General features: G+C 40.2%; 2 protein-coding genes across 2 annotated transcripts; both read right to left on the reverse strand.

The window, feature by feature from the left end:
* Positions 1-22,460: 22,460 nt before the first annotated feature.
* Positions 22,461-25,762, reverse strand: LOC135500584 (FMRFamide receptor-like). The gene is made up of 2 exons (XM_064792127.1): positions 25,617-25,762; positions 22,461-23,551 (listed from the first exon to the last, which is right to left on the reverse strand). The coding sequence occupies exons 1-2, from the start codon at positions 25,748-25,750 to the stop codon at positions 22,918-22,920; spliced, it is 768 nt and encodes a 255-aa protein (XP_064648197.1). The 5' UTR covers positions 25,751-25,762; the 3' UTR covers positions 22,461-22,917.
* Positions 25,763-41,571: 15,809 nt separating this feature from the next.
* LOC135500840 (uncharacterized) lies at positions 41,572-46,301 on the reverse strand. Its single transcript, XM_064792506.1, has 3 exons — positions 46,289-46,301; positions 44,534-45,871; positions 41,572-41,843 (listed from the first exon to the last, which is right to left on the reverse strand). The coding sequence occupies exons 1-3, from the start codon at positions 46,299-46,301 to the stop codon at positions 41,572-41,574; spliced, it is 1,623 nt and encodes a 540-aa protein (XP_064648576.1).
* Between the last annotated feature and the right edge of the window lie 25,788 nt (positions 46,302-72,089).

Genomic DNA, 72,089 nt, shown 5'->3' on the forward strand with positions numbered 1-72,089 from the left:
TAAGAGAGAATTGGTGGAACGAGTTCGACCACTAGTCTTTTATTGCCTACCGCTCTATTCACAGGATACATGATGTTTGGAATTGAAATTGAAATAATGCGTTATTCGGAGGTTTCAGCTTGCATTTTCTTCCTTGTCAAAGTCAGAGATCTAAAAATTTGTCAAGCTGAACAGTTGGATCAACAACTTTATCACAGTTATTCCTTTACGAATCAACTATTGGAAGAGATTGATCCGAAACATAGGAAGCAGAAACTGGAATGAAGGAAGTATCATCATTTGAAATAAAGTCGGGCTTGACTCCTGTCCTCGTGTTAAAGTCGCCCATTAGAATGTCTTTGCTCTTGGTGAAGTATGGCGGTATGTCCTCTTGTACAATTTCCGACAAGTCACTGTCTTGTGACTTGGTGAAAGTAGAATTCCCATGACTACAGTAAGTTATGCCAAATATTCAAAACCCAAGATGGCCGCCGAAATTTAAATGGTGACATCAATTGGACGGGTTCAGAAAGCTGGGTATAGGCGTTGACATCCATCCTTCATATATTACAATTCTTGCGATATAGTTTGAAACGTATTTTTCGAGATGTAGGCAAATTAGTGTCATTTCAGCGGCCATTTTTTGAAACCCAAGATGACCGCCGGAGTTTTAATTGTGGCATTTGATTGATTGGGTTCAGAAAGCTTGGTATAGACATTGAAATTCATCAATTATCTGCTCTAATACTCGAGAAACAGACCAAACTGGGTCTTTTCGGCGGCCATCTTGAAACCTAATATGGCGAACATCTGGCCTCGATTTCGATCGTTCCATTCGATTGGTCAGACCAAAAACCTAGGTGCAGGCGTTGGAATTTGATTCCTAATTGCTGTAGATTTCGTGATATAGGCAAATACGCGTGTGTCATTTTTGGCGGCCATTTTTAAATTCAAGATGACCGCCAAAATTTTGATGATAGCATTTGATTGGTTAGGTTCAGAAAGCTGGTTACAGGCATTGAAAGCGAGGATTTATCTCTCATAATACTCGAGATATAGGTTAAAACTGATTTTGGGGCGGCCATCTTGAAATTCAATATTGCAGCCACCTAGCCTCGATTTCGATGGTTTCATTCGATTCGGCAGACCCAAAAATCCGGTGGTAGGCGTTCGATTTAGGTGCCTAACTGCAGTAGAATTCGAGATATAGCGCCATATGAATATAAGAGAGTATTTACTAGCTAGTAGAAGTAAGTAGTGAAAGCATCTACTTGTTAGTATATACTATAAGTAAAAGTAAATACTCCATTTCGTATGAATAAACGTTTACTTTTACTTCAAAGCAGTTACTTCTACTCGACTAGTATATACTTGTTGATGTCCTGAGCTCACCACAATTGAATATGGTCAGACAGGTTATGCAAGCTTGGTGATAGGGGTGTTCTTCCAGGTATTTCTTTGTTCCTCAGGCTCACTGGGGATAATGCTATGTATGGCAATGCATTAGATGTTCCGTATGGTTTTTCATAGATCATGTAAATAGATCAAGCACATCCTGAACTGTGTAAATAGAAGGTCCAGGATTGAATAGAAATGTCGGATACTGATGATTCTTTGGATTTATCTACAAATGCGGCTTGTGACAAACAGGAAACCTTTGTCAAAATTCTGAAGGATAATGCAATTCTTTTGAGCAAGTCGCAAATACCCAGTGTAAAAAAAAGAAGGCGCAAGCAATGGTGAATCTAATTGTCGAGTACCAGGGAAAAACTGGAATTAAAATGACTGACAAACAAATCTCAAAAAAATTGAACAACATGAAAAACGACGTTAAGGGGAAGGCTGACGTGACGAGGACCGGAAATCGCCCAATAAAGCTGAAAAATTGGGAGAAGGAGCTTCTCGAACTGTTGGATGCTGAGTCATATCCATCTCTAAGTTGCACACCAGGTAAATATTAAATCCTGGCAAAATTAACCCTTTGTTGATTGTTATCTTAGAGAAACTGTAAACATTACAAAACAGGGTGTCCCAGAATGTTCCATCATATTCTGAAAAATCCCCATAGAGAAGATAAACAATACTCGCTCCAGCAAACTCCAGCATTACGTGCAAGCCAATTGCCAAGTCCAGCAGCTCAAGCCAGTCTCCTTTTGTACTTTATAGTCACGTTAATAAGGCAATTTCCAGGTGAGGAAGGACAAACGTAATCTGGGACACCCTGTAGAGGTACAAGTTATGTGGGCTTAATTTCTGAAAATGACTAACATTAAAATCGGGATTGTTTTGGATTGGTAATTTATCTTTTTAACAGAAAATAGAGCAATTTAGTGGCAGGTAAATTAATCAAAATTCCCTTGATTACTGTAGAATCAGTCAGGAGCCGTTGCAACTTTCCAGGTGTCAGCACTATCTATCGAATGGATTTTCATAATGCCGGCGCTGCCACATGGAAAGTTACAACGGCTCATGACCGATTCTACAGTATGTATTTATAATTTCAGGTGGCCTTAAGAACCAAACGCTCAGCATCTCTGACTCTTTCTAGTGGAACAGCTGAAGAAACCACGAGTCGACCAACTTCACCCCATCCAGGTGTCTCAACTTCACCTCGAACCCAACGGAAAGCCGGAATCCCATCACCTCCACCACGAAAAAGAAAGAAATGTACCTTGCTAGAGACGGACGAAACGGAAAATCTGTCGACACAGGAGCTACAACGTCTTGTTCTTCTTGAACAATTGAAATTGATACGTCTACAGCAACAGCAAGCAACTGCTTCTCTGTCGGATTCTCTGTAGTTAGTGATGAAATATAAATGAAAGTAGGGTTGAAATACGACGATTGATTTAATTTTTTGGCGTGGTGGTGTAAAAATGATGCAGAGTAACCATTTCAAAACTTTAAAGGGTTGCTAGAAATTGCAGACACGGGCAATTACAATTGTAACGTAATCCCAGGTTACTATCCATCATGTATGCACCTTTCACAAAATACTGTTAATAACACCAACTTCAGGCTTTGTGGCCTTTGGGTTAAATCAGTCTAATGCTCGAATCGTAAACTAGTCATCCATTTCATGGATTATTTCGGCAAGCATGCACCTCCTGTCTTGTCCCCGCTGGCGAATTCGTGCATCGTTATACTCCTCTCCATCATCAACATCATCATCATCATCATCGTTGTTGGCCTGGTTCTCAAGAAAGTCATCAGGATCCTGCAAGTATTTTGCCACGTTATGTAGCACAAAGCATGCTACAATCACACTAGCAACTTTTCGCAAGTTGAGTCTGACACGTTCCTGAAGAATTGGAAACCGCCTTTTCAGCTGGCCGAAACATCTCTCTATTATGACCCGTTCCTTTGTAAACAAACGATTGAAAGATCGCTCAGTTGGCTGTTGTGGGTCTTTGAAAGGTGTCATCAACCAAGGTGATATTCCGTATCCTTCATCCCCCAGCAGAAGTGCATCCGTTCTGGAATTCTTCATGAATCTGCCAACAACAGAGTTCTTCCATATGCGACTATCGTGAACGGACCCTGGCCATTCAGCATCAACACTGGTCAACCTCTCACCACCATCGCAAGTAGCTTGAACGTTGATTCATGCTGCTCCTTTCCGTTTGATATATTCATCACCATGCGCCCTGGTTTTAGTATCCTGATGTGTGTACAGTCAAGTGCCCCTATTGCACACGGGATCTTGAATTTATCCTGCCAAGCATCTTTTGCAGTTTGAATGTCACCCTGGTCCTTAGGAAAGTTTATCCATAAATCAGCCTTTTCAACAATCCGATTCAAAACTTTTGCAAAGGTTTTTGAAACTGTGGACTGATGAATCCCGATATCCTCACCGACACCTTCTTGAAAGCCTGGGTCTCCCACATGACGAAGGAACACTTCCATCTGCTGTTTCGTCGTTAGTGCACCACCTCTAGTTTCTCCTGTCGCATCATCTATAAAGTGTTCACCCATCCAAATAACGTTTTCCTGATCAAAACGGTACAAATGTCGATATTTTATATCCCGGCATGTTCGCCTTGGCTCATACACCTTTCTTTGGCGCGGAACTTGCATAAATGCTGCCATTTTAGACATGTGTGTCTGGCCGCTTTGGCATTCAAGGTAGCTCTGGAGCTACCTTCAAAATCAGTAGTATTTACTAGGAAAACCTAAGTAAATACTCCACTTTATTCATACGGACTAGAGTATTTACTAGTTTTGAGTAATTACTGGACTAGTAAATAGTACACACTTTTAGTAAATACTATTTACTTGAAGTATTTACTTTAGTTTTATTCATACAGACAGCAGTAAATACTTCAAAAAGTGAAGTAAAAGTAAATACTTTTTAAAAATTCATAAGGCCCATTGACGAAAAGTGTAATTTTTGGCGGCCATTTTGAAATCCAAGATGGCCGCCATTATATCGTCACAAAAATTTGGCAACAGGCGGTCTTTAACTTCTAAGGCCATATTTGACAACTCCTGAAATTTTGAACTACTGTACCAGAAAGACGCATATAAAGACATTTTGCGAACACGAGCCGACCGACTATGGTGACGGAGCGGGAACATGAGTCAGGTCATAAAAAACGCAAAATAAATGACGCTGAAAATGTAATTTGAATGTATACATTTTGTACGTGTATAATTGAACCAAAACAAATAAGCAAAACAATTTTATAAAATCATATGTATGTGACAATTGATCATGAACCAGTTCGAAATAAACAGTTTATAGCTGAGTTACCGTCAGTCCTTCAGACCCTCACACTCAAAGTTCTCCATGCGAATCATCCTAGTTTGGCGACCTCTGGAGGTTAACAGACACGTGCAGGCAACAGGCAACAGCCAAAACAACACAATCCCTTCCGATTTCTCAGCACAATAATGGAAACGCACAACGAAATGGTTCCTCTCGAACTCGGAAACATAACCGAACATTTGCGATCAGCGGCAGCAATGCCAAGCACCTAGCATTCAGCTCGAAGGAAGTTCCACGGTGAAATGTATTATAGCTGTGCATGTGACGTACCACCATCAGAAAGATGGTGACGGCCGTTGTGTCCACATCGAAGCGATTAAAAATTTATCAAATTCAGTCATCTACTAGTGGATTACACTTAGGGGTATTAGTTCGTGATAGTTTATTTAGGTAGTTCATGTGATTTTATATCGATAAAAGCGTCGAGTGCAACATGTGAGGCAAGACCACCACTGATTTTTTAAGCCTTTTAGCAGTTCAATTGTCAATGTTTGACCGCGACGCATCAAATACTGCGTGGGGTTGTGAATCTGAAATTTTGATATGATATCCCGGTCAGTCGGGCAAGTAAATGGTGAAAAGTAAACTGGTAGTTGACCACGGAAATCTTTTGATAATCGACAAATGTACTTGAGAGTTAAAAACATGCACTCGTCTAATTGATAGGCCACGACCCTCCAACCTATGAATATTCATTGGTGGTATTGTCTCTGTGAGACAAGACCACGATTGATTTTTTAAGCCTTTTAGCAGTTAAATTGTCAATGTTTGACCGCGACGCATCAAATACTGCGTGGGGTTGTGATTCTGAAATTTCAATATGATATTCCGGACAGTCAGGCAAGTAAATGGTGAAAAGTAAACTGGTAGTTGACCACGGAAATTTTTTGATAATCGACAAATTAGACAGACATTGATATTTCCACTCTTTCTGCCAACTGGCAGAAAAATCTCAAAACACGCCCCCTATTACCAAATTAGCAAAATTTCAAATTAATTTTTTCATCAAACAATTTCTTTTTATCTGTAGACTTGCCACAGCAAATATTTTTTTAATGCCTCTCAAAATATGTACTTGACAGTGAAATACATGCACTCGTCTAATTTGTAACATGCAATCGTCCTTTGTTGGAGAGTTGTGGGATGTCATCTACATTAGTTTGAAAAAATCTCAAAATGTTAACCCCTGAAATCTACCTTCATTGAGACAAGACCACTAATGAATATTCATAGGTTGGAGGGTCGAGGCCTATCAATTAGACGAGTGCATGTTTTTAACTCTCAAGTACATATTTGGAGAGGTATTGAAAAAATATTTGTTGTAGCAAGTCTACAGATATAAGGAAATTATTTGATGAAAAAATCAATTTGGAATTTTGCTAATTTGGTAATAGGGGGCGTGTTTTGAGATTTTTCTGCCAGTTGGCAGAAAGAGTGGAAATATCAATGTCTGTCTAATTAAAAAAGCTGTGACGTCACCGTGGAACCTCCTTTGCTTTCAGCCATTGTTCCCGACCGAAGCTTGAGAATTATTCCTCAACCCAAAACAATAGCAAAGAGGCCGCTCCATAGATCAGCCGCCCTCCCTATTACTAATCCAACAGAGGGCAGCAGGGTTTAACACCTCCTTTGAGTTGAGGATATGGGTCACTGCTGCTTTGTGTGATTATTACATAGCCGGAGGTGTATAAACAGGTATACGGTAAAAAAGGTACAGGAAAAAAGGGTACAGGAAAAAAGGTACGGAAATAAAGGTACAGGAAATAAAAGTACAGGAAATAAAAGTACTGGAAATAAAGGTACGGAAATAAAGGTACCGGAAATAAAAGGTAGACAAAATGGCATAAATAGGTAAAAAAAGTACACAATTTTTTCTTATAATATTATTCTCTTCAACTGGTTCAGACTCGGCCTATGTCTTAATCTTGCCCATTTTTCTTCTTCTGTGACTAAGGTGGTGCCTTAAAATAGTTTAATGCATGGCGGACAATTTTGTTACGGAATAATTTGAGGAAAATTCATTCATTGCCCAACAGGGGAGCTGACGTTTTTTTGGTAATAACTACATGTACATTCATGTTCTTTTAAATTTTGAAATACTCGAGTCGTATTCTTATTAGGGGCGGATCCAGGATCTTGGGAAAGGGGGTGGGGGTGCACCTGGCATCCTACCTGGCATTTCACAGTAAGATTCTCGCCAATTTCCCTAAAAAGCTTGTGTTTGGTCTTAAATCTAATAATTTGTCTGTCAAGACCTAATTGGCCAGGCACATTGTTAATTGGGTCCAGCTCTATGATGAATGTTAATTGATTAATTGCAATTTAACTTGAACATTGGTACATTTATCAGTTAACCCTTTTGCAGAGTGAATTGTCCTAGAATCTTTACAATCATCATGATCTTGATAGCCGTGTTTTCACTCTTGAAAACCATAACGGTATACTGGAAATTTGATATACCTATTTCTAGGGCCTATGCAATGCCTTCGCAACAAATAAAGTTAGAGTTATGAATAGAAAAAGGGAGAATTCAAATGATATTAAAAAAAAATGTGTACCTTTTTTACCTATTTATGCCATTTTGTGTACCTATTTTTCCAGTGCCTTTATTCCGGTACCTTTAGTGCCGGTACTTATATTTCCTGTACCTTTATTTCCGTACCTTTTTTTCCTGTACCTTTTTTCCTGTACCTTTATTACCTAGATTCGTATAAAGAAGTCTTATTCTAAACAATGCAGTCTGTGTCACCCTAGGTAGATATCAATTATCAGTATATATACTGTGGAGACGCTATTTAGCCGGTTTAGGTCCATGTTCGCCACAGGCCTAAGTCGACTCATCAGCATATTCATATGGGGCTCTTTTGGGCACTGGGTGAAGTCATGGCAGGCTGGTTTTGCATTGTAAGTTTCACGGGCTGAGTATTGCTTTCATTCATATTGTGTGGCTATGAGTAAATTATCGGGTTAGATTTGAAATGTAGGGAGGGACATGGATGTTGATTTCAAGTAATGTCTGATGACTCTTGAAAATGGTATCGAAACTGTGATTAACCCTCTAATCTGTGGTTATGGCGATTGACTTCTTGAAACAAGCAAGCTGCTTTAATTTTCAAAGACAATCAAACAATCTCTGTGTCCGTAAAAGCGTCAGGTGTTGTTTCAATGATTCCACTCGCACTTTTTGTAACCGGTGTAGAGGTAGAAATGTCACCCTGGAAAAAGTGTCCGGCCTTATTGTATTCTGCTGCGCTGTATGGTTCTAAAGAGGCCATGGTCGTCAATAGCTCGGAGTTTAAAGCGCATATTAGAATAATTTGTTTCCCGGACATTCTATCCTAGGACATTTCAAACTGCTACACCGGCGTTATTCTTTTGCGGTAACAACTCTTTTTTTTAATTACGTTTTATTGTGAACAACATTACATCAGTGACCTCTACTCCATTTCGTGGAACTGCAAGTCTTCTTCGTCACTAGAATGTTCAACATCTAGCTCATCCCTATCCCTCTCAATCCCATCACCACCAATTAGTCCTGCAGCCCCGAATGCACGATCAGTGGCATTTGGAGCCACTTCGTTCCATGCATAGCCAACAATTTTCACGACATCTCTAAGAGATATTCAGGGACATTGTCCATCGTCGTTAGTATTGTTGTTCTTCCACAGTTTCCACATTCGCCTAAACTAACTTAAATCCATGTATGACAGTGAGGTCAGAAGGCTGAACCAAAGAGGTGCAACCAGCGGGAATGTAATCCACTATCAATCCTGCTTCTGTAACAACATTGCTGAAGTCTTCCGCTAAATATGGACGAAATCTGTCTAGAATTAGCATATTGCTTGCTGGTTCGGCATTTCCTACGATTGGTAAGAGGACATCGTTCAGCCATAGGTCTAGCGTTGCCGCATTCGCCCAACCACTTCTTGAAGATGTTACCCTCACATTGTCTGGAATGTCATTGGCCCGCAATGCTCGGATTTCACGCAGAAGCCCCGGCTCTCTAAAAATTATCTGCGCCGGGAGTTTAAGTCCGTTGGTTCCGATGCCCAGCGTGACAGTGCATCCTAGCCTGTGGTTTCCGCGACTCGTTCGTATATTCACGTTGTTGGTGCCCTTCTTTTCAGCCGTGTATCGTGGTGGGAAGTCAAGCTGCATGAACGTTTCGTTCCGATGCCCAGCGTGACAGTGCATCCTAGCCTGTGGTTTCCGCGACTCGTTCGTATATTCACGTTTTTGGTGCCCTTCTTTTCAGCCGTGTATCGTGGTGGGAAGTCAAGCTGCATGAACGTTTCGTTCATGTTTAACAGGGTAGTTACATCCAATCTCGAACAGTTTCCTGCACCCGTCCCTGGAATTCTGCAACACGTGCTGCTGCATCCGCCGGTAATGTTGACGAGTTGGTCGTTGATCTTCTTAACGTAATATTTTTCCGTTTCATGAATCCCGTCACCCATCCATTGCTTGACTTAAAATCATGGTGCTGAGGCCTTTTGCAAATCAGGCTGTCCCTTTCTGCATCTGGCCGATTGCCAAACCAGTCTCTTAACATTGTTTTCACATAATTTCTTAGATCTGATCTAGAGACAGGTAATCCCAATTCTCTGGTACCCGCAAACCCATGGTACACCTGCTGTTCAACCTCTGGCCATCGTCTATCGTGATCGTCCCGAACTCTCCTCGCATTTGGGACCGTTTCGAGTTTTTCAAGCAGGTCATCTTGCGTCCGTATCCAGTCCGTTAGAGTCGACGTTGGGATATGATACCGTCGCGCATATTCCGTAGCATCCAGTATCCTGCCTTGGTTCAATTAAAATCTGAATTGTGAATTCCTCCACGTTTTTAATAGTGTCTTATCAAACGGAAATGTTTGACAAAAGACCATCATTCTGCTGACGGTTATTTTGTTTGAAATGAACATCGTACGCATGAAATTAATCAAAAGCACGTTTGATAACTGCACAGTCAAAGCTTTCAATGGAAGGACTGGCCATGATTGCAGTTGCCCAATTTGGTACCCCATATGAATATGCTAATGATTTAACTTAAGCCTTTTTCGATCTGACCGAAACCGGCTTAATAGAGTCTTCACAGTATCATGTTTCATAATCATTGCTTAGTGTAGCTAGGACTACTCTGACTGGAAGCATGGTTGATTTTTGAAAATAGTGACTTTGATGAAGACATTTTTTACAAAGATTGTAAAAGTTTTTTGTTCCTAAGACGCTTTTTATTTGGGCAAATTTTGATAGAACTTTGACAAACTGATTATCATGTCTGTGACTACTTGAATATATGAGCAGTTTTTGCAGTGAAATGTCTCATCTTACAAAAAAAGAGAATTTGTAAACACTCTCTTTGCATAAATTTACAAAATACATTATATAGTGTAAAACAAGCTTCATTCTAAACAATGCTTTCTGTGTCACCCCAGGTAGAGATTGATTGCTAGTATGTATACTATGCTTAATATATCATTGTTTAGTGTAGCTAGGGCTATTCTGACTGGAAGCGTGGTTGATTTTTGTAAATAGTGACTTGGGTGAACAGAAATTTTACAAAGATTATAAAAGTTATTTTGTTCTTAGGACGCTTTATGTTTGGGCCAATTTTTTAAAATCGTTGACAGATTGATTATTAGGTCTGTGACAACATGAATATATGAGCAGTTTTTGCAGTGAAATGTCTCATCTTAAAAAAAATAGGATTTGTAGGCACTCTCTTTGCATTAATCTACAAAGTATAGTGTTTCAATATTGGTCTAAGACTTGCCCACATTTTGTTGAAACCACTGTCAGATTGATGACTTTGATTGCCTGAACAAGAATATATATGCTATTTTGCCTAGAGATCTTTTATCTTTGTAGAAAAAAAGTGGTTTTATAAACCCCACTTTGACAAAGAAACCTCAAAACTAGTGAAACGTCACAAACGTTTTTCTGAGGACGCTTTGTGTTTGGAGTAATTTTGTTCAAATGTTGACTGACTGATGATTGGGTTTGTGTGAACATGAATTTATGAGCAACTGTAGTAGTGAAATGTCTCATTTTACGAAAAAAAGAGAATTTTTGAGCACTCTCTTTGCATAATCGACGAATGGAGAGCTAGGAAAGTGAGTAGATGCCTTCTCAATAAAATCCACTATTCCAGATCATTTGAAATTCCATTTAAAGCATGAATACTGTACATTTTGCAAATAATTTCACATTTTCAAAATATTGTGCACCATATACTGTAGAACGGAAACATTTTGAATGCAGAATATTTTCGCAAATTTCGCGAGTAGGTCAGACTCGCGAAAATATTCTATCGCGAAAATCTCTTGCTTTTAGCTTAAATCCATGTCATTGTTGCCATGTGTCCACAGAAACACTGCATATAGCTTTGCCCAACGAAGGCCTACGTGTATACCCCGCGCAATTTGCACTTGTCATAATTACACCGAACCTAAACAACTTTTATATAATAATTGCTCAGATTATGCTAAGTAGGGCACATTTTACACTACAGTCCCCATACACTAGGAGTTTCGTGTCAAAATAGACAGTAAAAATTCTTCACTCGCGAAAATATTCTGCCGTGAATAAATTATGTCCATCGTGAGGCATTCGCGAAAATTTTATGCCGGGGATATTTTCCGTTCTACAGTAACAACTGTGCACGGCAACTGAACACGTTTGAGTGATCAGTCTGGGTGCGCAACACACTCCGACTTGCTCGAGGCTGGGGTATGCTTACTGATCAGCAAAGCCGCGGCGCTACATCGAACGATGAGAACGAGTCAAGATCGACAAAAATGCCTTACTTTTATAGCTCTAAAATCGCTATTCTTCAGTCAATTTCAAATTTTAAAAGAGCTATTTGTGATAGAGATATATTTGCTGGCGAACTATATCTCGTTCCCAAAAGCGACGCTGCACAATATTTGATATTTTATTTCTTTAGTGGGGAGGAAATATTCCTGAGATACACAAACTGAACGGCTAAGGCCGAAGTTACATAGACCTCATTCGTTCATGCCTGTTTCGCCTATTCCTGTTTCGCCTATTCCTGTTTCGCCTATTCCTGTTTCGCCTACTTTCCAGTAACCCTACAATAAATCGACTCTCCCACGGGGAACCTTAGGGATGCATGTCCATTTTATGGGGAAAATGTGAGGGGACAATTGGATGATGTTAACGATGTGATGACAATTTGACTAATCAAATGCCATCAACTTTGTTATGCCATGACCGTTTTGAAAGAGTCACCTTGAAAGCGGGGACAGTCCGGGACTTATTTGACCATAGGACCATAGGACCATACTGACACACAGTAAAAACTAATAGATTAAGTAGAGTAAAGCAGTCGTTTATTTTATGAAAACTGAATTCATGAGTTTTTGATAAAAATACATAATATTGTACATTCTCATAATTATTTGATCAAAATCAGCTGTAAAACCCATGTCATAATATACATGTAGGTACAGCACATATAAAGTCAAACAAGGTGGAAAATACATATCATGATATTATGTCAGACAAGGTAACTGATGGCATCAACGTAACTCATTATGTCCCTCTCTCCATTGACGTATTGTTTCAATGCGTACATATGTGGCTCTCCTCGGGTTTGGTCGGTCAGTAAGGGACGGTTCATATTCCTACGTCTGTGGGGAGGTTAGCAATACATTTGAATAGGCGAAACAGGAATTAGGCGAAACAGGAATAGGCGAAACAGGAATAGGCGGAACAGGAATAGGCGAAACAGGAATACACCCACGAGTCACTTTCCGGGTTTTTCTTTCATTCCTCGGTGAATGCACGCCACAAGGCCGTGCATTCACAGGGGAAAGAAAGCAAAAGGGGAAAATGAGTCCTGGGAAATGAACGAATGAGGTCTATGTAACTTCGGCCTAATCCCTCATAATCCCTAGGCAATCTTTATAAAATGGACCAACCAAAAGGACTAACATTGGGTGGTCCTGGCGCAAAAATCATCAAGGGCAGAGAAATGTCATGCACCACTGATCATTCTAACCAACGATCAAAATACTGGGTGACACCCGTGCCCATTCTTGGAATCTTCCATCCGGCTTGTTATTGAATGGCCCGATTTTTTCCCTGAACGCTTTAGAACTGAGTTAGTACTTTTTAGGGCGTCCAAAGTTTGTACCATCAAAGTTACAACAATTCAAATACCTAGACGCCCTTCTGTAATTGCCATGTTTCAACTTTCGAACACAAAATACATAAAACGTCATCAATACATGAGTTTGCGTCATCAAAATGTCCGCTTTATTCTTCTGAAACTGGGACCATCTCAGCAATCAAAGAAAAAGGCCAAGTGATTTAGCGACGCCAATCATATAATTCTGCCTTGGGGAAGAACACATGTCTCAGAATTATTCGATAACTCATAATATGATAATTTTCCACTATAAAGCCCAATTGATAGGGTATGTAGCCACACACCATAAGGTAATTATTTTCACTATATATCGTAAACAAATTGATGTTTGTTGAGCGTATTGTCGAGCGGTACTTCTGCGATATTTGCGAGATTTACCAAATCGCAACTCATCCGAAACATTCGGTTAAAAAAATTTCAATTTCAATTCGGTCAATTTTCATTCAATAAGCACACGAGTAAGTTTGCATAATTGTGGCATTCTATCCATAAGGACATAGTACAGCAATCTCAGTACCTAGAAATCGATGTTAGTCACACAATATTGAACAGGTACCTGCCAACGATGACAGGCCAGCATGCACCGGTGTAACATCTGTGGTTGTTCCCCATGTGTCAGTGTTTCCAAACAATAGGCAGCTAGAGAGACCACGACTTTTCAATAGGGGGGATACACAGAAAAACTTGTCAATCTATTTTTGAGCGTTCCCAAACAATGAGGGGAAACACTCACACACGGGAAACACTCACATATTTTACACCGGCACTGTCCTCACATCACGTGTTTTGGTGTACATTGGTCATGTACATTTACAGCCAGCAGTGCATTCTATGTATAAAAGCCCTATGTTTTTGTAATGCATGTCATGGTGGTGTGTACTAAAGTAGACTATGTCACAAACTGCACAAAGAAAGGGTTAGCTCTATCACGACTTCGGCACAACAAAAAGAACATGTAAAGATGTAGGCTAGTCACATTATTTTGAACAGGGACCTGCCAAAGACGACAGCCAGCATGCAGTGTTACTGTCCTGACTCACATCACGTGTTTTGGTGTACATGGGTCATGTACATTTACAGCCAGGAGTGCATTCTATGTATAAAAGGCTCATGTTTCTGCATTCTGAATTCTGCATTATTTGTGTTGGAATTTCAATTTAATGTTTCATGTGACCCCACTCACCCTTCTGACTCCTGAGGTAAAACAAACTCACAACTTTTTGCCGGTTTTAAAATTTTATTGCCCAAAGAGAGAGAATGCATCAGCTTCCTGAATTCTGAATTATTTATGTTGGAATTTCAATTTAATGTTTTATTTTGCAGTCACTCGCCTTGGCACGTGTAATTTCCCCAACAATGGCATCTCCTGGAAAAGGTGAGTAATTACTAATTGTCACGAAAAAAACCACAAGGCAGTGCCAGTACTCCAGCCAGAGCACTTCTGCTGACATTACTACACTGCACTCATCCATGGGTATTGGTAAACAGAGAACTCAACAAATGAAGAACTAGAGAACTCAAATGATCGATTAGTTTTGCCTATAGTTCCACTATCGGCTGTAAGGCGACGCTGTACTTAAGAACAACTTGTACATTTTTAACTTGTTGTCCTTTCCTTTTGTAGTCCATGCAATGATGCAGAGTCCCTTCACCACCATGATTGGTGTGTAAGGAGATGTAGTCCCAGTGAAGCAGAGTCCCTTCACTTTCATGATTGGTGTGCAAGGAGATGTATTCCCAGTGAAGCAGAGTCCCTTCACTATCATGATTGGTGTGCAAGGAGATGTACTCCCAGTGAAGCAGAGTCCCTTCACTATCATGATCGGTGTGTAAGGAGATGTAGTCCCACTGAAGCAGAGTCCCTTCACTATCATGATCGGTGTGTAAGGAGATGTAGTCCCAGTGAAGCAGAGTCCCTTCACTATCATGATTGGTGTGCAGGCTAAATAGCATTGTAGTTTCAAAATAGTAGAATAAATATTGTAACTTCAGTAAAATTATTTATTTGGAAGTAAAGGTATGAATATAGAAAAATACAAAATATCAGTATGCACCATTTCTATCAAATTCACATACATGTAATAACAAAACGTTAATTACAGTGTCAGATCAAAGTCATTGAGCAATCATATTTATTCAAACAGAACAAAACTTTATGATTAAATGTTACCCGGTATAAAAATTAACAACAGCTGAAAATATGCAACACTGTCTTTTGACTTCGATGATTAATCTTGTCCAGCAAGTAATTGACAAATTTAGATTTATGTACAGTGATTAAAATCATTGGGCAATCATATTCGGAACCAACATTACAAATTACTAGTACATGTACATGTATTAGTATGCACCATTTTCAGATGGTCCCAAACTAGTTAACTACAAACATGACAAATGGCCCAAGGGCGTGGCGCTCAGCTGAGCTCAAAATGTACCAGAACATGTATAAACAACATAAAGGTAGCTAATTTACATGTTGAAATAGGCCCTGATGTAGGTCCAGTGAACAGGTGTGAGTTGAAGTTCTGTATTCCACTTTGACCGTGGTAAATCAGGCAAAACTAATCGATCATTTGAGTTCTCTAGTTCTTCATTTGTTGAGTTCTCTGTTTACCAATACCCCTCATCCATGTCATATGTTCAGAAATATAAACTGTGATGAAGTGCTGCTAAATTATAAATGGGAATTTCACATAGTAGTTTCTCGTCCCTAATTTGGGATGTAATGCTCTGTTCCAATAGGTTTGAGCTTGGTTAGGGACATGGGAACAGGGTATAGGCCCTATTCTATTGCAGCAGGGGAATGGCTGATAGAATCATTATTTTGTATTCTTAATTTCATTTTCTTCATACATGTCATATTGCACGTCTTGAAGAAAGTTCTGTTTTAGTTCTTGCAGATCACTGGAACATAATCCATGAAAAGATCTTCCCTTCTCAATAGTAGGCATTTGTCCTATCACGCATGGATTCTAATGGAATAATGCATTGTGAATTTTGATATCTCGAAATCTGCTTGGCCAATTTTCATCAACAGTGTGGCTATGGAGTAGTCGAGCATGTGGCCAGATGATATATCTCCATCTCATGACTCATCAAGTCTCATTTCACTTCAATACATTCCCAGCACTCTTTCATTTTAATGTTTTCAGATGTTCTTCATGATCTAGAGATAGAAGAATTGAGTGGGTCTGTGAAGTTGGCTTTCAGTTCCCAGTTCCCAGTTCCCAGTTCGTTATACGTACCCATTTTGAAACATGGTGTGTTTGGGTACGAAATGGGCTAAGCATTTCCCAGTTCCCAATTCAAATTTCTTTCAAATATTAACCCTCCACAGTCCGATAACTCAACTTGGTGGTTTTAACCCTTTCCTACCAAGCTCTCGATTCAACTATCAGTGACTTTAACCCTTTCTGACCCATTTCCCGGTTCAAAATACCAGCTCCTTATTCATTTTAAGTCGTTTTAACCCTTTATAACTCCATTTCCCGATTCATTTACAGTCACTTTAACCCGTTCTGACTCCATTTCAATCATTTGCAAGTCACTTTAACCCTTTCTGACTCCATTTCCAAGTTCAAAATGCCAGCTCCTTATTCGTCTTAACTCATTTTAACCCTCTATAAGTCCATTTCCCTATTCAAATGCTGGCTCCCGATTCAGCTACAAGTCACGTTAACCCTTTCTGACTCCATTTCATTCACTAGCATATACCCATGGAGCGGGCAAAGTTGAAATGTAATATACATCAGTTAAATGGGCACGATGATTGAACTACATTAAATTTCTAACGTTACTGAAGTTTTATTAAAGGTTAAACACGAAATGAACTGCATTTAGGGACTTATTGCTGCTATCTACATGCAACCCCAATAGATTGATTGGAGTACGCTATTTTGCACAATGCATTGAGACCAGTGACAGCAGGTCCTGTTCCAAATAAGGGCCTCACATATTAGGCATATCACCTACCCACTCCCGTACCCAATACCACTGTCGGACCAAAGCCAGGCGCATGGAGAGATGCAGAACGCAATTCAAACTGACAACATCAATCAGTAAAGAATAAATCAAAGAGCAAGCGCTGGCCACTGTACATATTTTGTCCATCCTGGCATAACTGTTTATTGATACCCTGACTGCATGTTCCGGTAGGCCACCCTGCAGAATTTGCCTTATCACTCCGGTCAGTGTTTCTCGAATAGAACTAAAATAGAATAGGCTGATCATTAATCTCCCTGCTAATACCCTGCACCATGGACCAGGTTGTATAGCACTACATACGTGCTGGAAGCTAATATTGATGTGGCAGAGAGAATATGCGTGAAGTTTGTGTATGCTTTTGAGAATGAGCGGAGCTCTCCAGTCGACGTGCTCTCTGAAAAGTTGTTATTTATTCCAAAACCACCAAGATATTCGACGTATGACACCCTCAGTGACACTCTTACTTATGATCCACACCTACGAAGCCAAACGTTGCAAGAATTCGACGCATTTCCGAGGCCCAATTTTGAAACAAAAATCGCCTCCTATTTAGCGGCCACAACGCGCATTATAGTATAGATTTGCAAGTCACTTTAACCCTTTCTGACTCCATTTCCCAGTTCAAAATGCCAGCTCCTTATTCGTCTTAACTCATTTTAACCCTCTATAAGTCCATTTCCCTATTCAAATGCTGGCTCCCGATTCAGCTGCAAGTCACGTTAACCCTTTCTGACTCCATTTCATTCATTTGCAAGTCACTTTAACCCTTTCTGACTCCATTTCATTCATTTGCAAATCACTTTAACCCTTTCTGACTCCATTTCCCAGTTCAAAATGTCAGTTCCTTATTCGTCATTTTACCCCTCCATAAGTATTAAATGCTATCCCAATAAACAGCCCAGTTCCTCACCCCAGACAGCTTTCGGAACGTGCGAAGATTACATAATAGGTCTGAATTCACCCATATATGCCCTCAGTTTTGCTGTAGTAATTAGGATTATATGTATTGATTAGAATCAACTTGGCGTGAACCAAGTTTTGTGTATTTTATTTCGGCTGCCATCTTGAATAGTAGGCCTGGGCCAGCATTGCAAAGTTAGCTAAAGGATGACTTTGATGGCATTTTTCTGTGCAAACGTTGATGATTGTTTTCAACACTTTCTAAGCCCATTTCCCAGTTCAAAATGACAGTTCCTTATTCGTCTTAACTCATTTTAACCCTCTATAACTCCATTTCCCTATTCAAATGCTGGCTCCCGATTCAGCTACAAGTCTCTTTAACCCTTTCTGACTCCATTTCATTCATTTGCAAGTCACTTTAACCCTTTCTGACTCCATTTCCCAGTTCAAAATGCCAGTTCCTTATTCGTCTTAACTCATTTTAACCCTCTATAACTCCATTTCCCTATTCAAATGATGGCTCCCGATTCAGCTACAAGTCACTTTAACCCTTTCTGACTCCATTTCATTCATTTGCAAGTCTCTTTAACCCTTTCTGACTTGATCGTAGATCGAGGAAGGGCGAAGGGCAACTAGCCTAATCTGCTGCTGACATCCCCTTAATCTTCCATTGCGTAATAAAATTCCTAGGCCAAGGTATGCATGGTCTGTGTGTTAACAGAACAGGATAAAGATAAAACAGCATGCTTCATGCTATACTGGACATCACATGATAGGCGGTATATCCACACCTGATGCATTGCAATTTTTTTAGCTTAAGTTGAAATTGGACGGATAGCTAGCTCTGACCTGGCTACAGGGAGTCTATGTCAGTAAGTAGGCCACGCAATAGCATACATTATATAGGCCGTAGGCATGTGTACTATTTTCAAGTTAGGTCAAGATAGAGGCAAGGCTGTAATATTGGTCAATTTTTACCGGCATCATCGATTCCTCTTCAACGATTGTTTACCAATTTTGGAGAAATTCCAAAACGCGGCCCATGAGTTAAGACGAATAAGGAACTGGCATTTTGAACCGGGAAATGGGCTTAGAAAGTGTTAAAGTGACTTGTAGCTAAATCGGGAGACAGCATTTGAATCGGGAAATAGAGTTATAAAGGGTTAAAAGGAGTTAAGGCGAATAAGGAACTGGCATTTTGAACTGGGAAATGGAGTCAGAATGGCTAAAAGTGACTTGTAGCTGAATTGGGAGCCAGTATTTGAATAGGGAAATGGACTTATAGAGGGTTAAAATGAGTTAAGACGAATAAGGAGCTGGCATTTTGAACCGGGAAATGGAGTCAAAAAGGGTTAAAGTGACTTGCAAATCAAGGACGATACCGCGGTGACGTCACGGTTTTTCCAAGATGGCACTGCATATTGTAAACAAACTCGATCCATGGCATTTTGAACTGGGAAATGGAGTCAGAGAGGGTTAAAGTGACTTGCAAATGAATGAAATGGAGTCAGAAAGGGTTAACGTGACTTGCAGCTGAATCGGGAGCCAGCATTTCAATAGGGAAATGGACTTATAGAGGGTTGAAATGAGTTAAGACGAATAAGGAACTGGGCATTTTGAACTGGGAAATGGAGTCAGAAAGGGTTAAAGTGACTTGTAGCTGAATCGGGAGCCAGTATTTGAATAGGGAAATGGATTTATATAGGGTTAAAATGAGTTAAAACGAATTAGGAGCTGGCATTTTGAACCGGGAAATGGAGTCAGAAAGGGTTAAAGTGACTTGTAGCTGAATTGGGAACCAGTATTTGAATCGGGAAATGGACTTATAGAGGGTTAAAATGAGTTAAGATGAATAAGGAACTGGCATTTTGAACTGGGAAATGGAGTCAGAAAGGGTTAAAGTGACTTGCAAATGAATGAAATGGAGTCAGAAAGGGTTAACGTGACTTGTAGCTGAATCGGGAGCCAGCATTTGAATCGGGAAATGGACTTATAGAGGGTTAAAATGAGTTAAGACGAATAAGGAACTGGCATTTTGAACTGGGAAATGGAGTCAGAAAGGGTTGAGTTATCGAACTTTGGAGTGTTAATATTTGAAAGAAATTTGAATTGGGAACTGGGAAATGCTTAGCCCATTTCCTAGTTCCTTATTCGTACCCATGTTTGGGTACGAATAAGGAACTGCGAACTGGGAACTGGGAACTGGGAACTGGGAGCCAACTTCACAGACCCGAATTGAGTGGATCTACTAGCATGTCCTCCAGTGCAAACGACACGCCAACTAAAAAAGGTCAGTACTACTACTTTTTAATCCGATTTTGTGTGTCCTGTATGTATTTTCCTTTTCAGCCCTCAGCACGACTTGGCTCGTCACCTGTACCATCTGTCTGTCAATCAATTGTTTTTGGTTTCCAGATGTTTTGAAGAGAAGAAGTGGAGTTGCTACAAAGTTTTCATGGGCAGCGCATTGACCATCAGTATTCCTTTCAATATTGGGTGTACTGCAATTCACGTCTTGGCCAATAGGGGGCCAAAGATTAGAAATAACAAGCCCTTCGGCTTTGGAGGTCTGAAATCTTTGGATAGGTTGGCAAATGTCCGGCTGGGCAAAATTCAGTGGCAAATGTTCGGTTGGCATGTGCAGGTTGCAAAAGTGTGATACTCAATTGAAGGGAAATAACGTCTACTCCTAAAATCGCTCAGTTAAACAGTATATAGGCCTACTTGTGATGTTTTCGTACGTTTTCAGATGTTCTTCATGATCAAGAAATGTCTGGTGCAACCAACACACCAACTGGAAAAGGTGAGTAATGCTTTTCAAGATTTTACTGTTTATCCCATCAATTTCAGTTTCAGCTTTCGACAACACTTGGCTCATCACCTGTACCATCTGTTTGTCTGTCAATTGTTTTTGGCTTCCAGGCATTTCGAAGAGAAGGGTGGAATCAATTCAAATGTTCATGTACGCATAATTGACCATCAGTAGACATAGATTCCTTTCGATAATGGATGTACTGCGATTTATGCCTTGGCCAGAAGGGGGGGGGGGGCAACGATCAAAAATAAAAACAAAAGTAAAGTACAGATACATGTACTAGTACATAGTCTGCAGTCCTCAGTAACTTAATACTTTACTCTCAGTCTATTCCTGAAATATTTCAGTAATTCTCAGGGGTGCTCATTTACTGCTCCACCTGGGCACTTTCCAACTGGTACCTATTTATACCCTGGCTTGAGTGAGGCAAGAAACAAGGGTGGATGGAGTTTTCTCTGAAAACAGGGGGCGCCCTAGGTTCTTTCCATCAATTTCCTCGTGAATTACAATGATTTATAATGGTCAAAATCAAAGAATGTGTCAAAATAAGAGGGGGCGCAGGACTAGGGCTCCCCCCTCTGTATCCACCGCTGAGCAAGGCAAAGACACCTGCCCAAAGATCGAACCTGGAACATCCGAGTCCGACCACTAGCCAGACTGAGACACCCTCATCACTACACCATGCATGCCGAGTCCTGAACTTGCAATTTCTTGCTCAATGATACTAGTCCGAAAATTTGAAGAAAAATGATTTCTTATTTCAGGGATCTCAGAATTGGTCAATATTACTCCACAGAATCCAGGACCAATAAGAGTAAAGATACTATCCCCAACTAAGGCTGCCCAGACGACGAAAGGCTCACCATACTATAGGGCGGTAGTCAAAGACCCGACTGCAACAAGAAGAGTTATATCCTGGGGTGCTGCGTCCAAAGACATCGAAAGACAAATGAAGGAAAATGGTGATTATGTCATAAAGAATTACACGGCACAAGTGCCCTCAAAGAAAATGTACAATTCTGATCCAGTTGAACTCCTTCTGAATGCTGACACAGTTATTGAGTCAAGTGTTGAATCTGTTGATTTACTATTGCAAGCAATGATTATTGATGATGATGATTCATGTTTTTATTGTGCTTTCTGTACATGTACAGTACTGTACAAATGTTTTTGGACAATAACATTTTTCCTTTACTGTTCTTAGTACCCATTCCTTTCCCAAATAAAGAAGCCAATGTCTACTGGGTTATTACTCTTTTCTGGGGAAAAACATCCCATAATTATGCTTTACCCAAAGTTGGGTGACAGGGAAGTCATTTCCCGGGAAATTATGAAGGTGTCAATTTTAAGCAAATTTCTCTCTTATGCATTGTCCATTAGAAACTGGCCCGTTTATGGCCCTTTTTCATCTTTCAGGGTGCCTCAGTACCAGAAAAGTGCATGAAATGCAGCCAAACTTTGAGTTAAGAAGCATTCTGGGATGCTTTCCCTCAGAAAAGAGTAATAACCCAGTAGAAATAGGTTCCATTATTTGGGGAAGGAAAGGGTTAAGAAAAGAGAAGGAAAAACATTACTGCCCCAAAACTATTGGACATTACTAAATCTGTAACTCAATCAAAGTGATATTATTTTATTTTGTGTTACGTAATCTGTCAACATACAACGTATGTATGTTTACTACATTGTAATTTTATACATGTACAAATCATTATTTTTAAAACAAAGTATTTTGATTAACATTACTTTTTACCTCAGAACAAAGTATATTTTGATACGCATATTATAATTGTATGTCTTGTGACAATCATTCGTTTGTGTATTCTTAAATGTCTTTGAATCGGAAATCTGCCAAATTTTGTAAACTATGTGATTGTGTTCACTTCAGCATTTTCAGTTTATCATACCGTTTGTGTCTACCTCAGAGTCAGAACAAAGTATATTTTGATACGCATATTATAATTGTATGTCTTGTGACAATCATTCGTTTGTGTATTCTTACATGTCTTCGTATCGGAAATCTACCAAATTTTGTAAACTATGTGATTGACATGTCCATGTCCATATGCAACCGAACAACTAAAAGCTACGTTGTTGCGCAAGGTATATCATTTTTGGCCTAAGCAACGTCAACGGATAACATTGTCCTTATTTCATTACCCATATAGCACAAGATGTGCATTTAAATCAATGAAGCTGATCAAAGACAATTCTTTGATGATGAATAAAACACGAACACTAACTTTTATTCGACTCCCTGATGAAGGTTAAGGTGTCACTTCCAGTCATGAGAGTTGACGTATTATTTGTGACGCAAGGGGGCGCCGCCGAAGCAATGGCGACACATGTCCATAAACGTGTTTCTGAACGATTTACCCACCGAAACATAGATGAAAAAATTTACAGTTGAATTTAATTTACTCAAGAAATTGGTCCAGCGAGAAAAATCATCAATTTCATAAGTTGTAATGAATCCCATGCCTTCTAGCTGAGTGAGCAACATGGTAATGCATGCTGGGAGCCGAAGCAGGATGAAAATGTTCGCCATGGCAATAGTTAGTTTGGTACCGTTCTTCCTGGCTTCTTTATTCTTTGTTGATTTTATTGTACCTTGTTCCTGTCGCATTCTTCTCCATCCACGCAGGACAGCCACGTTGACAGGTATCAAAATGCCAAACAGTGGTATCAAGTGTATCACGAGCATAACGTAGACATAAAACCATACAAAATATGTGCTCGTTTTTCCATATTGTCGGGTCATGATCCAAGCTTCGTATACTTCTTCTTTCTCATTCCATACCCATTCAGCGTATCTTCTGCAAATCTTTGGCATAATAGAAATCAGAGAGAAGAAGAATGTCCCAATAACGGCAATCTTTGCATACTTGCGCGTGTCCATCGACTTTGCTTTCAGTGGCATACATATATGGATGTACCTGAAATAAAGTAATTGAATGGCAAACCAGACCAACGGTGATGTGTAGCGTTCACATCAATGAAACAAACACTTTTTTATTAATCTTTTTGGGATATTGAAGGGGATACATAGTCTTACAACTTCGTCTATGATCTCACGACGACCAGAACGATCTCCAAATTCATTTGCATTTTGCAACTTCCGAATTGTAACCATCCCTTCTAAAGAACTGGAAGTTGTGAGACGCTATCTCCTCTTTCTATTACATCTTAAAAAATCGTCGTAGGTAATTTCGTGAGTGATCAGATAATGAGTGTGTCCTATAGAGAGAGCGCTTGGAATATTAACCCATTAGCTCCTGAAACGCCCGAGACAATAAAGAGCAAAAATTACCATCGGTCGAAAGCCTCACCGAAACCCCCTGCTCATTTAAAAAGATTTTTGCCACATCCACGCTGAGTTTGCCGATACCTCAGGAGCTAAAGGGCAAAGCTGTTTTCTGGTCCGGGGGCAGCAAAAGTGAAATTTAGAGAGACAAAAATGTAGGGACCAGATTCCCGCGGAAAGAGTGAACAGCAAGTAATTGATTTAAAGGCCTACGCCGTTCGTTAAATATTTGAAAGTTGTAATTTGATTTAAATATTTCCAATCGTTTGATTACGTCCTGAATATAACATAACTTAAACAATGCCGTTGTGTTGACAGACATACACATACTATAAACACCAAATTTCAGCAAATCTTTATGCATAATAACTGCTCTACGGCATTATGTATAACTGCATTTCTACTTTCCTGGAACACCAGTTATTATGAACGGCGTTCCACTCTAAGGGATCTAGACTTCCCGTTCTTCAATTGGTTGTGCACTGGCGAATACTGTATAGGTAGAATAATAATAATAAAATTTACATTTATACCCGCAAAATCCAATTTAGAATTGCTCTAATGCGGTCCAAAACAAGTTCGAAAAAGGTGCGTTTTAAGACACCGTCTGAAGATTTGCTCACTAACTGCATTCTGCAGATCAGGACTGAGGCTATTCCACAGCCTGCATGCTTGGACTGTGAAGCTCCTGCCACCATATGTCCGAAGGCGAAACCTGGGGATTCTGAGAAGACATTTGTCTTCAGACCTCAACGATCGTCCAGGCACATACAATGGCAGGAGTTCTGAGATGTAAGTGGGTGAAAGTCCCTTCAGAGATTTAAAGACTAGTAGAAGAACCTTGAATTGGATTCTCTGGTGAACAGGTAGCCAGTGGAGAGACCTAAGGACTGGGGTGATGTGGTCAGATTTACGTGACCTTGTAACTATGCGTGCAGCAAGATTTTGCACTTTTTGCAACTTATTCAACACCTTATCGTCAATGCCAACAAGCAGACTATTGCAGTAGTCCAACCTGGATATTACTGTTGAGTGAACAAGAAGTTTAGTGGCAGCCTCTGTCAGAAACTTTCGCATGCGCCCAATATTTCTGAGTTGAAATGTTGCACACTGAACCACCCGGTTCACATGTGAACACATAGACAGTGTCTGATCGAACATGACTCCAAGGTTTCTGACAGGGTCTGCTGTAACAATAACCTCCGTGCCAGCAACTGACAGGGTATGAATGTTAAGTGAGTTCAGAGAATTTTGTGACCCAAAGAGCTTGACTTCAGTCTTGGCAGGATTGCCCTTAGTTTGTTCTCGGTCAGCCATTTCTGGACAGAGTGAAGACAGTCCTCAAGATGGAGTATCCGCTGGTCCGCCGAGCGAATCGGTAGGGCGATATATAGCTGGGTGTCATCAGCATAACCATGGCGGAGAGTGAATCCTTGGTCAATAAGATGTCCTAGCGGTAAGATATAAATGAGAAACAGAATAGGGCCAAGCACAGATCCCTGAGGCACACCATAAGACAGTTCCCGGGCCGTTGAACGAGTGTCACTGATCTGGACGCATTGGGTTCTGAATGAGGTAAAGTTACCAGCATTATCGGTATTTATTTTGCTAATACTGACTCTAGGAGAAAGGGCAGTGAGGGACAACATAGAATATCATTTAGCCGACGGGTAAACCACGTTGAGATTTGTCCTTACCTGTCTATGGATACTGCGACAACGACGTAAACATTCCACATCTCCAAAACATTGACGATTGGAAACATGAGAATGACATAGCTCTCCAAGGATTTATACACACCATAGAGCGGAACTCCCTTCACTTGAGCCATCACACGATCCGGCACATCCAGTACAAAATAGAAGAAGATGTACATGATATCACAGACAGCCAAGGCCCGGAGGAAGAAATACGCCGACGACGACCTCTTTTGGCGCCTGAATACAGCTAAACAAAGTACGTTTCCGATAATGCCAGGGATGGTAACGACGAGTCTTAAGGTTAGCATTAAAAATATCTCGTATGCAGAATATGGCTTTCGAAGCCCTGTGGTTGTCAAAACGATATCCGATTCTGTGGTTTCCATGGTGTCTGTGCTGATGTTCTCGTGTTACCTGTTTCCTAAGATAGAGGGGAGAATCAGGCAGGAATCATTGGTCCGCTGAGATTTCTCACTTCAGTTTCACAGGTTTTGGTAGTTATTCCTTTCGAAGAGTGCAGTAATAAGGGATCATATCCACTTTAATTTCGTTCCAAACGCTTTTCAAAACGAGCCTAACACTAAACGAAACACAAAATGAACCTCAAACGATTTAGAAAACGCCTGTGAAACGGTTGTGGGGTGTTTTGTTTGCTCCCAGGAACGATTGCGTCGAACGAAAGTCAAACGAACATAAACGAACATCGTTTTAAACGAACTTCGATATTTGTATATATTCATTTATGCTAAATAACGAGTTCTAAATGTTAGTCAATCGTTTCAAATCTGAGCAGTAACATTGTTTCTAAGTATCGGAGGTAATTCGTCTTGGGGTTAAATAGTATAATTGCGCGAGCTTATTGATTATGTGTCAACTTCTTCGGAACTAGTTTCACAGGAAATCGTCAATTTTCAGCATAAAATGCACATTCTATGTTAGTTGTGGTACAAATACATAAATAAAAAAACGCGAATGTGACCGTTCCTCGTCGCCGGCTCCCGCCCCGGCTAGAGAGCTCTCGACCGTTTTTCTTATCCTCCTCAATGTAATCGCGGACCAGAATAGCAACCTTGTCTTAACAGCTTTAATTAAAATTAATATTGTAATAGATATATTGTCATAGTGTCACTGAAATGGTGGAGCTAGGTGTGTAGTAGTTGGATTAGTAAATGATGGTTTTCCGGTGAAATCTTAGTGTTATCAGCAGTTCACTGATTGTTTTATCATTCACGTGTTAAAAGGGCGACCAGTATCAATCGCGCGCTGGATGATGTAAGAGCCTTTATGTCTTTTGGTATCATGTTGGTGCGTGCAAATAAAATCGTATTGGTTCAGATCCACAAATAAGTTGTTGTTTTTTCTACCCGATCAACGAGTAAATTTTATACATGAAACATGTAGCATGACTACCATACTATACCATACCATACTGCCAAACTTCGACTTCGAATTCTTCAATTACCTAAATCTGAACTCCAAGCTGGCGGTATTACTCCATGGCTCAGAGCACTCTAGTTTTAACACTTGTTTTTTAGTCCTGCAACCTTCCAGTAAGATTTATTGGCCATTGTTGTTGACCTCAGACCTGATTGATTTATTCACAGCCGAAAATCCTTTCTCTCATCATTATGTCGTGTATTATTATTATTGATACTCGTTTTTGTACTTTCACTGCCACAGTGCCGCCATTCTTTGAATTCTTTGTATTCTGAATGCTTAATCGTTGTATCCCAGGACTATTAATGCATTGGTTCAGCTTTCGGAAGTTAACTATTTTTTATATGCAAAGATGTTTGAAAAATAAAGTATCATATTAAACTTAAACTGCCATATGTTGTTCCCTATTCCCGTATGACTTTTTCTTTGCTGATAATTGCCACTTCTGAATGAAAGTACTCGGGGAAAAAGAGTGCAAAGAGTGCAAATCATAGGACTACTACATGTAACAAACATAAATCGATTAACTTACCCTTTTTGTTTGATTCAAAGGAGCTGTAGTTGCCAAATTTTTTTCAGAGTCAGTAAAAAAGATTGTTCATGTAATAATCATTTGACGAATTTCGTTCATCAGAGTCTTCAAAAAACGATCGCCCATCTCATGATCACTTCATTACCTTCCCGTGCCCATGTGCACAGACTTAGCTTTATGTCGAATAAGGCGATAACTTAACAAAAGTCAAATCATGCCAACGTGTCCTTCAATTACATGTGAGTCCATTCGATTTAACACGATTGCTAAACTAAGAAAATTGTTAAAGTTAAAAACCTTTTGTGCAACCTTTGATTGAAATGAAAACACCTCAACAAAAGAAAGTCCCACCCCCTAAACAAACTGTCATGTTATAGCGTCCAAACAGCTTCCTTTGTAAACACACATCTTTGAGGGACGCTTTAGGATCAGGTTTCCCTTCTCCTTTACAACACGCACAGTGGATTAGTGTCAGGTAAAGCCCGTTACACACGAGGGACTTCTCACCAACTTAGTTGGAATTTTAATTCATAACAGGTATCCAGACCAGGTAACTGATACTTTGCCCGATTGGTTGGAGTTGCTGGCTGCACTACCAACTTGTTCTATTTCTCGACGACATCTTTTGTTTATATAAGGATTTTTTTGTTTATATAAGGAGTGTGGGGGAGAAATTTCCCCGTGTGATTCAGTCAACAACATAGTTGGGCCATATTTTGACTCTTTTGGCCTAAATAGTGCAGGACCTAAATATTGCTGGGATTATGTCTTTCGTGTGAGTGGGTGAACGACTCTCAACTTCCAGTCACCTGTGCACCTGTTCTTAATTTTAAAACCAACTAAGTTGGTGAGAAGTCCCTCGTGTGTAACGGGCTTAAGCATACCTGGAATCGCCCAAGCAATAACCATGATTACTTTTGAACACTGGTCTTCCATCATGTCCACTATCGACGAGGGCCCTCAGTGCGTGTCTCCTCCGAGACCCACGAGTGTATTGTCGCGATATGGACGTGTATTAAAGGAAGGGAATGAACAGGGATTACCTTGCTCTGCTATTCTCCGCACGTCCCCCTTCTACACACCACGTTAATTAATATAAAGTTTGTTTATTACAAAGAAAGTACTTCAAAAAATATTAACTTTGGAAATCGTAAAAACTGACAAAAAAACAGTTAGTCTTATGACCAAGTTATTGATATATTTGCGTTGTTAATGATATTATAAGTATTAACATTTTGCTGGACGTGGCGACAACCGATAATGTAGTAACAGCCGTTCTGTCGGCCGATCAAGGGGAATTTACCGGCGGTGGAGGATGGTATACGCACAAAAGACGGTAGATCGGTATGGACGTGATGCTGAGTCTACTCACCGGCCCAGGAACGAACTGTTGCAAATGGCTATGTCCTATCTGAGGAGCTCTTTGTCCCCAGCTATCTCAACGGAAATATTATATGGTAACTAATGGAATTGGCTTAGCGAGAAAGAACGGTAGTTTTGTAATTAGAGCCGCTAGTGCTCGTGCTCTGCAGTTAGAGTGTCAGTTTACTCGCAGTCAGCATAATTATATCTAATTGAGGCTGTCCGTTGGGTGATTTTATAGCTGGTGTAAGTGTTAATATCGGGAACGTTGTACATTTTTTGCAGCAGTCCTGAACGGACAGATTTTTCAAATAAGGCATTAGGTCTGATAGGTGTTGCTCAGTGTTTCCAAGGTTGCATTGTTGCTACATAAAAGCCCTAAAAGCTTGGAATATTAAAAAACTAAATCCACTTTGAAATTGCCCATCATATAAAATAGGTGGCCGAGAAAACCTTTCCCTGTGAAAAGGACATGACTTCTTGATGTCACTGTTGTCCAATTGTCATGAATAGGGGATTACCCATAATGTATTTCCTACGAACCACTTCCTTCTGATCTCATGAAACTGTTCCTGCCGGAGGACATCGTTCATGGGGGTAAGTGTCACAATTGGCTGCTTATTATGCATGCAGCCCAGTTTTAGGTGACATCGAGGATGATAGGGAAAGTCCCCAAATCGAACTTCGAGAAGTTGTGAAAATAATCAGCTTGTATTTGGAGAAGATCAGTGCTGATGCTGTGCGCACTGCTATTGGAGCTGGAGATCTGCTCAATTATTGGCGACAATGAAGGTCAACAAGTAGGACTTGGACAATTAGCTGAAATTGAACAGAGTAAGAAGGAAGATGATTTTGCAGTTTTTAGATGAAGAGCCAGATTATTGAGAATAAACGAAATTGTTTTTTGCTTCGATCATCAGATAAAATGTATCCACATCCCGGTGTCTACCAATTTCTAAGGGCAGCTTTGATTTTGTGTTTGTGAGTGCTGCATGATTTGAGGTGAATGTTACAGTGTCCAGAAACACTGTATAATTATATATTTGGACTTGATAGTGCTAGGCCTTTTAACATACATTTTGGAATCAGGCAGATGGTTTAATATTTAATTGCGATAGCCAATCTGATATCTATCAAGGTTAGCCAATAGTGATTCAGGTAATAACAACATGCGTTTATCACTAGTGTATCGTTCAAGGCTTTTAACTTAATGCGTTGGCACTTTCTGATTGGTCATTTCATATGGTCTGATGACACGGTTGACTCCCGATATGTAACATATCGACCACGAACTAGAGATCGCGGCTTTTTTCCCTTCGACCGACCTGGGCGATGGACGCATGCCATGGGACGCGGCTGATTTCTACAGGTAACTGAATTCCCCCGAATTCCCCAGCAGCGTTTCTGAGCTATGAGCTCTTATAAACTGTTCATGTGTGTGCCCGTCCCTGGTATGACTCCATGGCAAAGGTAGGACATCTCCTGTCTCCTCTTCTATCTTCTCCCAGGCCTAATTCGGAACTCTTCACTCTATCCCTCTTATCCTATAGTTGTAAATTGCCTGATGAAAAGTATGAAATCTATATCAAGTTGTTTAGTTGGTTCTTTCGGACCTCTCTGTTGACGACCGGCAGTCACTATTCTTATAAACTGCCAGGTCAAGATTTACAGCCTCTGGAGGGGCTAACCTAACGTTGAACTGGGTATCGACTGATGGGTTTGTCCCACCATATTAGAACCAACATCCCGTATCAAGCGTGCGGCGTACATGGTAGCAGAGCGTAGTTAGGTCAGCGGTGAGAGCTGAAGGATCATTATTTTTACTGATTTTAAAATTCGTACACGCTTCCACATAAATTTGATTGATGTTTTTAAACTCTGCTTGCAACATCTTTGAACTGATATATACGGGTTGAATCGATTTGAGATATTGATAAACGTAGTGTGCATTGGAATACTTAATTTTCTTTTTCACGAGGTGTAGAACTCTTGAGAGTGTTTTATTGGTTAGCGCTTAAAGTTATGAAAAATCTTATCATGGTCGTATTGTGCATTATTCATGCTTATGCTTTGGGTAATGCAGCGAACTGGTTTCATTTTAGATCTATTGTTTCCTTCGAATTATTCTAACTTATGTGTGATGTATCTATGCTTTTAAACCTGTCAATTTTAGCAAACGGAACGAGTTTGAGTAGCAATGGGGAGAATATAAAGGCAATGAAATAATGGATGACAGCCGATAGTGTTTTTTAGCCTGGATTCTGAATATGTTCGTTACTCAGAGAAGAGGACGACAGTGGTATTGTATTGGGTTTTTTTATTACGGTCGCCGACCAGAAGAGTCCGCCGCCGTGAATTTGGGCTTCGTATAGAACGGTTTTGAGTGTGATCCAGTAAGAATATCTGGAAGTATAAATCCACATTGCTATTTTTCATTGGTTGCATTGCATTGAACTGCGGAAAGTTTTTGTTTCTCCTTAACTTTTACCACTATTTGTATATTTTGTCATCAGTCCATGATCGAAACTTTTATCTCCATTATCGGTTGGATTGAACTCCAGTTGGTTACTGTTTCTCTTGTAAGATTGTCTAGATATATGTGCATAAAGTATTCAGTGAGGCATGTATTAGTGCCGTTAATCAGCATTGATCATCAGGCGTGATCTAAGTTTAGTTTAAAAGGGGAACATTGGTGTATTTATTTGAGAATTAGTTCAATCAGTACTCGGAATAAGGCACGCGTAAGGACTGTGCGACTTTGTCATTTTTCTACCGTTCATTGCACTTTTGAGAGTGCTCCTGTCAAATTTGAAACCCAGTGTCTTAAATATATTTAGCTTAGTTTCAGAACCACCTGGCCTTTTGTTTCGAGGACAAGTCATCAACTCTGGGAAGGAAGCTGTTGCTTGCACCAATGCGAATGAGTGTATTCCAAATCGAACCGTCAGGTCATGTTCATCTCGAACTTTTCATCAATCTGCCCTGCAGCCGACAGTTATACTCTCATCGATCAAGACGACGATACAACATTTTAACAGGCATTGTCCAATACCGTCTTGCGGCTGTCGTGGAATCAACGACGTTCGAAAGGACATTACTCCGTCGTAAATACTCGTACATATGAGTACGTGATCAACAGTGCGTTTTGACGTAATAGCCAGTGTATTTTCTGTAACCTGACTCCTTGAACTTCGTTATATAGCTAATGCTCTGTGATGTGCTGACATGCAGAGGGACGCCGTTATAACAGTTCTACGTTCAACGAGATATACTGCACCCATACTCGCAACTCCCGTTTGGTTGGTAATCGCTTCATCTCATTCGGTATTGTGCATGCAATAGTCTTCCAGGACGCGAGGACGCGCCTAGACGCGGGGACGCGTCTTCTTCTTCTTCGAAGGGAGGGCATGTTACAGTGTCCAGAAACACTGCATAATTATATATTTGGACTTGATAGTGCTAGGCCTTTTAACATACATTTTGGAATCAGATAGATATTGTGTTGTCGTCACGTGCGCCGTCCGGGCGGGCGGGCGGGCGTCTGCCACTTGATTTCCGTCGATTTCTAGGAGAACGGCTTTGACAATCAATTCATTTTTTGGTATGTACATTGGGGGTGACTAGAGGAAGGTTACCTTCGAAAACGGGCTTGTTCCGATTCTCAATATGGTCACCAGGGTAACGTGCTTGAAATCGGTTTCCGTCAATTTCGAGGAGAACGGCTTGGAGGATGGAATCAATTTTTAGTGGGTGTAGGCCTAATGCAGTTTTGTAAGGGGAAGGTTCCTTTCGAAAATCAGCGCGATTCGAAATTCAATATGGCCGCCACGCTCACATCCTCAAAATAGGTTTCCACAATTTTAATTTCCATATGCAAACTAGCCACTCTACTAAGCCAACTTCACCATTATCTCACCTTCAACCTTAATAGGCTGAGGGGTTATGCTCGCTTTGCGATGCTATTTTTCATATTGTTATACATCGGACATTTTATCGGAAATGGTACCCGGTGTCATCGCTCTACCCCAAAACTACATGCATAGCTTTTGTTTTGCCGCCGCTTTTCTTACATGACCTGATGATGACTGTAAATTCTTTCTTGCATGCCGGATATTTCGAAGTGAGAGCCGGATGAACATGAGCATTTTCATTTGAAGACTGGTGACATTAGTCTTTAATTTCGCAATCGGTTCCACCATGCTTACTTCATCGGATTTTCAAAGGAAATTAAGTATTAATTAAGTATTTCTTTAAAACTTGGGTGCTTTTCAAGATATGATATTAATTGTTTACATTAACATTGAACTGTTATATATAATTATGTATTCTTCTGTTCATGTAAATAAGAAATGTTTACATAGTTTAGTAGTGCATGGTGCGAAAGTTAGGTGCTTAAATTTTACTGGTCCTGAAGAACACATTAGTGGAACGATCCGAGCAGCGACATTGCAATGTTAATGCACTTAGTACACTAACTTTGTTTACATGAAGCGGCTTGTTGTGATTCGGCTGGTTTGGCAAAGTAAGGAAAAATACGCATCCCAAGTTCGAGGTTTACACGATGCGCACGCAATTCCAACATAAAACCAACCTAAAAATAGCCAGCAGACTTATCATTAGCCATAGTCATTTTGTTTTTTTGTATTCATGGTGGTTTAAAGTATTCCAAATACCCTTTCCATGACCTAGGATTCCCATGGAACTGCCTCGATAGCTTTTCGTGTTTTTTTCGTTGACGAAAGTATGTAGGCCTACAGGCTTTTCTCCCAATGTAGAAAATCAAGTGCCCTCGCCATGCAATCTTCAAATACTAGTAGTCAATGAAAAATATGATTGCATGCACCTAAATGAATTTGCTATATGCTAGTACATATACTTATTCGAGTTTCTCACTCCTAACGTCCAGCCAGATCTTTACATAGTGAACATTTCTAGTCCCGTAATGTTGCGAATGTTAGGCCTTCTATTCAAGCCACTGCCGTTGACGCTGCTGGTCAATCAGGAAAGTAACTTACTCCCGTCGTTGGCCTGACAAAATGTACACATACACTGGTTTACTACAGTGGAAGTTAGGCGTCCGAAACTCGAGTATATGTAAACGATACACTGTAATAGCATTACAGATACTGACAGTATTCCGATAAACATTAGCGTTAAGTCTCGTTATTAACAGAAGTGTAGGAAACAACCCGCCTTCGTACTCCATTTGAGGCCGGTGCAGTTTTTTGTCAAGCACCCGTAGGCACAGAGCCCCTTCGTGGATCCAGCAGCGAAAGGGAGATCATCAGTACAGGAATTCTGCGACGACTGTTTGGCAAAGAACGATGATTTGAGAATATCACTATCGGTTCGTTCGTACGGCTTGAAAATTTCAACTGAAAAATATAATCATTGAATACGTTTTCAATACACACCTGATTCATAAGTTTAATGGATATGTGTGTACATTTCTTAAATCTATTCAGCGATGCGTTACTATACTACATTTCAAACCGCACGTTCAGATAAGAATTCTGGTCTAACCAAATACACGGGGTTCTATCTTCAAACAAAGCCCGCTCGCACCAACGCCTGCGTTCCTATTGTTCTACTGTCTTATCAATGGGTTTTCAGGGCAAAAACCTTGATGATGTCGACCCCCACAAAACAGATTTTTATAGGGATTGATAAGACTAAACAGGCAAATAAGCATAATGATACACTTTCGATCAAAACAAACCTTGCCAGCAGGCTACGTAAGGATGCATCGCAAGCCGATGCTGAATTATTATTAATGTTGTTTTGCAACATCTCATTCAAATGCCCAATCTCCCAATGAGAGGAATAGCTTCCATTTACTACCCGGAAGTAACCAACCGGAAGAGGCCAAATGTACATGTACGCTGGTATACAATGCCAGTGTGGCTAAGCAACTGTTAACAATTAACGGTGGGGCTAGGGAGTGTCAAATGCCCCGATGAAAAAAGATGGGTTGATATGAAAATCATAATAGTATCACAGCCTTTTCGAAGAATCGAAAATAGTAGAAATTACCCAAACCCAAGCTCGTCTCAAAATAAAGACCATTGTTCCACGTTAGGTCTTAAGAGTTGTGATAATAATCACTCAAAACAATCGCTTTTAACAATATCCAAGCCAATGCAAAGAGTGTTTCAGTGAATCTGGATATTATGCTAGGCGGAACTGGTAAAAACGACATGGGTATATATAATCATGATGTTCCTACTTACAACCAGAAGGTTGAGGAGTGGCCACCATGTTGGCCCCTCCGTCTTTACACTCTGGCTCCAAGTACGTATTATATCTGTCCGGCTTGAAGTCACTTGGCTGTTCGCTCTTTGTATGAGTGTGAATCTTGCACTTTTTATTCTTGGAATCGTAGGTGGCAGACTTGCATACATCCCCAGCTTGCAGCCTAGATAAGCAGTGTGTCTTACAGTCGTCTACAGAGGTGACTTCGAATTCTTTTGTTATATAAGCCTGCAAGCCACTTCCTTGCTCGACTGTTCCAATGATACACGAGGATGCTGAAATAATTATAATATGCACCAAGGATTCTATTATGAATGAAGAATTTCCTGCGAAACATAGCACAGAGTGATTTTTTCGAGGCGTAACAAGAAGGGGGAAACTCGGGTGGCAACTTATTAATTATAGACCGATATCAGTTTAAAACAATGCATCGTGCATGGATACGAAAGGCAAAGCGAATACGTCTGACAACCTGCTTAATTGTTGCTGCAATACGACTCCTTTGATTTTGTTGTTGTGGACCTTTCTTAATTGTCATTGCTATTCTATGCCATTTATGCCATTCTACGCTACGATATACCTTACGTTATGTTGTATGTTACGTTATGCTATGTTATGTAATGTTATGTTGTTATGTTGTTACGTTTTGTAATGTAATGTAATGTTATGTGGTTATGTTGTTATGTTATGTAATGTTGTCATGTCGTGTCGTGTCATGATTAATTTTATGATATGTTTGTGATGTAAAGCGCCCCTATCAAAATAATTACTTCCGTTCAATGAGTAAAGGCGCTTTAACACAATTTATCGAAATGCTCGAATTTAATATTTTGTAGCAGATTTAGACATCATGTCCATCAGTTTTGTTTGACAAGGTAAAAAAAGATTTTGTAGTTTTCGGAGATTCGAAAATTTGACCTTCATTTTGGGTCATCGCTTGAGAGGGAGACGAGCTTAGCATCAGTTTGCTATCGAGTCATGATTTGACTTCATAATAATTACGTTTATAGATGATTAGTACTTCTCAGAAACATTGACGACGTTAGTGGCATTCTGAAAAAAACGTCATACAATTTCATTACCCTCTATGTACCAAACCCATTACCTGTCAGTGTATTATTGAACGACGGTGACTTCTGCTTCCTGTTTATTCGCCACTCTGCTTTCACAGTGATGTTGGTATTGATCTACAACACTTTTCAAATCATTGACGCATTATGTAAATATTGCCCGCCATGGACGGTAATGCCGCCCCACCGGGATGCAATGTCTATGCTATGGCAACGCACCAGCAGCGTTCGGCGTGTCTTCGTCTTGTCATGACGTCCTTTCTGTTTGAATATTTCCTCCGACAGTTTCTTTGGCCCAATGCCTATGAGGCGCCATGTCGGAATTAACTTATTTGACGAAATTATTTGAAATAAGCAAATTATATCGAAATAAATGAGTGAACGAAGTCAAGATTATTTCCAAACCATATAAATTTGTTTATTTCAATTGTATTTAAACCATTTACTGTTCCTATCGATATTGTTTCAAACAATGAATTTGCTCTCTTTTGATTATATTCATCCAATAAAACAACGTAACTTTATTGTTTTCAAATAATACATTTTCTGAATATCCGTGGTTTCAAATAATCAAACTGTCTCGAAATGATGGTTTGTTAAATAATCAAAATTAAAAAAGTCATGGCTTCTCAAACCAGGAAATTGTCCATGCCATTGGATGATAAACAATCACGCACAAAAACATTATTTCCAAACCATCACTTTAACAAACTGATCGTTTCAAATCATGAAAGTATGCACGAAATTATTTGTATACAATCTAATTATACTCATCTAATGTTGATTATTTGCATCCCTGCAACGTTTTTTCAAACCATGAAAACGCGAACTCTGATTGTTTCCATCCAATCACTTCCAAAAGTCATTGTTTCCATCCAAGCAAAACTACGTTCATGGTATGCGCACATGGTTTGCGCAGTAGACAGGTTTGAATTCGAACTTAATAAAATGGTTAAAATACAATTGGAATAGCAAATTTATGGTTTGGAAATAATCTTGAATTCGTTCACTCATTTATTTCGATATAATTTGCTTATTTCAAATAATTTCGTCAAATAATTTAATTCCCACATGGCGCCTCATAAATGCCGAGGCAGAAGTTCTTCATAAGCAGCAGAGAGGCGGTGAAGCTATGAATCTCCTACAACAGTGACCCTGCCGGGAGACATGGCGAAATGTCGACCGGCCGGAGCGGGCAACATTGCGAATATATACCACACGATCACGTGGCGTGTCTCAGCCAATCACATTCACGGAATCTCATTTGAGGTATGAGATATCCCGATTCTAGCTCAGCCATTTTCAACAGGGTCTATCAAAATAGTATAAAATTCACTATCACCACATACTGCAAACTGAGATGCAGACCTGCCTAAAAACAAACAGCATTTAAAATTCTTAGTTACAGGATGGGTGGCTTTTTACTTCTCATTGGGTTTATTCTTCTCCAGTTCCATTGGCAAACTATACTAGTCTTCTTAAAAATTTTGACAATTTTTAGATATTGTTTTTCCTCTGAGGTATAAGAAAAAAACGATTTCCGTTAATCATCGCCCTCAGAGCAGAGGGTCAGGTCGATCACGTACTTGTATCAAAAACCAGTCAGCTTGCGGTTGTACAAGAAATTAGTTCAGTTTGAGATCAATGCGTGGTATCACAATACCAGTTAATGAATGGTATTTTCTATTTGAAACATATACTTAACTCTTCTCAAAATAACCCGTCGTGGTCAAAGAGCTTATTCGCGGGTTAAAAGCCCACCACACCCTAATCATCACACATTGAAAAGTGGCTCTAACATAGAAAATAACCCATTTCTCAGTATTTATTGCATCATAGTCTTTCAAATAAAGAGTCCGGCAACTAGGGAACGTATGGCTTCAACATCAAAGCCGCCGCCCGTTTCGAAAGGCGCGCGTTTGGAGAGAGCTCTCTCAGGTAACGTGCATGGTACACCCAAGCCAATTCCGCCGCACAACTGGATTTTGAACAATTATTCGATCCGCTGAGCATGGCCGTTACAAGCAACCCGTTTTAAAGCAAGCGGCTGCTTCAAAGTCACAGATCTTTATAAAATTATTAAAATATAACGTCAAAGATGAAAGTGATATGTTTCGCATTTGGCTTTTCGACAGTTTTGAAGAGAAGCGATGGCACCGGTTTAGAAATAATTTTCGAAAAGCGTTTTTCTACTCCACTTCATCATATATTTTTGTGGTTAGCGGTTAAGTATGTTGTCGGTGCTTAATGGACCATCTAATGGTATCACATAGTTCCCTTTGTTGTCATCTAATGGGATATTCATATATCTTATTCATTTTGACCGAATACAACATTTAGTTTTATAACGGTTTTAATTTCGCCTTCGTGGTAAAAAGCAAAAAAAATGCAAAACGTACAGTTTTTTGTGGTTAGATGTTCACATGTTTAGAAATCCCATTGCAGGAGTATAAAACATTTTCTAATTTAATGTTACTGCTATTAAATGGGATATTTGATAGTTTTGTGATTGTGAAGCCCTGTTTCCGATTTATTTAGACTAGAAAACGGTTCGTTTTCCCATCAATAAGCTGTTTTAGCACGCAATTGAGTGGTGTGAGGTATACCGTTCCAATATTGTTGAACACGCAATGTGGCTTAAACGTTACACACATTTACGATATGTACATCAAGTTTTGAGTCACTTCATAAGCAACAAGTTACGGTATATGTTGGCATGATTACAACCTAATCATGGATTTTTTTATTACAAATTGCAAACAGATAAGAGTGCATCCCGTGCAGCCTAATCATGGTTTGATTATTGTTATATTTGGCAATTAGCAACTAATCAACACATCTGCCTAAATTATTAGATCGTTCTTCTCAATATGATTTTTAGTGTACATGACTGTATGTATTTGTAGGTCTGATTTGGAACCATTTTGAAGTAGTAAATACCGTTATTTATGGATACTTCGGAATGATAGCGTTATAAGTGCGAGAGCCAATCAGATGTGAGCAATAATTTTGGGTCATATATATAAATGCCTGGTATGACACCAATAATATATATCACTTAACAATTACCATAAGAATGAATCAAAGTTAACACTATAAAAATTATCGCACGGTTACGTGGTACTGATTCGTTCCGATATTAGCGTTTTATGACCCGAACCCACTTCCAAGAGAGCGGGTTTAGGCGGTTTGCGACTAATTGCAGACGACTTTCCTCATATAGCTTCGAGGCCTGGGGAGTTTCTGATATCTGGTCCTGGTTGTTATAAGAGGTGGAATATTTGTTATCAGGAACAGAGAATTCGGTGGAACGATAAAGGTACCTGACTGAAAAACCACTGTCATTGAGTCTAAACCTGGGCGGCAAATGCCCATACTTTCTGCAAATAATGTTGAAAATTCAATTACCGGAGGCTTGACTTGTAATCCTGGTAACCATTCCAAATGAAGCTAAAAGTAAAACCAGACGTATATGTATCTGCGCGTTTTTATTCATACTTTTCCTCGTTGAAGACGGTTGTGAGATAGTTGTTAGTCCAGAGATAACGTACATCGATTCAAACACCGAGAACGTCCGTTGCACAAAAATATGTTGACTTGGTATTCCGTTTGTTGCGTTGCGCGATCGATCGAACCTGGGTTTCACAAGCACAACAAGTCCGTTCGATTAGCAACAACTCTGCCCTGTTATGGCAAAACCTAGTAAGTCATAAAATGAACAACGGTTGATAATGATGGAAAAGAGTTCGCCACTGAGATTAACATGTCATTATAATCGACTGATTATGTAACAACATGACTTACTAGGTTTTGCCTGCATATTGTTAAATAAAACGTACTGTAAATAAGCTACTGGGCGATTAGATAAAAGGCAGGTTTCGAAACCCTCACGAAATGTTATTTGAATTTAAATGGGGTGTTTTTGGATAAACAATTGAGAGGTTTTGCAGTCGACTGCAATATATAGATTTGGAAGAAAAAATAAAAATTGTATAGCAATGCTGCACAACATTTCTACCAGACCCTCGTGTTAATTTCAAACATGTCAATAAATATAATGTACAATGTATACATGTATTTACTATACATTATATAAATATAATGATAATGTATAGTAAATTTGTGAGATTAATTTTATCTACTCTTAAATTGACACATTGTCCTTTGTATTATCATTTGTATCATGAGTTAATGTACAAGAGTCACTGCAATGCACCCTTGCACAAATTGTACCTTGAGTGTACGAATAAACATGCATATATCAAGAGTCAGTTTTTATAAGATTCAGACAGTGGGTGATATATGACCGTCTCAGTTTTGCCTGAAATATTTTTCTGGTGAAAGGCCTATAGGTAGATAGAAAAATCGCGAAATTCCAGGTCCCTAAAACGAACTGTGTTTTTTTTCTACCGCCTCTGGGACGGTCCCTGTTGAGGGTCAAAATTGGACTTCCTAAAAATTACTTTTGAAGTTGAAATATCTCAATCCGCCAATTACTACCCAGATTTTTTTTGATAGATGTCATGCAGCCTATGATGGAAGGAGCTGCGGAAAATGGAAAAGTGTCCCTGGGTGTCTGGGTCACCGAGTCTGTCTAAGGCGGCAGAGTCGATGACAACATCCTCATGTAGACTGACAGATTTTTTAACTTCACCCAAACTTGACTATTTGTAACTTTTGAATGAAACTGCATCGTCATTTTAAATTGTCGTACAGTAGTTGAGGGCGCGGCGTGTTTGGGGTGCTGCAAAACGGTACTTTTTTTCTGAAAAGACACCGTGTATTTCAGGCAATCCAAAGCGGCGCCCTCAACATCCCAAGCTAGTTTATGCATGATAGGATTCCATTACCTTGCCCAATACTATGCCACTAAAAATATTGTGGGATAATGAAGGCGCGAGGGTATAGGTGGCGTCGAAGTTTCCCGATAATGACTCCGATTTGACCCGAGTTAGCTCTCCACGCCTCGACTCTTTCCACGTTGAACAATGCACTAGTATGGCGTTTCCTGGAGCTAGGATCTACCAATTGACGTCATGGTGCTGCTATCGATTTTTTCGACGGCATGCTGATGGCGCTTGACCACTCAACTGCGACGATAAATGGAAATGATGCGTGTTTTCGCAGCCACCCGGTTTAGGCCCTACGACGACGTTTATCTATTGTTTGAGTTCACCCGAACAATATACAAACGTCGTCGTAGGGCCTAACCGGGTGGTTGCGAAACCGCACGTGAACTCGGATCTCGGCGTGCACTCACGTGGCGGGAAAGGTCTTTCGACCCAAGTTTTTGTCGATTTTATCTCAGAAACTTTAACCACTCATTGAATTTGTCACTGTAACCCTTCCACTTCACTAATCCGTATTTATCACCTTTACTGGTCTTGTACCTTAACATCTTCTCGATCTTGTATTCTAGTTGGTCAGGATTAGGAACGTAACTCAATTCCTGTTCGTAGAAGTATCCTTGAATTTCCTCTTTTTGGTAATCTCCAAGCTTGTAGACGATGGGATGAGTGAAGATGATCTGTTTGATTTGGAATACTTCCTCAGTGAAGTTGGGAAGGTAGCCTTTACCGAAAATGGACTTGTACTTTGAAATTCTTACACTGTCACCTACTTTGTACTTTGGATCACCGAAGGTTTCTTTGAGGTGAAGTCCGTAAAGGTTGTACCAAACTGCTCCTTCGTTTTCCATCTTTCTGGCGTCTACAGGTCTCATACCTATTGATGAGTGAAATGAGTTGTTGAAGCCACTGACCAAGTCATCTAACATGTCAATTTACTTGTCGGTCTCCTTAATAGCAGTGAAATAATACCACCACATTGTATCCTTTAAAGTTCTGTTGAATCTTTCAATTACTGCTGCCTTCTTACTTGACAATATAGAGAACCACCTATGTTGTTTTCTGTTAAGAGTTTCTTGAAGTTTTTTTGTTGTAGAATTCAGTGCCATCATCGAATTGGATCTTTTTCTGGTTTTGCCTCTCTGAAGGTCACTTTAAATGCATCTCTGATTCTTCTCCTCTCTTACTCTACACTGCTAGAGCCCAAGCGTAACGGTTGAATAAATCTATTACTGTTAATATGTATCTGTAATCTTCGTTTTTATTCTCAAACTTCTGCATGTCAACCAGGTCGGCTTGTCATTGTTCGATGTAAGATTCCATTGTCTTTCTAGGTGAATTTCTTAACATCATGTGTGTCATCTGCTTTTCCCCTATTTATCGGTAACAGAAGGCCTATAACCAAGCTCAGTAATATGATCAACAACAACATGACTGTGGTCAACATGAGTGTGAACAGGTTTATTTTCAATCGTACTAACAGGTTTATTAATAATTGCATCATTAGTCAAACTTGGTCCTCTTGACGAAGTCATAGTCATAGTCTCCACCCTGATTGTATAACACTTCGTCCTCTCATCATTGGTGGTGATAAAGTTGTTTTATTATTAACATCTATCTTACGAAGTTTAGCATTAATGGGTGCAATCAAGATATTGTTATTGTAATTAACTATTATACCCATCTTAAGTACCATGTCAGATCCAATGATGTAATGTACTGGTGATTAACAAAATCCAGTCTTGTATGTGTAGCAGATAATGATTAATCTAGTACCTAGCAATTGAAGTTGGAATATCAGGATGTTTGATAATGTTTTACACATGTTTTCTACATGAAGCATTCTTATCAATCAATCAATCAATCAATCATTTGGGATTTAAGGTGCCTATATCCACAAAAAAAACGTGATCAAAGACACCAGAGAAACCAATCAAAAAAAAATAAGCTGCTGGCTATTTTGACAGTCTGCTGCCTAGTTAGAGAACAGGAAAGTTTTCAGCTTTCTCTTGTAGACAAGGATACTGCTGCTCGCACGAATTTCCTGTGGTAGCCCGTTCCACAGGCGCGGCGCAACACTAGCAAAAGCCCTGTCTCCAGAGGAAGCCATCCTGCTGCGTGGTTGCACCAGCAGCAGTCTGTCCGAGGAACGCAATGATCGGGACGGCTTGTACATTGTTAGAAGATCTTGCAAATAAACTGGCGCAACACCATTTATGCATTTAAATGTTAGCAACAGAACTTCAAATTTAATTCTGCTGGCTACGGGCAACCAGTGGAGGTCACGGAGAATGGGAGAAATATGATCTGATCTTGCAACTCCAGTCACCATCCTCGCTGCACAATTCTGGACCCTTTGCAATGAAGCAACACTCTGCTAAGGTAAACCAATCAGCAGTGCATTCAGCCCATCCAATTTGGATGTCACGAATGCATTTACAAGCGTAGCAGTTGCATCAGGGGTCAGAAACTTTCTGATCAGACCAATGTTGTGCAGGTGATAATAACTGGACCTGCAGATAGATCGTATATGGTGGTTCATTGAGACATGTTCGTCAAACAACGCGCCTATATTTCTAGCCAAAGAGACTGCAGCAATGTTTTGGTCACCAATCTTGACAGATGTTCATGGCCATCAAAATTTCTCCTTTGATGCTTCGAACAAATCAGAAGAAACTCTGAATTGTCGTCATTTAGCTTGAGGAAATTTTGTGCGATCCATTGGCGAACTTCCGCAATACAGGTTTCAAGTTTGCCGATTGACTGTACTGAATCGGTCTGCTCAAAACATATGTAGAGTTGAGTATCATCAGCAAAGAAATGAACCTTTATACTTTGACGTCGAATCAGATCAGCCAGTGGAGCCATATAAATGCTGAAAAGCAATGGGCCCAAGACTGATCCTTGGGGAACGCCTGTCTCTAGCTTGAAAGCTAAAGATGACTCTCCTTTAACTATAACCTTCTGTGACCTGTTTGTCAGGTAGGACCTAAACCACTCCAAAGCGGTACCATTCAGACCGATCCTGTCACGTAGACGATCAAGGAGGACCGAATGATTGACAGTATCAAATGCTGCAGATAAATCCAGCAATACCAGACCAACCATTTGCTTTTTATCTAGTGCCAAGAGGATGTCATTCATAACCCTGACCAAGGCTGTTTCGGTACTATGGTTGGCCCGGTATGCCGACTGCATGCATTCGAAAAGCTCGTTTTCGGACATGTGGTCACGTAACTGGTGGTCAACTACCCTTTTCCAAAATTTTGGAGATGAAGCTTAGGTTGGAAACAGGCCGATAGTTTTTAAGGTCCTCCCTTTGTAGACTAGGTTTCTTCAAAAGTGGCGTGACATTGGCTGATTTGAGACAATCCGGAACTGAACCAGATAAAATTGACGAGTTTACAAACTTACAGATTGCAGGAGAAATTGCTTCAGCAATCGCATCCTCTTTAAGAAGATGTGTGGGAAGAGGATCAAGTGCACAAGATTTTGTTAGCGACTTCTTGATCATCCTTCTAATTTCATCCTCAGTAACAGGTTGAAAGAAAGACAGCTTTTGTTGGCAGCTAGGTTGCTCAGCGTCAGTAACCAATGACCCCATTGAATCGCGGAGCCCTGAAAGGTAGACATTAATGCCATTGACCTTATTTTGGAAAGAATGAGCAAATCTATTGGCTAGCTGCTGCCCTTCCCCAACAGAGAAGTCAGGCAATGAGCTGACTTTCTTCCTGTTGAGCAATGAGTTCACAGTTCTGTAGAGTTTACGCTGATCACCACAATCGTCCTTAATTTTTTCAACTTGAAAGTCCCTTTTTGCCTTCTCAATCTTCCGAATAACCTGCACATGCTTTTCACGGTAGACCTCCCTATGGATTTCAAGCTTTGAGTGGCGCCACTGTCTCTCAGCCTTTCTGCGGAACATGCATGCCTCGTGCACCTCAGCATTATACCATGGTACCTTGTGCCGTATTGTAACTGCCTTAGAATGAATTGGTGCATGCTTGTCCAAGATTGCCTTCAGATCGTGGTTGTAGGTTTCCACCAAGACTGAGGCATTGTCTTGGACACATTGGTTCACTGCAGATGCTGCAACATCAAGAGCAAATGCACCAACATCTATTGACCTCAGCCTTGTTACATCCATCATCACACGATTTGGCTGTTTCACGCATTTGCCTGGGAGAGTGAAAGTCACAGGGCAATGGTCTGACATCAATGATGCACCAACCGACAGATCACCAATCACGTTCATGTCAGTAGCACGCGTGATAACCTGATCCAAGATATGACCCTTGATATGAGTTGGATCCTTCACGTGTTGGACCAGGCTATACGTTTCCAAGATATTGAGATATATTATAGCATCTCGATCACTGGGGTTGTCAACATGAAAGTTGAGGTCGCCCATGATGATCAGTGGACAGGCGATGGAAGACAGAGTCTCTAACAGATTTGCGAACTCCTCGAAAAACAATGTTGTTGTCAGTTTGTTCTTGTAATTAGGAGGGGGTCTATACACAATAGCAAGTCTTATACAGTCTGAGTTAGTCTGTAACCTGAACTGAATGATCTCGAAGGAACTGTATACACTATCAGTCGAAATCTTGGTGACATTCAGCTGATCTCTATAGACAAGACCAACACCCCCACCACGACCAAGTCGAGGTTTATGCTGAAGCTTATAACCGTAGGGCAGCATCTGACCAATGTGAACGCTGTCCTTTTGTGAATCTGAGTCAAGCCATGTTTCTGTAAGAGCAACAAGATCAATTATCTCATCATCGAGAAAGTCACACAAGGATGTTGCCTTGTTTCTCACAGATCTAATATTCAGCAAAGCAATATTTACACCTTTTTCTCCTGAGGGGGTTAAAGGCTTGTGTTTACATTTACCAGCCCCTCCACCATGCCGCCTAATTCTGGCCCTTTTGTAAATGTTCAGAGACCGGAGTACACATTCCACTGGCTTTGAAACTGACACATGCCAATTTCTGAGTGCCTTACTTTACATACATAACATGTTTTTTTGTCTCAAACCAACCATACGATGAACCATTCATCTAATTTGTTTTTGTTGTCACATGGATACGTTTTGTTTTGTAACGGAGAACAATGAATAAAATCCTTAAGCCAGAAGCTATCATCAGTAATCAGAATCGATCTTACCCATGCTATCCATAACGGTTAGGATCACGCCGTTTGACAACTGTTATTGTTCCTTAGATTGTATTGTGCTACTGTTTCAGTTCGAAACCAATTCTGTATTTCATGAGAGTAAGAGCTAATCAAGTAAATATGACCGTCGGTTCCTCATCATTATCATTTTACCCCGTGAGCGAGCGGTGACGGAGAAGTATTGGCGATAAATCCTGTGTTATCTGTCATTTGGAACTTGATCATTCCAGCAAATTCTCCGAAGAGATGTTGTTTGTCGGTTTCCCTTCAGCACAGTCCTGCAGGATGATGTTGTCCAGTCTTTTAGTACCTCTTGTGACTAACCTTACACTGCTTCTGCTTTGCAACCACCGTCAGCCAGGTAAGTGTCTTGATGTCAAATCAATCTTGACACTAGAGGCGCTGATTTCGTTCCTTACAACGCCTCTAGAATTAGTAAGTTGCACCCATCTGAAAAACAGTATCGCGGATATCGGAAAGGAAATAATTTTTCTAATTGCAATAAGGTCACCACACATGTACAGCCCGCGAAAATGATTGCTGCCCTACGCTGCGTTTATAGTTGTCCATAAAATCATCTTAAAATCCACCAGTAAGTGTCAGATCGTAATTATAATGATCTTGTTTTGTTTTTTTATTGATAAAATAGAACGTTTGACGAATTAATGTGGCACTAATTCTCCCCTGAATGAGATTTACGGTCTGAACTGGTGACACAGTATATGGCGTAGGCTTATCAAACACCTGAATCTCAAGATTGCGATATCCAAGATGGCGTCAATTGATCAATTCCTGTATCTGATTTTTATTTTATTTTGGCACTGTGCGAGTATGGATGTCAAAATACAGTACCCACTTATGGCAAGCGGAGTGTCCAGTAATTAAAAAAACCTAGATTTAATCAAAAAAAACCTGGTTTTTTACCTAATAAACTAAGTTTATTTGGAAAAAATATAGGTTTTTTAAAAACAACCTTGTTTATTAGCTAATAAACCGAGTTTCATTAATAAAACCAAGTTTCTTTACGTTCTTTCCTAATAAAGTAGGTTTTTAACAGAAACTAACATTTTATGCTAAAAAACCTGGTTTATTACCTAAAAAACTTGGTTTTTTACCACATAATCGTATAAAATATATGTTTCTGTACAGAAATGCCAGTTTATTCAATAAAACAAGGTTTATTACCAAAACAACCTAGTTTATTTAAAAAAACTAAGTTTATTACTAATAAACCTAGTTTTTTTAAATAAACCTGGTTTATTAGAAAACTTACATTTTTAAACCTCGATCCTACCTACATTGAGTTATCTGGGATGAGGTTAGGGTCTCACTAACTAGTTTACAGAGTGCAGTGCAGTGCAGCATTAGTACCACGTGGTGCCGAGGTTGCCCATCCTCGTCCCGATAACATCGCGGATTTGTGTACATGGGGCGAGGTAAAAAATACAAGTTTCTCGATAGAAAGTAGGTTTTTGCACGCCGTTTGTCCAGTTATTCAAAACAACCTACATTTTTACAATAAAACCAGGTTTTATTGCAAAAAAATAAGTTGTTTTGTATAAAACCAAGTTTTTTACGTAAAAAGGTAGGTTTATTAGCCATTTGTCCAGTTATTGTTAATAAACCAAGATTCTTTGCTATAAAACTAAGTTTATTACCACTGGATGAAACGCTTACATTTTAGGGAATAAAACCAAGTTTATTTGTTAAACTTGACATTTGTGGATAGAAACAAGGTTTATTAGGTAAAAAACTTGGTTTTATTAAAGAAATTCGGTTTATTAGCTAATAAACAAGGTTGTTTTAAAAAAAACCCTATATTTTTTCCAAATAAACTTAGTTTATTAGGTAAAAAACCAGGATTTTTTGAATAAATCTAGGTTTTTTTAATTACTGGACACTCCGCTTGCCATACCCACTTGTATAATTTGCACGGTCTAAAGCAGCCGTTAATTTTTCACGTCCGAGTATTTTAAGTTGAGGTAAATATGAAGAGTACCGCCATAAAGCCATTCATATTAGGGTGTCAAAGGACCACTCATGACATAACTTGCTGCGTAGGGAAGTATTCAGGCTAGGGAATGTGGCTACGTCTATGCTTGGGCGGTGTGACATTTCGGTTGAATGTTTGCCGAAACGCAGTTAACAATCATGGACAATTATTGTTAATGGGGAAGACCTAGGCGCTTCGGTTGTCCCCATTATTATACTCTCGAGCAAATTTATAAGAAAATGGTATACGATCATCTTTTGCGCCTCGTTAGGAGCAATTACTTAAAACGGCTGTCGTTCCCATTTAGAAGCAGTCATTGGACAGGACCAAGGACTTTTAGAAGAACCAACTTTATTGATTCAATTACTGACAACATTTATGTTTCATGGCTAAAATTTTTCTTAGGTGAGAATACTTGTATTTAGGCACTTGCTTTTGTAACTTTTTGACACTGTCACATCTAAATTTCATAAAATTGTGAAAGTGACCACGTTAAGTGTCAAAGGATTACCTCACGTGTATTAGAAGCCACAGTTACGTCGGGAAATGTCATCAAAAAAATAACAAATAATTCCATAACCGAGTAAAAACCACAGACATTCATAACAGGCCATCTTCACGATTTATTACGACTTTCATCCCCGGTGGTTAATGGTTTGGTTAGGGTTAGCTACATAACCTTCAACAAAGGAACTCGGCGACTCTATTCATTTTAACAAAAGGACCGGGCTTAGATTCCGGGGGGATATGCATTTCGTTTACACAGGTTTTAGATATTAATACGCACTACACAAGTAACGTGTCTCATGATCACCCGGGATTTGTGTTATCATAATCGGCTGTTCTTCTCGACACACTCACTCCGACTGTATGAACCATAATATGGTCTTAGAAAATTTGCGAGGCCTAGACTGCGGCAAATTATACAAGTAGGTACTGTATATCAGGTACAGATTTGTGAACTTGTTAAGACACAGCTGTCCTGGTGCCAAACGTACCAGATACAGATCTCTGACGCCGTTTGATGTGTTGAGGCTGATAAATAATCTTGAGATATCGTTTTTTTACAGTTAGCACATTGTGACCCGTCACAGCAAAACCAGGTGCATGTCGCTCTGAGCTTGGCCGGTTGAGACGAACTGTTTGTTCATTTCTCTATTGTCTGCCTTTTGTGAAATATGAGCACGTCAATTTCTTCCATTATCTCCTGGAGTCATTTAGGCTCATCTTCTGTTCGACATGCGCCTGGTTATGCTGTGACGGGTCACATTCTTGTCAGACGGAACGGTCGTTTCTTTATTTCAGCAAGACTCTCCATGATTCTGGTGTATACACATACATGTAATATCAAGTATGGACTAACCTATATTGTTAAAATGAACAATAAGCCTGGTCTGCGAAGTCGTGCTGACCAAAAGCTCGAATTCTCTCTAAAAGACGGCACCCATGGTGTTTGCGTAATATTCCCTCTTATAAGATATCGAGAAGCATCGTGAAATCTCGTAATTTCATCCTTAAATTTGAATACAATATTGATGAGTAAATATGATCTAATACGATCAAAATATGAGACTATCCCAGATTGGCCAATGATTTCAGTTCTGCAATAAAATCACAGGTGTCGCATGATTGGGAGTAAATTCTGCAGGTGACACTTTCCGATAGACGACTCCAAGCTCTCATTTTGATCGCAATTATCGTTGTTATATGGAACAGAATCGTTTTCACGGGTTGGGACCGCCAGCTATTCGTCATCGGGATGCTTCGAGCTAGCCATCCTTGACATGACTAATCCCATCCGATGTGCCTAAGTCAACCCTGAATCATCGACATTGTGCACGTAAAATATTGAATACGGCATGTTAAGACATCTTGCTGCACACATACAGATCAATTATGACGTTTAACGGTGTTAACCTACAATGCTAGGTGATCGCTGGATTGATGAGTTTTATTTATGTTCGGTGGCTTTGGCAGACATGGCGGCGCTTGCACACAGTGCAGAGTTCACTATAGTTGTCTTTAACATCGGCATCGGTCAACCAGATGGAGGCACACACGATGCTATTTCTCTATTAGCGTGTGCTCTATTGTGTATCAATTCGGACTGCTTAACAGCAGCCGTGCTACACGATGATGCACGGTTTCTCTGTCATCTGAGTGAAAAGAAGGCCACGCGTATGGAGAAGGTGGTGGCGTGTCGTCAAATGGGTTCACGGGTATACCAGAAAAAGGTACGTGTACCTTTTTGAGCAACCAAGTGACTGTGTAAAACACTATTGGTTTCTCCCAATGGTATATGTGATGGATAATTAATCGAGAGGTATTCTATTTTTCTGGTCCTCCATGTCAAAGGAGGTCCCGAATAGTAGCCCGGAGATATATCTGCACTTTCCAGACTGATGTGTGGTGGGGCTGGATCTTATAACGATAGCAGGCAAGAACTCACTATTAAGATTAAGTCGGTCCTTTTTAAGAGAAAGCGGGAAATTTTGTCTGGAATCTGTATAGTTTTGGAGGGTTCTCTCGGTTAGCATGGTTTGCGAGGTTTGATTTCTGATTTTCGGAGGTTTCATACACAAACCCGCACGGGCTCAAGTTCAAGTGGTATATATCAGACCACACCCGTTTGGTGGTATTTGTCTTGGAAACCCGTGAGACTGCGAATCGAGCGGTGAACCACACTGGCAGAAATCAAACGAGATGGTTTTGTATTTAAAAAAAAGAAGATATTTCCCCAAGTCAATTGAATCACCCCTTTTGGAATCTAGTAGTACTGCGCTTTGAATCACCACATAGTTCGCTAGAGGAGATGTCAAAACATTGCTCTGTGTAGCCTCTAACCGAATTCGGCTTCACCCGTGCATAGAATTTTGGTTTGCTGTGTGGGATATGTTTGTTTTGAAATTGGGGTAGAAGTTTGAAATGTCCTTGGATATAATGACCGGGAATAATGATTTGATTATACGCTTTATGCTCTAAGCTGTTGACGGTTGAGGCCACCATTGTACCTATCAAACAATCCGTCAGAATACAACAGGGCCGGAAACTTTTTCCGGGAGGGCACTTTCTACTTCTACACATTCAAAAGTTTAATCCCGGCAAAAAAGTTAAAGGTTAGGTTAGTTTGTGTCCTTGATTTCAACGACCACGGGCACTGGTTAAGACGCACTTGGTGAGGTCAAATCCTTTGGTTAACTCTGGATTAACACTATTAACACGAATAAGCCTGCTGTTAACCATGAGATTAGATCTCTTTGCAAAGTTTTAAGACAACCAAAGGTTTATTCAAAATAAACAGTTTTTTTATTCTAGTGTTCACTCCGAGTTAACTCGCATGGCATTGCGTTAACACTAACACATAGAGTTGCACATTTCCATAGAAAAAAATCGTACTGATCGAGCTTCTGTCTAAGGTTTCAATGTGATTATGGCATGTATGGCTTGCAGTCGATCAACCGATATGTAACTTTACTTTACGAACACGATAGCATCAGCAATTGAAGCGGTGAGAACCATGAGTCGCCTAAGCGACAATTTTTTCATAACGAGTTAAGTGCATGTAGCAACCTCTTACGGTGAACTCTATTTTTTGACAGCAGTAGTTTACTCTTTGATGGCAGCACTCCACTTTTTTCCATACAAAAATCAGATATTGAGGACCCAGAATTAACCATTTTTTCTTCCAAAATTGAAAGTCACTTAGTAAACTGGTTCTTACCGCCTCAATGTATGCCTCATACCCAGGTGACGGTTAAATTAACGGATCGAATGTCAATATTTTGTCTCTGTGTCACTATGATATTGAGATATTGTTATATTTAACTTTGATATATTTTGCGATATATCAATGTTTAGTGCAGTCTCAGCAACATAAAGATCTATTTTGTCATATTTTGATATCTAAGCACAATCATGATGTGAGATAACTGCACACCCAGGGTGACTAGAAGTCTAAATCCAACATTTATACTTACGTTGTCGAGGGATGCTCTGTCAAATATGCTATGGTCATGGATCATAGCCAAGGTAAAACAGCTCTAAAAGAGAATTTTGTTCATAGACTAGCTGATGATAGTTATAATAGCGTAACATACATATTTCGCCTTTCCAAAGACTGATAAAGGCGCTACCGTACCAAAGTGGTCGTGAAACAACTTGGTCTTAAGCCGACTTTTGAAAGTGTCAATGTGTAGATAGAGTCTCACATGCTGGGGAGACCGTTACACAGCAACAGGGCTCAGGACAATATAGGATGAGAAAGCACGATCTCCAAAACCTGTCCTAGTTTTCTTCACATAAAGTTGGACAATGTTTGAAGATCGTGGTGCTGTGGATTGTTCTTTGGTCGTTTTTATCCCATCGAAATACTTTGGTGCAGGACTGGTCCGCTTAAAACCTTGTATGCCATGAGAAACGTATTGTATGAGATCCTGAATTTTACCAGCAGCAAGTGCAATTCTTTTAGCACAGGTGTTATATGCCCAAATTTCCGCCGGCGACAAACTACCCTGGCAGCCGTATTTTGAATGCGCTGGAGTGGAACAAAACTTTACGGAAGACCGTACATAATACCATTGCGGCAATCTAGACGAAATGACCAAGGAGCTGGAAGCAGCATCTAAACATAGGTTATCGAGGACACTCTTTCTGATTAAGTAATGTTCAGCTAACTCCATCGGAGAATCAGTGACTGACTTTCCGAGTCTTAACGAGCAATGGTTCGGTAGTTGGGTTTGCCAAGAACAATGGGTCGCAGATTTTTCTCTGTCTTTAATGGTTGAGGCAGTACCAGGATAGACTGAGGTTGGTGTGATCGATGTTGTCCGAGTGGCACGGGCAGGCAAATAATGTTTGGGCAAGAAATGAACGACTCGGCTAGACATATCGGTTGCAGCTCTCAATCACTAAATGTGTTGTTCTCTGTGATTCAGCATCCATATCACTTGAAGCAAGATATCACAATTACAGGAGAGTTTCCAGTGCAAAATGCTTTAGTTTATTTCCACCAGGGACTCCAGGCAGTTGTGATGGTGGCTTCCGCAGATTTTGTTTTCTCATCGCCTCGAAATGTGTATGTCTATCGCCTGAACAAGACAATGTCTTCTTATATACTGACAGGGCATTTTACTGTGAAAGAGCTAGTCCTCATACCTGGTGAGTATGGGAATAGTGTTGTAGGAATAAGTAATACAAGAGCTAACTGGTTTGTGTCGGTAGAGATGATGACCAAAATGACCATATTTGACCTTGAAGGTAACATACGGAAACTACAAATCCCTTCTAATGAATTTAAGACGCGTTTTGTGAGTGGGCGTAAACGTTTATGGTGGTTTAGAGTAGCAATATGTGAGGAAAATGCTTTATTGGAGCTAACTTATGCGACGAAACGAAGATATGGCAGCAGCAGGAGGACGAAAGGATCCATCGTCGTCACCACACTGTCATTTCTACACTGGTTCAAGATAAAAGACTGTAGACTTTTCTTCATGCTTAAACATGTGAAGAACTTGGGGTTAGTACGGCAGCGTCGAAAGGCAAATTTCCCGTTGTACGAAAGGAGTGTTCAACTAAAAAATATCCAGTGTGATAGAGAATGCATTTATTCGATTACCTTCAGACCTTTAACAATCCGAAGCAAAACTCTCATTGATGATAAAACAAAAATGGAGGTATTCAATGACATATGGTTCAGGTATTATTATAACGAAGCCTATCTACTTGGAAACAAATACCTAATAGTTGAAGCTGACAAACGCATCAAAAGATTTCTTAGAAGATACGACGTGCATGGAAAGTTTCTAAATGTTTACGAAATCGTTCACATAGCCAATGATCTGGTCAAAACTAAAAACAAATCAATAATTAGCTTGAGTGGCCAAATGAGGTTGCTGATGTCCTTCCCAGCCAGATTTGCCACGGCATATGCTCTCTTTCAAACCAAAGATGGTGATTTCGTCGGCTGGCCAAGGGGGAAGAGGGGCCAGCGTATACCTTTAGTCGCGAAGATCTATAGTCAAAGAGTTTATTAAAAAGTACATTAGCCATGGAAAACTCTTGGAATTCGTTTATAGTAGAAATCATATCCAAATTCAAGTGGTACGGGATCAAAAGGTGAATGGACATAAGAAACAAGTAAAAGGTATGTAGTGTCTTGTCCGTGCGGCTCTATTGTTTTTAAAACAAGATCAACCTCAACAAAAAACAACAACAAAACTTAACTCGTGGCTTAGTAAGGTTACGAGTGACATTGCGCATCACTTGTTTGGTGGAAGCCGTGGTGTGCGGACTTTAGTTCGTTGTTCTCCTGTTGAGGTGTTAGTTTTAGGCCTGGTCTGTAGAGTTGGGTGTTGGTTCTTGGCTACCTTCTTGTCCAGCGGTTGTTAAGTATAGGTTATATTATATTACCGCCCTGTGAGGGTAGCCTTGCGAAGGCTTAAAAAAGCCCTGCGAGGGCCGGATTGAGCAGAACCGAGCAAGGGTGTCTGCCAACCCAAAGGGTTATAGGGGTCATGTCCAAATTTAGAGAAAAGATAGTTTACTTTCCATGTGCAGCCCCTCGCTCAGTTTAGCTCTGATTTTTAAAATAAATATACAGCCTCCTAGCTGCTATATAATTTCAACTATATATTGAGCAGCCTCAGTCTCTCAGGCACATTCGCCCGTTGGTTAAACTTAGACGAACGTTTGTTATGAAATTCGATTTCTGATGATTGAGTATTTGGAGAGTATACCTTTCCGGTTATGAGAGTATGAATAGCAACCCCTAAAAACGTGCCTTTCATGCCCAAATAACCTTTTATTAATTGACTTGAATGTAAGGCAGACGCTACATAGGAATAATTGAATCACTTTTCACTCTCAACGCGTGACCCGTTCACTCTTCATCGTCACTCTTCGCCCGTCCTGTTTGCTGGGGTGAATCATACACGTTCATTTGTCACTTTGATTTTTACGCTATGGCTTGGGACTCCTCCGAGGACAAAATATTGGCGACGTTGCTCTTAATGGACACAAATCGTAAGCGGAAGCGTAGGAAACCGAGGGCGGTGTGATGCACCAGTGGGAGGATTTTTTCCGACTTATTAACGGTTTCTCTAACTTTTTTTCTGATTTATCGGACATTTTTCCGACATTAGGGACCTTTCGCTACCCCGTTCCGCCGAGAAATCGATCGAGAACGATCGCGTTTTGCGTATGACGTCATCGATTGATGAGTAGCTTTGCCCGTTCCCGTTCTGGATTCCGTGAATGAGGCCCGTTTTTTTTTGCGTCTGTGTACAGTGGTTCAAGAAGAAAAATGACGAATTTGTGGGATTCTATTGCGGTAAGGCACCTGAAGTAGTATGTAAAGTGGATAGACTGTGTTTTAGAAGGGGAAAACAAGTTCATACTGCCCCGAATCGCCCTATTAAGCATGTTAAGCGGTCGTAAATCAGTCATTTATAGCAGCATGCGGTTTTGGCAAACAACTACGGGAGGGATTCGAAGAACTTCGACGAGGTGACGAATCTCATCCTTTTCGAACCTGAATTTGTCGTAGCTTTGTGCATCGGAGAGTCTATCTAGATCGAAACGCGGCCAGTTCGGATCAAACGTACTTTCCTTGCCTCCTAAGACTTTATTTTCGATATAAAATGCCATAAATTCATCATCTTCAATTGCGAAATTTGCAAGGCGTCTTAAGTTTGCCGCCATTTTGACGATCTCCATAGAAACCAAACTGTTTCTCGGTGACGGCCATGCGGAACGCGTTTCAGTGTTTCCGGGAACGGGATCGGGAACGAGAAACATTCTCGGTGTAGCGGTTCTCGGAACGGCGTAGCGAAAGGTCTCTATTGTCCGACTTTTCCCCGACTTTGTCCAAAAGGTCGATTTCCATAAAACCTGTGAAAAAAAATGGGTCTTTCCAAAGTAGGCCATTAAAGATCAAAGGCCTCAATGGAATGAAGTTAATGAGGTGTGATGCAAATGTTACAGAGACATCTGTAATTTAAATATTATTACTTTTCCACCATCGCTGGCCTATCTATTGTGCCACCGCAGGTCTTGTAGATATTCAGGTATACCAGTAGTCCCCTATGCTCAAGGATAGTGTAACAAAATCAACATTTAGCTCCTTCGTTTCGTCTTGGGACCTGTTTAAGTCCGCATTGTACATACAACCGCTGTGCCGTCAGTACTCGTTCTCCGTGTTTGTACTTTATGTGTACCTAGAAGATTTTTACCGGAGCAGATTTTCGTGTTTGAAGACAATTTTACACAAAACTGTGTGGTGTTAGATCATCAAACTTTGGAGAGACCTTTGTCTCCTTAGGACCAATTTACCTAGAGCTTCCTGGTAAGTTTATAAGTAACTGTGTATTTGTAATAAGTGTTTTTATGGGTGCAATTTCGGACTTTTGTAAACTTGTCCGCCATGTTTGATGACGTCATTCTCATCAATTTGTTTGGAAGCTGGACCTTTGTTTTCACGTGTTGTAAGTTTTAAAGTGGTTCAAAAGCAGGATATTTTGAGCATAAAAGTGTTTTAAAATGTTTCATGTGGTAAAACTATGTTTATAGCATCTGGAGATGTCGATTTCAATGTTCTGGATTTTGAAGTGTGGTCACAAATTGTGCCTAAAGTTGGTGCATCTTTCAAAACTTTGAGCATCTTTCAAGAATCGTGATTTATCTGGGGACGGGGTAGCCCGTGGGAGGACCCGTAGGGGGGTATAAAAGCTCATGTAAGCCCCAAAACAATCAGATTGCCTGCACACCAGGCCCAATTACACCAATTACATCAATTAGACCAATTAGCCAACTAGCGGTTCTCCTAGTAGAACTCTTACTAGTACACTGAGTATTTTCATTTAGGTAAGGTTAGTACTGTCTTACATTCTGTCAGTGTCAGATTCCTCACGCACATGTTCATGCATTGTGTAGCATGCTAATAGCAGCACTGGTTATCCATGAGGATGAATGTACTTTGATTAATCTATAGACAAAGCAAAGGCAGTAGCCTTGATCTTTTTGGTTGTACCAACTCCAAATTGACTTGAGTCAGCTCCTAAACCCAGAGGGTTATATTTGAGCAATCCTATCTAATCTATTGGTATTTCTGGGGAGGTAAACAATCAATTCTAAATATGCCAGAACCTTCGGTTCCCCTGAATGCACCAAGTGTGCACATATATCCAGATGATATCATCATCATTGGCACTTTTATAGAACTAGAAGATCTAGTTGAGTTTTTGGACGAGTTAATTGAACTCTTGGTCCGTCTTATAGAAGGCGAAGATATTGACATGAGTCAATATCCTTCTCTCAACCAGTTACTGTAAATATGAGATTGTTTGGGGAGTGTTTTAATCAGACCAAGCGCTGATTGCTGTGTTTAAAGAGTTCCATGTTGTGTCACTGTATTTGTGTAGTTGTAAATAGTTGTAAATAGTTGAAGTCAAGTGTTGATATTAAAATCTATAATCACATATAAGTGTCTGTCCTTTGTGGTAGAGTAGCATCTTCATCTTCCTGACTCATATCCTCCAATTCTCCATGGCCCTGATCCCTTTTGAAAGTCCCTGCGTGAGGAATTCAGAAATGTCTTCCTGATTGTGCCTTTGTCCCTGTCTCTAGTGACACCTTGACCGCTCGGAACGGCTTTCCCGTTACAATAGGAACATATAGGCCTAGTCATATTATGTCATTTATAATTTTTATCGAGAACAGCCTGTCGTGTCGACGTGTACAAGAGAGTTCTGGATTAGTTAGCAAAGGGGAAGTACGGTTTGGATTTCCGTCTGTATGCCACTTTGTTGCAGCCAACTCAACCAACATTTATACCGGGAAACATCAATTTACATGATTTATAAAGAAGCGTCGTGTTCATTGTTAGTAACACAGCAGCCAGGTTACGTTCACCTCAGGGATTCCATCGACCTGAGGGAGGACAAGAACTCGTATGGAGTAGCGTCCAGCTCAACGTTACACAAACACCCGTAGCAAACCTATTAAGCGTGAATACTAATTAGCTCCTCTATTTGGACACTTTGCATGTCACACATGATTGCATCTGGGTTCGGCCACTCCATGTTATAAGCAGGGGAAACCTTTCGAAAATAGACCTATTTTGAGGGTATGTATTAAACTAAGACCTAAAGGGGATCTGAGTGTTTTAGTAAAAACTAAGATCCCGAAGTAAAAAACTGGGTCTTTTTACTTCAGGGATCTGTGTTTTTTAGTAAAAACTAAGATCGCCGAAGTAAAAAACTAAGACCCATATTTTTTTTCTGAACTTTTGGGTTACCAGGATATTTGGGGAAGAGCCGAGTTACAAAACACAGCTAAATACATGTAGGTAGTCTCAGACAAGAACAAGCTGTCATGGTCATGTGTGGCCGAGGAGAGGAGCGTCGTTTCAAGATGTTGGCACCAATTGGTTTGGTGGTTTGCATCAGCAATAAAACAGCCTCTATATGCATAGATCAGTTCTTCATATACATGTACATTGTATTACCCATGCCACTAAACCTGAGGAAAAAAATTAGTTAAGAACTAATAACCCATCATTTTTTCTGCAGGTTTTGGGTTACCAGGATTTGGTGGTTTGCATCAGCAATAAGACATCTCTTATATGCATAGATCAGTTCTTCATGTACTTTAAAAACAACATATCCATGCCATGATACTTCCGTATACACCGCTGCATCAAAGACAATGGGGACCGTTTTGAAAAGTGAATATGTTGTGTAATGCACAGGCTCCAATGATTGTATCATTGTCATTGATTGGTCCTGATAGAAAAATTGTTTGTTTCCAAACATTTGGTTCACCATGTATACTTGAAACGCCCATGCCACAAAACTTGAAGAAAAGATTATTGGTCTTAGTTTTATGCCAGTAATTTTTTTCACCTCTAACTTTGGTTACGCAAGTGATTTCCTGGCAGATTCACTAAAACTGGCCAGCATCTTGTAGTGGCACCTCTTCCAATTTTACAGCCTGTAATTTAGGGCAATTAATAAATGAAATGGCCAGGGCCATTGTGCTCACCTGTCGATATGAAAGGGAGAGTTTGAGGAAGAACTTGTCATTGTTAGGGGTTGATCATGCAATAGTTGTGGGATGGTGTGGTTTGTCTTGAAAAAGTGGTCAGATTGTTTTCCGCGTGCACATGGTACTAACGTTGGAATAGCTGAATGGGGGAAATTTGTGGGAGAAGCTGAGGGATGTTTTCTGGCGAATTAAAACCAGTTTACATGTGTCTTAGCTATTCAGTGACTATTGAAAATGAACAGTGCATTTACATTTTGTAAAATCTGCTGTCATTGGCTGAAATTTGAGATGAATGGGATGTACCTGTGGAATTGTGCGTGATTACGATATTTTGAAAGGAGTATTTATCCTCGCCTTGTGATTGGAGAGAAGTGTTGAAAAATATGATACAAGGACAATGAGGGACTGGCGTGAGTAATCCGCCACGTGGCGCTGCAATTGATCATATCAAAACTGTCCATTTCCAATGCATTATCATATTATTTCTGAGCCCAAAAATGATTGCTTATTTTCGACTGATTTCGGCGATGTTTGCATGTTCCTGCTTTAAATCTACTGAGCTATCAATTTTGTAAGATAATTTTGCGGAAAAAATGCGCGATGCCAGTTATTGGGCACGTTTTGTGTTGTTGCAATCTTGTGCAAAAATGTATGCAATGGTTTCGCGCGATTGACCTCATGCGACGTCAACAGACCAGAAATTATGTCATGACGTCAGAAGGTACGATCGATTGTGGCGCCGCCGTTGGCATATATCGTTATCACCAGTTCCTTATTGAAGCAAGGAATGCACAGTATAGAATATGATGTACTAAGTAACTAGGTAGCAGTTTGTATTCATTTTTGAGATAACCAGATTCCCTCAAAATGGCCAAAGGGCTCCAAAGTTGACAATTTTTTCTTTATAATTTGCAAATCTCTAACCTTGAAATTGTGTTGGGTCCCGAAATTAGATTCAAGAAACCAAACTTTGAAGAAATCGGCCCAATAGTTTTTGCACAGCGACCCAAAAGGGCAGTGTCAGTGACATTTACTTATGAATCCGACTATAGGCCTAACTATAAAAGCACTGATGACAGCTGTGCTACACTTTCATCATTATCATCATCTACTTTAGTCAACCAGCTCAGATGACCTTTCTTGGGGCAGTGATCGGTAACGGTGAACTTCTTCCGACCCAACAGGCAAATGTTTACATTCGTGTCTCCGTGTATCATAGATTCAAGTGTATACTAACACGGTTGTTGTGTTGACACACTGACTGACTCTGACACTATACATTTCTACAGCGACGAAAAACGATCACAAAAATGGTTCTTTTTAAGCACTCGTGACATGTTTACAAAAATTAAAGCAAGTGTTTTTAGTGGAGGTTTACCTAATGAGTAGCGTCTGGGTGATTATAAACCATTAACTTGTGTTTAAAAGCCCACATTGTAACAAAAGGTTCCGGCTTGACGCTAATCTCCAATGACGGCAGCCGCCATTTTGCCATACTCTCGAAACTTTGGGATCGTCAAATGCAATGGAAATCACATAATTTCTGACACACACTGCTACAATTCATCATTTTATTGTTCTTTCACAGTATTATTACGCCACCCCGATTCGCAAGGCAGCTTGTACCAACTGGCTCTGCATTGACTATCCCCATTCCAAGCCGAAGAACAGTGTGACAAGTTTCTCATTTTACCTTCCAATCACAGTCAAAATTTTCTAAAACAACCGGCAATGAGGACAAACTAATAATCTCAAACCAATCACAAGAATGTAATCAACACATACGACCTCATCCGAAGAGCGGATGATTAAGTTTTAGCATTGATTCAAGGTGATTTAATTCCTTCTTCGTCTCGCTTCAAATTCATAAAATGGCTGTCTTCCATACTTGTAGTATGCAGATCTAGTGGCGCAGTACAACACTGCGCATCTGGGATACCCCGACGGATTGCCTCGAACCACGAAATTCAAAACTGCTGGCAATGTGCCAACTGACATTTTTGCACAATACCGCCACCTAGTGATATGAAACGAAATTAATCTATTTAATATCGAAACCTCTATATCAGGCCGACCTCTAAAACTACACTGACCTAAATCTGTGTCAACATGCAGAGATGCCCAATAGGTGTCTACATATCAAATCCAGAGAGTCTATGACCAATAGCAAAAAACGTGCCATGATCAAAGAAATTTTAGAGTTCGACCTCTGTGACCTGGAAATGAAGGTCAAATCAAAAACCCGTGTGATATGTGATGTACCTTTATTAGATACACCCACCATAAAATTTTCATCGCTCTAGCTTTAACCATGCTTCAAAATGACAAAAATAGGTTTTCAAAGAGCGCCCCCTATATGGCAGACCAGCAGTCAAATTGCACTGATTTTCATTCTGAAGGAAGGTCTTGCCTAGGGGTACCCACACACCAAGTATAAACTTTCTGGGTCAAGCGGTTAAGAAACGTGCCACGATTTTGTCAAAAGTTAACGACGGACGACGACAACGACGACGGACGACGACTGACGCCAGACGCCGCGGTATCGTATAAGCTCACCGGACAGGTGAGCTAAAAACAATGCCTCTGAGAGACAATACCAGACTCGTGGTCAGGGGCTACAAATACCCTGTGGCCTTGGGGTATTTGTAGCCCCTGACTAAAATTTAAAATTGCATGTTTTTTTATGGAGGAAAAAAATTTTTTTCACAGGTTTATGGTCTTTATAAGTAATAAAGCTCTCAATATTATGGGTGTCTATAAACCGAAGACCAAAGACCGAAGACCGAAGATCGAAGATGGAAGACCCCCCCAAAACTATAAAACGAAGATCCCCCCAACTATAAAAGGAAGACCCTAATGTCAACTATAAAACGAAGATCCCCCCAACTATAAAAGGAAGACCCTGATGTCAACTATAAAACGAAGATCCCCCCAACTATAAAAGGAAGACCCTAATGTCAACTATAAAACGAAGATCCCCCCATCTATAAAAGGAAGACCCTAATGTCAACTATAAAACGAAGATCCCCCAATCTATAAAAGGAAGACCCTAATGTCAACTATAAAACGAAGATCCCCCCAACTAGAAAAGGAAGACCCTAATGTCAACTATAAAACGAAGATCCCCCCATCTATAAAAGGAAGACCCTGGTGGTTTTAGACCCTCAAGTTCAGTTACTGCAGACTTGCACGTCATAACACGTGACTGAGCATCTGTATTTCAACAAGCAAGCTAGCCTGAGTGCGGCGTAGTGACATAGGAGATCAGATCATTCAGGTAAATTCCGGATTTTCCTAACACTGCATTTAGGAGTTGGCGACCGACCTGCCAGTCTCGACCCATGATGGTGGAGGACCAATTCCATATTGGCCGTGTGATCAACTAACCTGCTGGGAGCCTATGACGATACACACACATGCACATAGAAACAGCTTCTGGACGAAGCTGAGGGCTGGCTATGATGAGTACAGTGAGAAACTAGGTCATATTGGAGCACGGCTGCATGGTAACAGGTACGGGGCTCCCCGCCTTATGTAAACTGTGCCACTAAGCTGCTAAGGCTAGACACGACTGGTGTAGTACCCGGTACACTTACTTTCTCAAATCATTAATGTAGCATGGACCGAAAATGAAAACAAACTGTGCAGTAACTGAACATGAGAATGAAAACCATCAGGGTCTTCCTTTTATAGATGGGGGGATCTTCGTTTTATAGTTGACATTAGGGTCTTCCTTTTATAGTTGGGGGGGATCTTCGTTTTATAGTTGACATCAGGGTCTTCCTTTTATAGTTGGGGGGATCTTCGTTTTATAGTTGACATTAGGGTCTTCCTTTTATAGTTGGGGGATCTTCGTTTTATAGTTGACATCAGGGTCTTCCTTTTATAGTTGGGGGATCTTCGTTTTATAGTTGACATTAGGGTCTTCCTTTTATAGATGGGGGATCTTCGTTTTATAGTTGACATTAGGGTCTTCCTTTTATAGATGGGGGGATCTTCGTTTTATAGTTGACATTAGGGTCTTCCTTTTATAGATGGGGGGATCTTCGTTTTATAGTTGACATTAGGGTCTTCCTTTTATAGTTGGGGGGATCTTCGTTTTATAGTTGACATTAGGGTCTTCCTTTTATAGTTGGGGGGATCTTCGTTTTATAGTTGACATTAGGGTCTTCCTTTTATAGATGGGGGGATCTTCGTTTTATAGTTGACATCAGGGTCTTCCTTTTATAGTTGGGGGGATCTTCGTTTTATAGTTGACATTAGGGTCTTCCTTTTCTAGTTGGGGGATCTTCGTTTTATAATTGACATCAGGGTCTTCCTTTTATAGTTGGGGGATCTTCGTTTTATAGTTGACATCAGGGTCTTCCTTTTATAGTTGGGGGGATCTTCGTTTTATAGTTTTGGGGGGGTCTTCCATCTTCGATCTTCGGTCTTCGGTCTTTGGTCTTCGGTTTATAGACACCCCAATATTATTCCAATCTAGGTTGACGACGAAATTCTGCTGCATGTATCAAATGGTATTTATTGTATGTCGATGCAATCACTTCCCAACAATTTAAATAATATCGTCGCAAATTAGACTGATTTTAAACTGGTGTAAAAACACAAAGTTCTATTTATCACCTCTGTTGTACATTACACCTTGTGTCAGACAACATCTTGCGACATTCTGAATTGACTGACGGTCTTGTCGTGCGCCATTAAAAACTGTAGTTTCAGTTATGGGTCATGTGTCAACCCCAACTATAGCTGGCACCACTTAATGGTAATGCAATGTACCATAAGAATTGCTGTTATCTAGCCAATGGTGAGGCTTTAACTAGAGACACCAGTAACTTTGAAAATATTAACATTATTTCGAAATAATTTCAAATAAACTAGTATGAAACCTCAAATGTATCATTGTTGGTACAAAAAGGGTTAACAGTGTATCTAATTCGGATATATTTATGATCAAATGATATAATTCGGGTATAAGAATAAAAAAAACCTAGCATATTCATGATTTATGACAGGATATATTGAGCTATGGATAGGGGCTACAAATACCCCGAACCAACGGGCTACAAATACCCCGAGGGTACCTTGGTCAGAAAGTGTCTCTGAAAAATTTAGTTTTAATAATGACATCAAATGCCACATACAGCATTCTCTACACTCAATACTGATCACCTGAACCAAGTCTCAAATATATCAATGCTCTGCAAGTGTGGACAATTCAGACCTGCAAAAAGTTCGATCCCAACTTTTTTTGGGCAGTATCTAAAACCACATACCTCATACCACATACCCACATACCCACATACCATTTTTTTCAGGTGGGGCAATCCAATGACGGTTGAAGTATGGTCGAAATATCGACAGATGTTCCTCTTTGACAGAGTAACACATCTGATGGCGAAAGATAGAAATATCGACAAATTTCTTTTTAGCAGAAGAAAGTTGCAGACTCCCCCTTTAACAGAGGTTACTTGCAGTGGCGCCCTATAAGTTCAAAATATCGTTTTGATTCACCTTTAACATAACATAACATAACATAACATAACATAACATAATTTATTTCTCTCCAAAAACCCTTTCGGGTATAAGAGGTTACATGATTTAACATTTACATATGGTGGACCAAGCTGATTAATTCTTTACAAAAACTATGAAAATTGTCTAAGTTTACCCGGGAACATTTAGTCATAATGCGATGGAAACATTCATGATAAAAAAACCTGAGGTAATTCTTTTAAGTTTGGAAACAACCTTACTCGCATGTGATGGAAATACGGACACGTAATAAAATAGTGAAGTTCGTCTCTTACACAAACCTGGTCACAAAGACCACAAATATTTTCTGCAGTCTCATTTCTATACATTCTGGTTACTGTTTCTGGGAATTTTATAGATCCAGTACGAAATTTACAAATACTGACCGTTTGATATAATGGTAATTTTTTAACATAGGGCTCCATATTCAGGTCTTGTTTAAACATTCTATAAATTGTACATCTGAAATCGTTATTTACCTCGTTTCTCCATAGCTGTTCACACTGGTCTCTCATTATCTGTTCAACTACAATTTTCAGTTCTCGTAGGGACAAAACCTCGGGAGTATACCAAATTTGAGTGAGGCCACAGCTGTCTAGAACAGTTTTCACACTTTTACACCAGCCTTGGTTTAAATAACCCTTGTCTAAATGCTCCCTCGTTATGTTATAAAAGATATAAGCCAATTTATATGTTTTTACAATTCTGAGTCTGTTCCAAAAAGATAACATTCGCACGGCTATGTGAATCTTCAAAGAGTATCGCCCAAGTTCTCACATTACCATTACTGTAGGAGTTCTTAACGGTAATCGTAGCAAATATTTGCAAAATTTAACTTGTACACGATCCAGCAACTCGGTGTTTTGGTTACCCCACACCTCACTACCATATAGCAAAACTGGTGTGACTACTTTGTCAAATATGTCTAGACTCAATTCGACCGTAAGAGAAAGTCTTCTGCACGCTCTTAGTACACCAAACATGGCTTTCATACCTTTATTATATCTATCTTTTATTGCCCTCGCAAAATTTCCATTATATGAGAATGTTACGCCTAAGTATATGAAATGATCTACCAACTCGACCCTACCCCCATTATATCTAAATTCCGGTACCTTTAACAGTGACATCCGGTGGCGCCCTCTATAATAATACTAATATATAATAATATTTATTAAATTAGAGTGCTACAATAACGAATAAAGTCATTTCCTAAGCACTATACAAATATAATATATAAAGACATAAAATAAGTGCGACAGAAATAAAAAGAGTAGATTTTAATACATTATAAAATACATTTTTTGACATTTTTGATAAAAAAATTGACTAGACATTACTAAAATATTTTATAAGAAGGTTAGTTTTTAGGCGTTTTTTGAATGCATTGGTGTCTGCAAGCTCGCGAAAAGAGACAGGGAGAGAGTTCCACAGCCTGAGAACCATCACACCAAGACTCCGATCCCCATATGAGCCCTTGGAACGTGGAATGGTAAGAAGCCATGGATCATCTGAGGACCGAAGCCCACGAGACGGCACACGCAGGCTGAGCAACCCTTACAAGTAGCTGGGACTATCCTCCTGATTATTATTTGTGTGCAATCAGGAGTAGAGCGTAATCTGGTAAAACTTGTATTTCAATTCTAGCTGAAACAGCTGTGAGGACCTTGTACTCAATGCGCGAACTTACGGGCAACCAATGCAATTCCTTTAAGACATGTGTAATATGATCCCGCCTCTTGGTCTGGATGAGAAGTCGAGCTGCAGCATTTTGTGCTTTTTGCAGCCGATGTAACTCATAATGTGGCAGACCAAGAAGCAGGCCGTTCTGAAAATCGAGACGGGAAACCAAGGCATTTATTACACGGGCACATGAGGACCTGTCTAGATAACGCCGTATCTTGGAGATTCGACTAATCTGACAGTACACTCCCTGAACACATCTTGACACCTGCATGGACATACACATTTTTTTGTCGAAATGGGCACCATAGTTTTTGGCATGAGATGATGCTGAGACAGAGGTTGACACAATCTGGATATTTGGCAAAGGTACCAATTTGGCAAGCTGGCGATTTGGCGCGATAATCATGAACTCCGTTTTATCGTCATTACCCTTGAGCTGGTTAGGCTTCAGCCATCTCCTTATATCCCGTACACATGCTTCAGCCTTTGTGATCACTTCTCCTAAACCTTCCGAAGATTGAAATATCGACAGATCTCCCTTTAACACTAGAAAGTGACGGTGGCGCCCTCTAGGAATCAAATATCACCATATCCCCCTTTATATCGACAGATATTCCCATTTGGCAGAGTACCACATCCGGTGGAAATATCGACAAATTTCCGTTAAAAAACATACTTCCCCTTTAACATAAGCTACTGGCGGTGGCGCCCTCTAAGCTCGAAAATCGACAGATTTTCCTTTAACAATAGTTGTGAAGAAAAACTTCAACCGTCATTGGATTGCCCCACCTGGAAAAAATTGGCACATGGGAATGTGGGTATGTGGTATGTGGTGTGTGGTTTTAGATACAGCCCTTTTTTGTGCATGTGTCTGATTTGTTTACTTCTTATAGCCAAAGCTCTTACATAACATGTTGCATTATCCAATTGTATTTATGTTGTGATACTCTAGATTCACCTCTTTCATATCCATGCTTGGGTTGGCTGAATAATTCCATGGTTACCGGAATATGAATCAAAAACCCTGCCAGGGGTTACAATTACACCGGGGCTACAAATATCCCATATTACCTTACAAATTCTCCCCTGCTTAAACATGGAGTGGCCCAATCATGCAAAGGGTCCAAAGGGGAGGAAGCAATTAGTATTCATACCTACGGTCACTCTGGGTGTTTGCATCACACCTCATGACCCCATTTAACAATGGCCTTTGATCTTTAATGGCCTACTTTGGGAAGACTTGTTTTTTTCACAGGTTTTCTAAAAATCCGACCTTTTGGGCAAAGTCGGGGAAAAGTCGGACAATGTCGTAGAAATGTCGGAAACATCAGGAAAATGTTAGAGAAACCGTTGATAAGTCGGGAAAAGCCTCCCACTGGGGATGTCGGGACCATTTCTTGGGAGAGTTCCGTCGATTACGGACGAAACACGAACGGGAACTCCGACTCGATTACAAGATCCTCGACCAGAAATCGTTTAAACTTGGATGTTGACTCCAATTTGGAGACGATGATCGACTAGGGATCGTTGAAACATGGACGTGTTCTTCTAGTACAACAACAATATTCGAAGTAACTTATATATTGGAGAAGTAATAATCCATACAAGAAGATTGAATGAATGAATGAGTTGAATAGAATCGAATCGAATTGAATGCCTTTCCCAGGCTTGCCCTGGGTTTATATACTCGCCAGCAGCTCGGAATGATTTGGTTATCAAGTAAGGTTTCCTTAATGATCTCCTGCTCACAGGTGGTTGGAATACGCTCCAGAGCTGTCTTACAACCAAATGAGGTAGAGTCAGCGGCCTATGTACTAATTGAGGAGAGCCTAAAAATATATTTTTCTCACGAATTCCGGACCTTTTGAGGTGTTGACGCATCATTCGAGGTGCTGACGCATCCACAAGAATCAACAAGTTTTATGTTTAACATTCCAAGATAAGAGATGAATAACATGTACCTTTGAGTTAATAGTTAATAACAAATACATGTATATACGTTTGAGTTTACAATTAAGCTTCTGTGACAGCCAAGATTATACATCAAAATAGCTCTTGTCTGTACTCCACTGTTACAGACGTAATCTCCGACTCGATGGCGATAATCGACTAGAGATTTTTGAAACACGGAGATGAACTCCGTGGCTCAATGACGAAAATAAACTGGGTAACACAATCTGGTGTAGAGGTTGATAATGTCACCCAGGAAAAGGTCTCCAGCTACATTGTATTCTGATGGATTATATCATAATGCAGGCCATGTTAAAGCGCACAAAAGGATCCTTTACCTGGACATTCTAGATCTATCCGTCGACATTTCACGCTTCTCCATCCACTAAAATTCCGTTTGGAAATACAATTTAATGTCCCAATGTCGCTTGAAGGTTATTGCACTGGGAAAAAGAAAGAGTGATAGCCTGTTATGCAATCACCCGTTACCCATTCCGTTGACTTAATCAACTGCCAGTGCGACCAGTACGATTATTTATGCTTGAACGATATTACGTGCGAATAACATAATTTTGTGTTTGAATGACCAGCGTGACAATGGTTGCCGAGCAGCAGCCTGCAAAAGCTGGAAGATCTTCCATGAACAAAATTGCTTCCCAACGATCAGGTGTGACCATTTCAGGGATAATATCATAATTTGCCAACCCATAATCACGTCACTTCATGAAATATAGCAAGACAAAGTTTGGTCACGGATTAATGAGGATTACTTGTGGAAATGACTTTCTAAAATACATTTGTGTCACAAATCATTGTTTCAAAGAAAAATCCGTTAGCCTCTTTCTTTTTGCAGAATAGAGAGTTTTGGAAACTCACCCAAGAGCCTCCTTGGTTGGGATGAAATGCAGCATTTTGCATGGCACGAACGTATGTCACTCTCCTAACGAGATGGGATTCCTAAAAATATCGGTTTTTCAACTCCAAAAGAAACGGTGGTCGTGCCTAAAAGATCGGTAATTTTTCGCTCCTAACGAAACGGTGCCGCTCCAAAAGAAATGGCGAGCATGCGCATATTCAATTGATGACGTCTTTCGGAATCAAGATAGATTGCAAAGCACGTGTTTACTTTCCGCCAAGATTATGCATTAAAATAACTCTTGTCTGTACTTCACTGTAACAGACGTAATCTCCGACTCGATGGCGATAATCGACTAGAGATTTTTGAAACACGGAGATGAACTCCGTGGCTCAATGACGAAAATAAACTGGGTTACACAATCTGGTGTAGAGGTTGATAATGTCACCCAGGAAAAGGTCTCCAGCTACATTGTATTCTGATGGATTATATCATAATGCAGGCCATGTTAAAGCGCACAAAAGGATCCTTTACCTGGACATTCTAGATCTATCCGTCGACATTTCACGCTTCTCCAACCACTAAAATTCCGTTTGGAAACACAATTTAATGTCACAATGTCATTTGAAGGTTATTTCACTGGGAAAAAGAACGAGTGATAGCCTGCTGTGCAATCACCCGTTACCCATTCCGTTGACTTAATCAACTGCCAGTGCGACCAGTACGATTATTTATGCTTGAACGATATTACGTGCGAATAACATAATTTTGTGTTTGAATGACCAGCGTGACAATGGTTGCCGAGCAGCAGCCTGCAAAAGCTGGACACTACAGTCATAAATTCACTCAGACTATGACTACAAAAAACACACAGTGCGCCCCCTCTTGCATTTCTTAGATTTGCAATAATATTAATCAAAGCGAACATTTTGACAAGGAAGACGATGCAAGCTGAAACCTCCGAATAACGCTTTCTTTCAATTTCAAAATCCAACTACATGTACTTCTGTTCAATGGCAAACAAAGTTTCGTGCTCCTGTATCTTTCCATCAATCCTCTCTCATTTTATGTCATAAATGTCAGGCAGTGAGTTGCATCAGAAAGGTTAATCTCCGTGTTTACTATTACAACATCGATGGCAACGTTTTCGCAAAGGTGACCAGGTCTTGGACCTTGGTGTTGTTGTGAGCAGCGACCTGACTTTCTCTTCTCACATTATTGCTATTGTTAAGAAAGCGAACCAGACATGGGCTACGGTGCGGCGGGTCTTCGATAAGAGAAAATATCGTAGGTTGATGCGTCCTCTTTTCGAATCTTTGGTCAGGTCTAAACTTGAATATAAAATACTGCGTCATTGGATCCCTTCACAAGAGACAACTTGATCAAAACCGAGCGTGTTCAACGCCAGGTAACCAGGCACATGCTTGGTGACCAACAGGATTACAAGGAGGCTTTTAGCCATGGCGCCACTTTACCACAGGCGGCAAATGTCTGGCTTGTCGTTTTTGTTCGAATGTTTTACCGGTATGGTTGATTTAGACACAACGAATTATTTATTTCTTTGAGAAAGGAGAGGTGGGCCTCTTTTTATCCGCTGCCGAAGTTCTTTTAGGACAGAAACTTTTTGCCGGTCTTTTTTTAATCGTGCAACTTACCGTGCGCGCGCGCTGTGCGGCGAGTCTTAAGGCTTGTACCCACGGACGCGATTTTCCTTGCTTTTGCCGCCGCGGAAAGTCGCAGCGATAATCGCAAAGAATGGTTCCTAGTCAATTCAGTACATGTGTTCCCACTTGAGCGATGCTACAAAATCCAAGCGATTTCTCGTGCTTTCTCGTGCTTGGTCTTGCGCGCTACGTAATTGAGATTGCAAAAAGGGCAATCTATGCGACAAATCGCGGCGACCGGTTAGGTCATTTTGACTCAAGTAACTACCTTTGGGTTATTGACAGACAGAATTACGTAATGATTTGCGGGCTTGTGTCCACAAATAGTCCACAACTGTTCACTTGGTCATCATTTTGGGTCCGTCATCACCAACTCGACATGTCTGAACCCGATTTTTTGGAACGGTTGATCCTGGAGATTGAGAAGTTCCCTAGGATATATAACAAAGGATTGGAGGAATACAAGGATCCTGACAAAAAAGATGACGCGTGCAACGTGTCCAAAATGAACTCCGCAAGTCCTTGAAGTCGATTAGCAAGAGATTATGTCGTAACCTGACATGAGTACGCTCCATTATACGCTTCAGTCGGAACAGGTTACGAAATTCGGCGCGCAACGACTTGTTGCGGCGGAATATCGCAGCGACGTTTTGTAGGCGATAAATCGCGCCCGTGGGTACAAGCCTTTACTGTGTTCAGGCGATCCGTCCGTGCTTCCTACAATGAGCTATTGACGGGGCGCTTTGAACCGGACAATGCGTGCACGTGGGTTGGGCGTTGCAGATGTGCTTACTGTCGCTTTTAATTCTAAATGTGTCTGTTCGTGTTATGTTTTATAAGTCCAATATGAGGTTAATCACGTTGAAAGGGTTCGAAGGAGCAATTCTAGTGACGGTCAGTATGTTTGTCAGGGGCAGTGACAGTGTTGTAAACTCATTTTCTTCTTCACTTTCTTTCCTATCCTCTAGGGTTTCATTGGTTGATTATTTCATTTTATATAATAGTTTTAAGAGGCTCCTATTATGGGTCTATGACCCCTCTGGGCGACTCATGAGTGCCATCATTGTG

This window comes from Lineus longissimus, chromosome 16, assembly GCF_910592395.1.
Source record: "Lineus longissimus chromosome 16, tnLinLong1.2, whole genome shotgun sequence".
Classification (NCBI taxonomy): domain Eukaryota; kingdom Metazoa; phylum Nemertea; class Pilidiophora; order Heteronemertea; family Lineidae; genus Lineus; species Lineus longissimus.

Excerpts from the sequence above, each read along its gene's own strand:
- LOC135500840 (XM_064792506.1), bottom strand. Across the intron at positions 41,844-44,533 it reads AGCAATTTCTCCTGCAATCT|GCTACCTTCCCAACTTCACT; the intron begins GTAAGTTTGTAA and ends TTTTCGGTAAAG.
- LOC135500584 (XM_064792127.1), bottom strand. The coding sequence starts at position 25,750 with ATGGCTCAAGTGAAGGGAGTTCCGCTCTATGGTGTGTATAAATCCTTG. Across the intron at positions 23,552-25,616 it reads GTCGCAGTATCCATAGACAG|GTACATCCATATATGTATGC; the intron begins GTAAGGACAAAT and ends ACTTTATTTCAG.